Genomic DNA, 58855 nt, shown 5'->3' with positions numbered 1-58855 from the left:
CTGGCCGGTTCAGTTTCCCGCGAAATTCACACGTTTCCGCGGGATGTCTGGCGGGGGAGGGGGGGTCGCGCGCGGCGACACCTTCAGTGTCCTTCCGGGAGCTCGAGAGGCCGGCAGCCTGCGCGCAACGCGGAACCTTCAACCTTTGCATTCACCGACATGTAGTTTTTCAATAGTGTAGTTTCTCTTAAACCTTTTAAGTACAGTTCCGCGGTCGGCCTACATTTACCATGAGGTACTTAACTTAATTCATCAGTGCTCCGAGATGAGTGTTCTACGTCATACGTAAGTACTGTGGGGAGATGATGTGGATTTGCGTCGGCGCTTCATGCCCAACCTAGCCTACCGGCTACCTAGTTTTGGCCCGCACGGGGCAGCCAGCAGGCGACGCATGCCATCAAACTTTATAACGAGTCAGTCCCTGGGACACACCTAGACACCACGTAGAGTCGCCGGAGACACGGGCCTACGTGTTGCTAGCCCAGTTTAATTAGAGTTAGGTCATAGTGTAGTGTATTGTGCGTCAGAAATCATGTGCCATATCAGAGTGTATATTTTGTAACTATCGCATCACGTGTACAAGTCCGCTCCTCACGCGCATAACAATCGTGAGCCGCCACTGAGGAAGTGAGCTGCGCGTGTGACTAGTCACGTCGGGCAAACAGTTACGGCCAGAACGGGCAGCACCATGTATTGGGCTGTGCTGTATTAAATTCACCAATTATCTTCAGAAGTTTTGTGTTATTATTCAGGCGTCCCGAGCGGCCATAACAGCTCGGGGGGCCCTACTGCGTTGACCCCTACCTCTAGCCACAAGGCCGAACCTTCCCTGAGATCTCGAACTGAACAAAAATCACGTCTAAATAATCGGAGGTAGTGGGGACGGCATCAACATGATTACCGAAAACTTTTATTGGAATTCATTGACAATTGTGAGATTGTAAAGTGACATTAGTATATGTTTTGGGACAGGGTCCAGACAGAGGAGCAAGGTGCAGGAACAATAACTAGCCACCATTCTAGATTTAACGGAAAAAAAAAATTAAAACAATTCTACAAACTTGACACAAGTTAAGCTAGATCCCAACAGGAGAAGTTCAATCAAATATTAATAAACTGATTTCATCCAGCCTGCTTCGGCTGATGCTAAAACTAATTTGGTTGAACGGAGCACCAAATAACAGGTTTTTATAGGCGCTAATACACGAGATCTCTCTCAATGATGGTTTAATATCCAGGCAGAGGGCCCTTGAAATCTGTCTCTAATTTGGGTGGAGTTCACGGCCCGCAACAAAGTCCCAGGTTAATGATTCGTCAAAGAGTTCGGTTTCTTGTTCGGCTGTGCGGACCAAATTGGAAAGCCTCTTGGCTAAGTCCAAATTACATGAGGCCTGGTCCACACCCCATGGCCAGCCTGACAAATAAATTACATATCACTGGAAAGTGTCGTGAAGTAACAAATAATAGTTACTTATGTGACATGTCAGTTAACATCCTGACTTATTTGGTCCAGTCATGGAGCCGGCAAAAAAATGTTTATAAAAATTTACACTATTGCAGCTAGTCAGATTCGCAGCAGTGTGGGAATGTGTCCGGCACCAGAGCAGAGTGAGATGCAACTACAATAAGAGACCTCTAAAAGAGACTGGTTACTAGGATGTCATCTTCGCGCGCTGGTAGTCAAGCTAAACCCTTGTTTAAGAATGTGACGCCACTCCCGCTGCCTGTTTAAGTTTTTAAATGGATTATTAATGTTGAAAGTGATCTCAGGGGTTTTAACGGGGGTTCGGCCTCGTGGCTGCAGGCAGGAGCGCGTCTCTGTTCGAAACCTACCCGGGCTGTTCAGGCCACCCAGGACGTCTTATAAATAACTGTTAAACGATTTGACACGACACTGCATTTATTCAGAACCGATACACTTGTTAATCTAGGTACTGGCCGCTACTGTTGTCTGACCGCTGCGACACGCGTATTTCTCCACGTAAACGGTACGCGCGACCAGGATAGGTTGCCAAGTGGTGTACATAGACTTCTACAGTGGTCGATTATACATGTGAATGGCGCGGCGGATAGCCACAGATCTCCTGTGCTGCAAGAACTTCTACAGGCAATTACGTTAACATGAAAAATAGCATAAACAAACGGATGTTCCAAAGATATTTGAAATCTAACCTGTGGCGAAATATTAAGGTCCCGAAAAGTACGTAACCCGGTACGCTGGAATCATACACGTTACAGTCACTTATTAATCAGAAGATACTCGGTTAGATTGCATGTTACAAGTTACACATTTACGGACAATGAAAATTTAAAGGCGAAAGTTAGCGAGTAAGAACTCGACACACGTTGCTAAGAGTCTTCGATGATAACAATTAATTGGCTTTGAAGCCGAAAAGCTGCGTACCTCAATTACGCTGTCCTTAAACTGGACATGGAATTACGTAAAATATGTAAAATTCCCTGTTGGGATAAAAGTAATTAGTTACGAGTCGCATGAAATATTGTGCGACTGGGTGGGGTCGGCGCCGAGCTGGAAAAAGGATTTTAAAACTTACACTATTGCTGATATGTGGATGTAGCGCGAAAGTTGATGGCTCGACGTTCGCGGAGCGTCCGACCCCTGCGAGCTCCTGACGGTAACTGAGTTCGAGACCGCCCTGCGGCCTTGCGCCTAAACCCGTGGAGCGCGGGAAAACAGATCCAGCCAGTTTTGGGTTTAAAAGACATGTTACACAATATATGATTATACAATAATTAGACATGATTTCCCTTAAATTAATTATGTTTTAAATTGTTATTAAATTGGTTGTTTTTGATTTGAACATAAAAATTACGTATTTATTTCGGCGCATTGCCACACCCGGCCGGGCGCTGTCGACGCTTTGGTGTTCGTCGCGGCGCACTTTTACACACTCGGCGGAAATCACGCTTGAGCGTGTTCGATGCACTTAAGAGGTGTTGTTGTGACATAACGGCCTGTGCGAACCAGAGGGAGCACCGGCGGTCGGCGTCAAATGTATTCGCACATTGAAAAATTGTATTATTTTATTAGTTGCATATTGATTTCAAATCTCTGTCTGAGCATGTTGTGTTTCGTATATCGTTCACAATATATCGCTTATTTTATATCGCCTTAGTACTAACGGCGCCTTAGTGATTAGGGGTGATATTTCATAGCAGTGTCAAAGTTAAAGGAGGGCAATGAAGTTGCATTTCAGTGCCCATATTCACTTTTATTTGTAACTACTAGAGAATCCTGATTAGGCATGTTAGAAAAACACTGTTGGCCAATAACCTTTTTTTAACTTCTTAGAAGGCTAAATATGTGTATCGAATTAGATTTTTAAAACATTATTTTTTTGAATTGATTAGTAAAATTATTACTACTGTTTTTTTTTTATATCGCGCACAATATGCAGTCTAAAATGGCTTTTTAAAATTGTATTCAACATGTTTTTACAAAATAATTTGTTTTCAGCTAAGTATTTGTTTCTCTTTATTATTTCAATCGTTAAAGTTTCTTAATAATCTTATATAAATATTTCCAAAATATATTTATATATATATAAATTTAAAGGTTGCATAGGTGCAATGTGTAGCTTTGTCTATGATAATTGTCGTATCATATGTTTAGTTGTCAAGATATCTGAAGAGTAGTTTTGTTATGAATTATGTGAGTGACTTGAAGTGGTTTATTTACCTGTTCATGCAGGGAGAAGTGCGAATATGTTGAGGTACTTTATTTCCTTTGTTAAACAGCAAACACATCGTTTCTCAAATAATATTAAATGAAAAATATTTCCCCTTCATTAATTTAGACATATTATTGTGTTAGTACATTGCTAGAAAATTATGTGGCTTATTATGAAACAATGTGAAATCAGATAATATGCGATTAGTAGCTTTTGGGTATTAAATTATTTTTTAATTTAACTTTTCAATATAACCGAATACTTTAACGTTGCGCCCACAAGTTTAGTAGGCGTGGCCGGCGTAATACTTAAGGCCCAAGTATTAAATCTAATCTTTCGTATCTGTTCAAGGACGGTATTGTCTCGTAGTTTGTGTAGGTGGGATTGCGTAATTTAGTAGGCGTAAGTAACGTTTTAGTGGTGTTGAAGTAATATTTGTATTTTTGTAATACGTTAGTTGGTATGTGCAGTTATTGGTAATAATATATTTGATCAAAAATAATATATTTGAGATTTGCGCTATAATTTCATCATGCATTACATATAACATCATAGCATGTAATTTCAGGGTTTACTGACAGTAATTCTGAAGGATAGCTTTCAAAATAATTATTGTTTACAAACGGAACACATTTGAGGCTTACAAGCCTTTTCAAGGTTAATGACAATGGTGAGTTAATACTTATAATTTAAATTTAAAATTATATTTAAAAAAAAAAAACTAATTCTGTGAAAAAAATATTTTGTAAAAATAATGGACACTTAACAATCAATTTGTGACTACGTAGTGTGCATGATATTTTGACTAAACAACAAACAAATAAAACCACTGGACAAATATAATAACACACCCAGGAATAACAAGACAGCAGCCGACCATCGAGAGAATTGTAAGGCGCAGCAAATAAAAAACAAGGACTGAGCATATAAAAATCAAACCTAGATAAGCCACTCTTTTCACCATTAAATAAGGAGGCGAATAGCTTAATGGCAATAGGTTAATAATAAGTTAATTATACGTTAGGTTAAGTCAGTTACATTAATTTTATGTAAAATCATTGTTAAAACATTTTTATTTAATGTACTTCTTATTTTAACCAAACTAACCATCTTTCGCTTCAGTTATTTATTCACAGTATTTCCCAGAAACTGTTACTCTTCATAATTACAAACTTCTCTCTTATTGATTCTAGCCACTAGTTCCCATATAGTAGTCAACAGTCTTTGACTCGCACATTTGGTTTTAGATTACCCACAACAAATCATTAGCACTGTTGAAGGGGAAGGGGGCAGTGTAATTCTTCCGGGATTAGGAAGTTAACCTCAGCATGAATAAAGCGTGAAGTACGGTTACCATTGAAGCAGTAACTGTGTAAAATATTGTAGCCCTTAATCGAATATGATTCAAAGTGTGCACACTGCAAGGTGTATGTCCTGTTAAGGTTGACAGCAAATATAAAAAAAAAAAAAGAGTTGCTGAACTCGTCGACTTACAGATAGTGCTATGTTAAAAATGGCTAGCCCCTGGAATGAAATTTTTTTTTGTGGATGTTAAATTAGTTTTTCTGCAAAAGTAACAAACATTTTTATGTATGCAACAGTTTAAAAGTATTACTTAATTGATGTTTTATTTTTATTTGTTTTATTTATTTTAAGTCTCACGGTTAATTACTGAAGCACAAGAGACCTCCAAAATTATAGTGGGCCCCTAACCACTAGGATACCAACTCACTGCTCATAAATTTGTATTATGCCGGAATGTTGGGATCAAAACCACGACCCTTGCCACATTATTGATATGCATTACGGATCCACTGATTAATGCATTATTACAGTAATCTAATGACAATATATGTGGAATCGTGTCTTTTGCACTTGTCTCCTACTTTGGCTTATGGTTTTTCCAATTATAACTCTTCAAATTAGTGGGTTTGGCTACAACTGGTACTCCTATATAAATTTTCACAAAATTATAGAATATAAAGTATATTTTGACGCAGCACACAATTTAATGTACTGAATGAAAAATAGCAAACATTTACTGCAGTGAATAACAGACATACAGAGTGATACAAAATGTTTACAATCTCAACAGTGTGCTAGCTGCACCCGCCTTGACTCACTTTTTTTAACAGTTCTCTTGGCAAGTAAGCTGATCAGTCAGCGTTGGTGCCCATGTGCTGTTTGCAGTCCGTCCCACGCTTAGGTTGCAGTACAGAGAAAACTGCAACCACTCATGCCAGATTGATACCGTCCAGCTTGTTAACATTAAAAATCTTATTTTTTATACCATCTTTAATTATGGTAAGAAAGATATAATTTTTTTTTTGGGGGGGGGGGGGGGGAGACCGTAAATTAGTGTCTATTGACAGTATTACTACAGTCGTAGTGTTTCTGAGAAAACCATTGAATGCTGAAAACCAAATATTATTTCACAGAATAAACTATTTGTAGCAGTTGGTCACTATTGATAAACAAGGCATTCCATAAAATTCAGTGCAGTGCTAAAACATTTTTAATATTAAATGATGTAAAAAATTGTTGACAAAAACAGTTAAAAACCAAGATGTCATCTTTCAATTACAACACCTTAGAAATAATAATAATAAAAAAAAGAGAATATTATCAGTTGATGTTCTTGATGAAATACAAGAAAATATATTTGCAAAATTCTTATTCCAAAATTTCCTTTTAAAATAAAATGTTTTATTACATTATAAAGTTGTGATTGAAACTTTAGTGCACACGGAAACAAAGCCGGCGCCAACAGCAGAAATGGTGCACTGTAAAAGAGCGAGTAAGGATGCAGTGCTGTGCCGCAGGTGAGAGGAGGGAGTCGCCGCGCGGAGTCCTAGCAGCCTGTGAGCTGCTGCGTGGGCGGGCACCATAGGGCGGCGACGCATGGCGGCCTCGCGACCCCCCGACGACAGCCTGGTCACGTACAAGCTGGTGGTGGTGGGCGACGGGGGAGTGGGCAAGAGCGCCATCACCATCCAGTTCTTCCAGAAGCTGTTCGTCACCGACTACGACCCCACCATCGAGGACAGCTACATCCAGCACACCCAGGTGGACGGGCAGTGGTGCATTCTGGACGGTGAGTGCTTGCTTCGCCCCCAGCTCGCTCGCCTCCGGCCGAGACGACCCGCCGTTTCCCGAAGGGTTTTCTCGGGCACTCCCGTCCGTTTCCCCTGCCACGTCAGCGTCTCGTCACTTTTCATCTCTGATGACCTGGATCTCGGCGAGACTTTAAGGTCAATCCATTTCCAGTTTCTAGCCTGCCATGTTCGTATTTCCCATTCCCCCTCCTAAATTTATAATTTTTATAGGCTAAGGAAATAATTTTAAAATGTAATCATTGAAATTATTTTGTGATTATTTATTTGTTTTAGCCTCCTTATAAATGTGGTTCATATCAGAAAAAGGAGATATCTAGTTTTACAGCAATGTTACATATAGGTACATCAATACATCTTGGAAGTAACTTACGTACTGATAATAGTTGTAAGTTTTTACAAATTCTTGTTTTAGACGCAGGTATCATATGGACAAACATCAAAGGGTGTACAAATTGGTTAGTTTACTTTTTACCCAGGTCAGCTTAATATTATAAATAATGTATTTAACATAAAGATTACAGTTTTGAGTGTTACAAAATATATATTTAACATAATATGTATGTACTACATATGAACATTATTACAGGATACTTCATTGCAAATCAACAACACACTTTCCAATATAATTCTGATCAATATAAACTTATTGTAAGTTACTGTGATGCAAATTGTCAAACAAAAAATTTTGTTTATGGATAATTGTTTGTCTTTTTACATGAAGCAAATATTGTTTAGCATGATCTAGCGACAAAATTCATGGTAAAGTGTTACTTTCAAAGAATATATAATACAACAAAGGAAATTATTGTAAAAACAATAATAGTAAATAATACAATTAAAAATAAAATTATGGAAATTCAATAGGTAACCCAGCATGGTAAGTGAAGCAGTATCTTAATTGCTGCTTGTGAAGCAGTATCTTAATTGCTGCCTGATATGGATTCAGTAGAGATGTTAATTTTCCAGAAAAGTGTTTTTGGGTAAATTTTCTGAGTTATACTTTCACAGAAACAAACAATCAAATTTTGTCAACTTTAATTTATCCAAACAGAACCAAGTAAAACAAGCTCTGATACTTTAATTTCTGCAGCTGTGAACTTTTATAGTATAATAAGGACTATATATTTCACTAATTGTATTATTATTATTTAATGTACACTGTAGTGTTTTTTTGCAAAATGCATACAGTACCTACACTCCCGATTATCCGCAAAATTAAGTGGCAGGGCCACCGCGGATAGTGAAAATCACGGATAATCCGCAAAAGAGCCGAAAATGGGAAACAAAAAAGGAAACATCAATTTCAACTTAAAAATCTTAAACATTTATGTACAGTAAAAGTTACAATTAACAGTAAAAAAAATTTAATGATGCTAAAATTGTAAAATTTTACTGAATAATTAACATGCAATACATTTCAGTAACGTAAACATAAAAGTGCTCAACAATACTGTAACGCCCCTCGTGCCTCAAAGTTGAATTATTTTAAATTAATTAAAAAGAGCCTTGGAAACTTGCTGGGTAAGAAAAATAAGAAAATTAAGTAATTGACCAGAGGTGGCACGAGGTGGAGAACAAGATAATTTGGATCTCCCTGACACAAGCAACTTGGGAGGAGTATGGATCTTTTAAGGGAAGAAGGTATATCTTAATAAATTAACACTACACAAGTAGCTTGGTCTATAGGTTCCCTGGTTTATTATTAAGGAATTTTGTGTTCGTATTATTCAAACCTGACAATAAAAATCTTAGTAAATAACAAAGTTAAAGGGGGCGCCCCAGGAGTAATTAAAACAGTACATGTTACACCTTAGCAAAAATTATTACATAATTAAAATTTAAAAATTGCACCAAATTTGAATGTCCCAACAATTACATCGCTGATTAGTTTTGTTGATTCTACATATTCTTGAGGAAAGCACTGTTCGCTGGTAGGCTATTCATTTGATTTATGTAGTTCGTAGCTAGAAAGTGGGGGGGGGGGGGGGGATGTTGATTTCACATTACCACCCGGGTCTTCAAAAAATAACGTCGGGTCGCGGAAACCTCTCTTCTAACGTGACCCGCAGTGGAGGTGCGGGACCACGAGCTGGGAGCGATTTCTCTCTCCAGCACTTCGACCCTGTCTGAAACCCAAATCAAATCCAAAACGAATTAGACTTGCTTCCAGACAGTCCTATACCGTCGGCGCAAAAGGCCAACAAACGGGAATGGGGGGGGGGGGAAAGGAAAAAAAAATTACTCACCAACCAGGGTGTAGAGTTCGGAGCTCACTAGGTGTCTCGCGCCGACATCAGGATGCCGCGGACCGAGAAATCAGGATGCGCGGACGAAACCGGAATTTTTAGAATTAAATAAGAATAAATAAAAATTTAACTACGCATGACTTTTCTAAAAACTACCTCTGCCTGGCTACTGTACAAACGGGATCACATCCCTTAAGCAAACTGACTACATTCTCGTGCACGCGAAAATCACCGTTCCCGCAAAAAGCCTCTTAGCGCAGAGGACGTAGGTGAGACGAGGTCAGTAGCCGAGGTCAGAGGGCTGAGTCCCCGCAATCGGCCAAAACCCCTAATTAAATCGGGCGGTAAGGCCCCGGGTCAAAGGAGGGGGTAGGTTCGGTTCTAAGCCGAAAATTTCCGAAGGAGTCCGAGGCGGTCGTGGCAACAACACGACATGCGCGCTCTCTACCGGACCGAAACGAAAACAAAGAACAATCGACTTCTCCGGGCCGCGAGAGGAAAGCATAGTGCCTTATGGCACCGCGACGCTGCCTTCTAACGGCGTAAGGGGGAACTACTTGAGGTGGTGAGCAGACTTGCCACCAGGTGTCATGAGGGTAAGCTCTGCACGCTGGCGACCAGGCCCGCGGTTACTTTTTTTGCCGCTAGATGTCAGGGATGTGTCTGTCGGACCCGGGAGAAGGTTTTTGCATCAGGTCATCGTCCCGTCCGGTCACTGCTCTTAGCTTAATTTCTCAGAACTAAAGTGAGGAGGAGAGAGAGGAAGGGGGGCAGAAATAGCCACTAAGGTGGGAACGCAGCTCCACTGGAGACTGCTTCGTGACGAGACATGCTTTTCTCAGCAGGCCTATACAAGGTAGCAGCTTGCAGCCCAGGAGCTGCTCAAAGCAGTTTTGGTCATGCAGGGAATTAAAATTACAAACTCGGGGCGTGACTGCAGGCGAGAGAAATTTCAACCGGGCTGACCATGTCCACATTAGACAGCAAAATATCAGATTGGCCCCCTGGAAAGGGGCTTCGGTCCACTGGCACCAAGTTTAAATCGGTGGCGTACACCGGCCTAACAAAAAGTAAATCACCCCCATTAACCACCAGACAAATTAAAAAAAATGGAAACCCCAAAAAAAATTTAAAATTATAGAATAAATTAAAAAAGTGACGAAATGCCTAATTTCCGGCACATACTCCCCCGCTTGAATGCGGAGCATATAGGGAAGAAAAAAAAACAACACTTACACTGCTCAGTAAAACTAGTACCAGGTTCGCCTGTATCCTACTACTTATATTCTAACACCTTTGAGACGCGTCCGCCTCTCAGGCACAACATATCGATAACCCTTAAACAAACTTATTAACTAAGAGCTTATTAACTAAGTGGCCACTTAAAACTAATACAACGTAAAGCTAGCATTCTTATTTCTAGTACCATGGATTTTTAAGACCTCGAGGATTTCTGGCATGCCTAATATTAGAGAGTTCCCTATGTTAGGGTAAAGAAATTAAACACATCTACTTTAAGTCAGCATGTGTTTTCTTTAGATGGGAGATGTGCGCTTTGGTCACGAATTCTCCTGAACTGGGGTCAGCTAGGCTAACCGTAACTGGCGTTAAAAATCGCTGTATTTGAAAAGGACCTCTCCAGCGGTACGCCAGCTTGGCGGAAAACTTATCCACTGCCTTGCTGAGTGGGTGTGCCTTACAAAGCACAAAATCGCCTACCCTATAAGGGTTAGGAGATCTGTTTTCGTTGTATTTCTTTTTTCTGCTCTCATGAGCCAGGTTGAGATTTTTACGAGCTCGTCTCCAAAGCTCCCTGATGTCTCTCGGATCATCGGGCAATAGGTCATTCAAAGACCAAAGATTTGAAAGAGGGGTATTAGGTCCGTAAGTGAACATGAGTTCGAAAGGAGTACTTTTGTGTCCTTCATGATGTGCATAATTAAAGGCCATTTGCAGCCACACCAAATTCGAATCCCATTTATCCTGCTCCTGCGCATGGTAAGCTATTAGAGCAGACCGGAGATTGCGGTTGAATCTCTCAGCATGCGAGGGCTGTGGATAATAAGGCGAGGTTGTGACGTGCAGAATGCCATGTGAGAAGCACATGTTCTTAAAAATCCTAGCCGTGAACTGGGTTGCATTATCTGACACTACTATAGACGGGACTCCCGACGTCTTGAAGATCTGATTACGTAGCGCAGATACAGTGTTTTCTGCGGTGGCTTTTCGCATGGGGATGAGCCAGACAAATTTTGTGAAGGCGTCAATACACACCAGCAGCATAGTGTTTCCTGTCTTTGAGCGCGGGAAAGGCCCGACAAAGTCGATAAACATCTTTTGCATGGGGCGCTCAGCCACATCTGAAGTTAAATAACCGAAACGAGTGTTCTGCGCTGGCTTACTCAGCGCACAGATTTTGCATAGTTTCACCTGCTCGGTGATGTCCTTGTGCATGCCGTCCCACACGAAATGACGTCGGATACCCTGAATGGTCTTATATATACCGAGGTGTGCGCCCACCGGCGAGGTGTGATAATAATGGAATATCATATTACGTAGATTTTGCGGGAGCACGATTTTGTATGTTTTTGATTGGGGGGTGCGTTTTTGCAACAGCCCCTTAGACATCCTAAAGTATTTTGGCGCCGTTCCTGAACTAAAACGTTTAATAATACTGGAAATGTGTGGGTCAGCTTCCTGCTGGCTCTGTAAATCCTGAAATGCCAACGGAAAGTCTGTCAATAGGGCTTGACATAAGAGTGGTGTTCCTTCGGGCGGAGTCTGAGTTGGGTTTTCGAACATGCGAGACAGTGTGTCCGCTACTATATTCTGTGTGCCCCGAATATGTTGGATTTTGAACTTCAAAGAGGAAATTTTTGCAATCCATCGCCCGAGTTTCCCTAATTGTTTCGGGTGTGCCAGAAGCCAGGCTAATGCCTGATTATCTGTCTCTAACAGGAATTCCCTGTGTTCTATAAATTGGCGGAATTTGTCAATGCCAAATACCACGGCGAGGCATTCTAATTCGTAGATCGAGGAGGCTTTCCTCTCGGCGTGGGTAAGTGTCCGCGACGCAAACGCAATGGGCTGTCTACAGCCTTCGACTTCCTGTGACAGTACTGCGCCTATAGCCACACTGGACGCATCAGTCTGTAAAATGAAAGGTTTGGTGAAGTCTGCCATGCGGAGTACAGGCGGGGAAGAAATCGCCTGTTTCAGGAAATTAAAAGCTTTTTCTTGTTCCGGACCCCATGTGAAAGGTGTGTTTTTCTTACGCAACGTATTTAGTGGTGCTGCGTGCTCAGCGAAATTAGGAATATATTTTGAATAAAAATTTGCCATACCAATAAAACGTGAAATACCCTTAGGGTTTGTGGGAGGCGGAAAATCACGAATAGCTTGAGTACGTGAAGGATCAATGGTGACTCCCTTGCTAGAAACCAGGTGTCCTAGAAAAGACAGTTCTTGGACTGCAAACTTAACCTTTTTTGTGTTGACAGTTAACCCCGCTTTACGAAATCTACTTAGGACTTCCTCTAAATGTTTGATGTGTTCTTCAAATGTTTCTGAATATACGACGACATCGTCTAGGTAGTTGTACACTGTTTTGAATTTTAGATCTCCTAGTATCTGATCCAGGAGTCGAGTTAGTACTTGGGCTCCCGTGGCAAGTCCGAAAGGTACTACTGTGTATTGGTACAAGTTCCAAGGGACACAGAAGGCTGTGATGGGTTTTGAATCCGCAGTAAGGGGAATTTGGTGGTAGGCAGAATTTAGATCAAACACACTAAAATATTTGGCTTTACTGAACCAATGAAAAGCAGTGTTTAGGTCTGGCAAAGGTATGTTTTGTATCACTATTTTCTCATTAACTTTTCTATAATCAATTACACATCGTTGTTGATCCTTGCCCTTAGGCACCAGAAAAGCTGGGGAACTGTAGGCGGAGGTCGAGGGTTCGATTACCCCTTTTCCCAAAAGCTCCTGAACATGATTGCGCATCGTCTGCATCTTAGGGCCTAAAAATTGATAAGGGTGAGATTTCACTGGTATTTTATCCGCTAACTCAATTTGGTACTCGACTAATTTTGTGCGACCTAATTTACTAGTCAAGACATCTGGAAAAGTTCTGCATAATTTATCAATGGCGGCCCGCTGCTGTGTATTAAGGTGCTCGTGTGAAGTGGTGTTACCCTGATCCAAGATGGCTGCCGTTGGCTCGGCCGGAGCTGAAACTATTTGTTCAGGGGTCCCACAAGGAATAGGATAACCCATGTTGAATTCTTCGCCTGAAGATTAATGATTAGACCTGTCTTGGCAATGAAATCAGACCCGTAGATTAGGTCTGTGGCAAGTTGATCAGACACCAAAAATGGGAAATTCCATGAATATAAATCAATCTTCACCTTGATCACAACTGCTAACATAATATTTAATGGCTGCTCTGAAGCTGTGAAACATTGTAACTTAGTGGTCTCAGTCTTTAGAATTAATTTGCTCTGTTTTAACTTGTTAAATAACTGCCCAGAAATCAGGCTGCGCGCTGATCCTGTATCAATTAGTCCCGGTACAGTGTGTTCGCCAATCGTTGTTACTGCATACGGAATTACTGTAGGAATATTACCAAAAATTTGGTGGCACTTTCTCTTGCCCTTATTTGTAGGATCAACACACGTTTTACATGAGTACGTGTGCGTTGAATTACCATATCCCTTATTTTTGTTATTTCTCCTGCTATTGTGCTTTCTTTCTTTATGTTTGTGACCTCGCTTGTTACTTTTATTCCTGGACTCCTTGTTGTTAGGATTATTGTTTTTGTGTAATGGTGTTTCTTGTGTACTGCCATTACTTGGCGCAAGTTGAACTTCCCACTTATAAGAAAAATTTTTAACACTTGAATTTTTCGGTGGCCCTGAATAAGGTTGTTCAGGCCACCGCGTTATGCGTTTTTTGGAGTGTCGCCATTTTGTTTGTTGTTTTTGTGGTAACACTGGGCCAGGGAATGCCCGTCTCTTTTACAGAAAGTACAATGTGCATTTTGTTGATATCTCCCTTGTGGCCTTGAAGAGAAAAATGTATTGCCCTGATGTTTCTGTGCTGCATTCTTATGTTGCGAATTACTGCGCTCCGTTCCCGCGCTGCTACCTTGTTGACTAGCGAATGTGGCTTGTTTATTTCGCTGAAAATCAGCGTATTCTATGTTTGTGGCGTGTACGCAAAGTTTGTCAAGCTCAGCATAATTTTGGGGGCGTGCCTGGAACACTGAGCGCGAGCGCTCCGCTGGGTTCAAACCGTCTAGAATCGTACTCACGACCTCTCTCTCGGAAACCTTTAGCCTGAGTACCTGGTTGGCTTCGCGTATGTCAGCCACGTAATTTGGCAAGGCTTCATTACGCTGCTGCAGTCGGTTAAACCACTCCAACCGGATGTTTGTGAGTAGCCTACTCGGTATACAAAAATTTAACACGTCTTCATGAAACTCGTCGAAAGTGAGGTCATTCTCAATGGCTGCCATGATCCTCTCACTTAGGGGAGCTTGGGTGTACGGGTAAACAATTTCAAAAATTTGTTTGTCGGGAATCCCTCCCTTTTGTCGTAGCTTTAACAAGACTCGAAGGAAATCAATCAGTTTGTGTGCGTCCAGACCCGACGCCTCTGGCAAATCCTTGAGTAACCTTTCTACAGGATGGGTGATTTTTCCATAGAAACTGTAGCCAGTTTCTGGGGCTGTCGTGCTCCGCAATACTGAGTCGTGGGGCTGAGCCGCGGCTCCTGCCGGCTGAGGTGAAGGCTGGTGTGACACCGGGTGCGACTGAGTCTGTTCCCGAGTCGCACCCAAGGGGCTGATTTGTGGTGGAGTGAGCTGGGGCGTTGTGAGTGGCGGCTGCAGAATACCAGCACTCGGAAGTGGGGTGGTTTGCCATGAAGGAAACTGTGGCTGAAATTGAGCATAAGGGTTAAAATAGCCCTGAGCGATCGGATACGGGAAAAACATGTTTGGTGGGTATGGTTGCGTCATTTGGTGTGCCAAGGTTGGTAATCCCTGTGAAAATGTCACGCTAGTGACGGGGTGGGTTGTCACATGACTCGTTGTAATGTTTGTCGCCGCTGTCGTCGACTGCACAAGCGGCTCTGAATGAGTGGTAGATACGTGTATCGGTTGGTTTGGAAGCGACGTTAGTGGCTGTGAGTCAGGGGCTGCGTCTGGTAATCTGCTCGTTTCCGTCTCCTGTCTGTTTACCGTCGCCCGTACTTCTGATTGTCGCGTGTCGGGTTGCTCTACTCCCAGGGGCAAGCTAGGAGCGTCCCCTTCCGGGAAGGCGGGACAATCGATGCCTAAAGCCTGTACCCCAGCCACATAATGCTGACTGCGTCGTGTGTCTTCCAAAACGGCTGCTCTCGCCGCCAATTTTGAATGGAAACCTGCCGTCTGTTGCAAACATCGTTCTACCTCTTTTATATAAATTCCATGGAGAAGGTCTGCCGAAAGCTGTTTCAGGTTTTGCAAACGTCGGGTAACATGTTTTAGCCTGACTATATGTCGCTCGACATTGGGTAAATTTTCCTCCACATCTAGATAGCTTACGAAAGCCGATATATCATAAAACTTGGCGCAAGCAAGGTTGAATTCTTCAGTTACATCTAAATCCAAATTCGCTACACTAGTGGGCACACCATCATGAAGGGCGGCCCTGAGCCTCTTCCTGAGGACTTGGACATTGCCACTGGAGGGCAAATTGCGTAGCTGTAACTCATAGGTCAGCTCATCTGACAGCAATAACTCCGGCTTAAACATACTGCTCGGACGTAAATTACTGCTAATTAAAACAAAAATTTAACACACATGTACGATTCAAACGTACACCATAAATACTCCTCTCTTAACAACTATCTTAATTTTAAATACCTCCTAAGGCTTCCTATCTTAATATAAACTACCAACTAACCCCAATGCGCGGGGAGTAAGTCACACTTTCAAGGTGGGGGGGTATGTGCCCAAACTTATTTGCGTAAAGAGTCGCCGTACTACTCAGACAACTGCGCGAACGTCCCCTGTCAGGTTGACCTGCACCACCTGTATATGTCCACAAGGGGATTGACCTGCCGCTCGCAAGGTCGTCTCCCACGATGGACAAGGGAGAGGGGTGTGCGGGAGGAACAGGGCCGTGTCGTCGCCCTCAGATAACGGGCGTGTCGCTGGCTCAAGCGGGGTGATGGGGAGGGGGGGGGGGGACGCCAGCTGAGGCGAGAGATAAGACACGTCTCGCTGCCGGCCTGCTAGCGGACCGGACGCCGCGACTTCTTGCGCTGCGCGCAGACTAAGTCCGCACGGGACTTTAAAACTCAATCATAACTTTAAAATAGAAAAGCAATATAACTACCGGGTGTACCAGCGATCAGTTCACAATGTTATTATTACAAAATTGCTATCACAAAAATTAATTAATTTAATTTTTAAATTTTTTTTTTATATTTTATTTTAGGTATGCCTACTTTATTTAGGTATGCCTATAGACCAAACCATGCTCTGCTACCAATTGTAACGCCCCTCGTGCCTCAAAGTTGAATTATTTTAAATTAATTAAAAAGAGCCTTGGAAACTTGCTGGGTAAGAAAAATAAGAAAATTAAGTAATTGACCAGAGGTGGCACGAGGTGGAGAACAAGATAATTTGGATCTCCCTGACACAAGCAACTTGGGAGGAGTATGGATCTTTTAAGGGAAGAAGGTATATCTTAATAAATTAACACTACACAAGTAGCTTGGTCTATAGGTTCCCTGGTTTATTATTAAGGAATTTTGTGTTCGTATTATTCAAACCTGACAATAAAAATCTTAGTAAATAACAAAGTTAAAGGGGGCGCCCCAGGAGTAATTAAAACAGTACATGTTACACCTTAGCAAAAATTATTACATAATTAAAATTTAAAAATTGCACCAAATTTGAATGTCCCAACAATTACATCGCTGATTAGTTTTGTTGATTCTACATATTCTTGAGGAAAGCACTGTTCGCTGGTAGGCTATTCATTTGATTTATGTAGTTCGTAGCTAGAAAGTGGGGGGGGGGGGGGGATGTTGATTTCACATTACCACCCGGGTCTTCAAAAAATAACGTCGGGTCGCGGAAACCTCTCTTCTAACGTGACCCGCAGTGGAGGTGCGGGACCACGAGCTGGGAGCGATTTCTCTCTCCAGCACTTCGACCCTGTCTGAAACCCAAATCAAATCCAAAACGAATTAGACTTGCTTCCAGACAGTCCTATACCGTCGGCGCAAAAGGCCAACAAACGGGAATGGGGGGGGGGAAAGGAAAAAAAAATTACTCACCAACCAGGGTGTAGAGTTCGGAGCTCACTAGGTGTCTCGCGCCGACATCAGGATGCCGCGGACCGAGAAATCAGGATGCGCGGACGAAACCGGAATTTTTAGAATTAAATAAGAATAAATAAAAATTTAACTACGCATGACTTTTCTAAAAACTACCTCTGCCTGGCTACTGTACAAACGGGATCACATCCCTTAAGCAAACTGACTACATTCTCGTGCACGCGAAAATCACCGTTCCCGCAAAAAGCCTCTTAGCGCAGAGGACGTAGGTGAGACGAGGTCAGAGGGCTGAGTCCCCGCAATCGGCCAAAACCCCTAATTAAATCGGGCGGTAAGGCCCCGGGTCAAAGGAGGGGGTAGGTTCGGTTCTAAGCCGAAAATTTCCGAAGGAGTCCGAGGCGGTCGTGGCAACAACACGACATGCGCGCTCTCTACCGGACCGAAACGAAAACAAAGAACAATCGACTTCTCCGGGCCGCGAGAGGAAAGCATAGTGCCTTATGGCACCGCGACGCTGCCTTCTAACGGCGTAAGGGGGAACTACTTGAGGTGGTGAGCAGACTTGCCACCAGGTGTCATGAGGGTAAGCTCTGCACGCTGGCGACCAGGCCCGCGGTTACTTTTTTTGCCGCTAGATGTCAGGGATGTGTCTGTCGGACCCGGGAGAAGGTTTTTGCATCAGGTCATCGTCCCGTCCGGTCACTGCTCTTAGCTTAATTTCTCAGAACTAAAGTGAGGAGGAGAGAGAGGAAGGGGGGCAGAAATAGCCACTAAGGTGGGAACGCAGCTCCACTGGAGACTGCTTCGTGACGAGACATGCTTTTCTCAGCAGGCCTATACAAGGTAGCAGCTTGCAGCCCAGGAGCTGCTCAAAGCAGTTTTGGTCATGCAGGGAATTAAAATTACAAACTCGGGGCGTGACTGCAGGCGAGAGAAATTTCAACCGGGCTGACCATGTCCACATTAGACAGCAAAATATCAGATTGGCCCCCTGGAAAGGGGCTTCGGTCCACTGGCACCAAGTTTAAATCGGTGGCGTACACCGGCCTAACAAAAAGTAAATCACCCCCATTAACCACCAGACAAATTAAAAAAAATGGAAACCCCAAAAAAAATTTAAAATTATAGAATAAATTAAAAAAGTGACGAAATGCCTAATTTCCGGCACAATACGACTAGAAACAAAGCGCGACAGAGACATAAAAAGCAACGCATGCCGGCCTACTGCGTGAGTTCCGAGAAGGCCTGTGGTGTTTTAGCTGTATACTGCGCGCAACAAACTCGTCAGGAGAGTTCAAATTTGCTCACTTGTAATCAAACGATTTACATGTTGTGTATTTTTTCGTAGCATGCGCGGATAATAGGGAGTTTACTACTGTACCAGTGTATCACATGAAAAGGTGGTGTGGAACTGGGGAGACTGTTGCGATGGTAGCGCCCCAGTAACGCTGTGTTCCGACAGTCCTGGACACGGCGGGACAGGAGGAATTCAGCGCCATGCGGGAGCAGTACATGAGGAAGGGAGATGGCTTTCTCCTGGTGTACTCGGTCACAGACAAGCAGAGCTACGAGAACATCGTCAACTTCCACACGCAGATACTCAGAGTCAAAGACAGGTGAGATGTTCCCTGACACACTCGTGTGCCAAGTGGACTCAATCTTGCACGTGTCTGCTGTTTTGACATTTGTAAATTAAAGAGGGAAAAATATGTAAAAAAAAATTGGCTGTCTGTAAAGTCGGTTTACGGACGATAGTTTAACGTGACAACGTCATAGCAAAACATTGATGAAATGACTGCATACTTTTATGAAAAAAAATTGAATCATTTTTATTGAATTATCACTATTTTGTATGGATACAAAGAAGGAGTGAAATGAAATCTTCAATTTAACTGATAAATTTTCTTTTATTTGCACTCATTAATTCAAATATGTTTATTACTTTAACGGAGAGATTATTTAACTATAACTTTTATAAATGTTTTCTATTTAACTTCTTCCAATCTGTGTTATTCTGTTAAGGATAGGACGATAGGAAAAGTAGGAAACGAATGGGAGTGTTTCAAGTTTAATGTGCCTCGAAAAAGTCAAATCGATGGTTGTTCCAATCGAGTGGAAGAGAGATAGATGCGGTGCAAGCGTACAATGAGCATAACGGGACACAGTGTAACGGGAAAATGTGCGTAATGGGACACTTTTTCATTTCCCAAGATGAGTCAAAGTAGCAAAACACATGACCAAAAAACCACACAGACCTAGGAACCAACAGAAAACCTAGCAGTTGTACCAGGCCCATTAAGAAAACAAGGGGAGAAAAAATGGTTGCAACATAATTTTTTGGTTGTACTGTGCTGCTGTTCAACATTATGTGGAAGCCATGTACGTATATCTGTGTGTCACATGCATCTAGATTATGAACAGGATAAAAGATAAAAGTTATGATTTCTACAGAATATTTATTGCTTTGACTTTACTCTGAAAAACAATTTTGTAGATCATTTTAGGTTCACTCTGTGGAAGTAAAAAAAAAAAGGTAGTTTTTCTTTTAGATTTATTGTAACAATGTTATGAGGTTGTGAAAGTTGCAGTTTTGGGTGTATTATTGCAGTAGCAATAATAATAATAATAACAATAATACAGTTTGGCATTTGAAACTCATGAACATCATAGAACATAATCTATATTTAAACAGCAGATAGGATCCAAGCATACTTCCGTTTATAATAATTGGCAAGTAAGAGCACAAGCCAGCATGTGTAGTACAGAACTCCTGGAGTACGATTCAGACTCGCACATGCCTGCTTTATTTCCCATAAGGGGTCCACCTGCCTGCCACACAGTTATGCAATTAGGGTTTTTGAAGTGCACGTTTGTGCCATAAACTACTGAACGTATTCACAATCCACTTTTGCGTGAAATGGTTCAAATCTTCGGACAACATGGAATGTTTATTTTCACTGTATTTGGCATTTGGTAAAACATTAATTTCAAGCCCTTCAACGTGGCCTAAAAGGCATTTTCCGAAATGCTGTATTTTAAGCCTTCCAAGTGAATATGTAGATGTACATCACCCATTTTAGTAATTTATAGGTTACAGCAGAAAAATCTCCTTGATGTATGCACAGGCTATTAACCTGTAATAAAAGAGTCCCTGACTTCTCCAAGTTTGGAAAAAAAAAAAAAATTCCCTATCCACTGATATTAGTTAGTCACAAATAACTACCAAACATTAAAATTACAAATCGTGACTCGTAGGCACACTATACATACTTCTCTATTGCAATCATTTTATCACTCTGCTGTCGACAGCACTAAAATATACTTTCGAGCAAAAAGGAATGAAAGGGAAAAAATTTTTCTAACAGGTTGGAAACAAGGAAAAAGAGAATGTGTACGTGGAAGCGGTATGTCTTTGCATTGACTTTGATTTTTCGATAACCTCGCCATTAAAAAAAACTTCCCTGACTATTTACGAAACTCCCTGTTGCTGAAAATCCTCTGCCCTTTTCCCAGGTTTTCTTTTTCACTGTTGCTAACCACCCCGATGCAGCACAACAAAAACGGTACGCCTGCTCACTGCTTTGAACGCCGTGGCAACTGGGCACTTGCATGCATCAGTGCTTCCTGGTCTGTTGTCTATAAATTAAAGAGAGAAAAATATGTAAAAAAAAATTTCCTGTGATGATTTATCATTTTTTTAAATGGTTTTCACTTTTCATGTACACTAGTACTAACTTAATTTTTTTAAGTGTGTTTATTAAAAAAAAATAACCTTTTCATAGTGTTTTTGTGTACTTAAAACTATATGTTTTTTTTTTTTTAATTATATAACTATTTTATCCTGTTTTTACTTAACCTTTTTTCATTTGACTTCTGTATTAATAATTTTCTCCATAGCACTGTTGGGCTACCAAACTGGAGTATAAATTGCATTTAAATGAGCACCCTAACGTCAGACTATTTACGAAACTCCCCTGTTGCTGAAAATCCTCTTGCCCTATCCCAGATTTTCTTTGTTTTCACCACACAGTCTGTTATTTTCTGCTTACTATTTAAAAAAAAAAACCGGACGCAGCAAATATCGTGAGTGTTCTTTCCTTCTATGGTACTAAAAAAACAGATTAGAACAAAAAGTTCAAGTTTACCAATGTATTCAAACCAGGGAGTACAGAGACAATTTTAGTGTCGCGACTTTTACTTAAATGAAATAATGGAAACTACGAAAATTGTGTTCATCAGTACCACAGATGTTCTTGTTCCTACTAGTTTCTGAGAAATTACATTACACTGCACGCCTGCCCGCTGCCTGGAACGTGGCGGCGTGCGTCGGCGCTTGCCGGTGTGTTGTCCGAGGTGTTGTCGCAGCGTGGTCAGTAGTAGAGGTGGCGTGCGCAGGGACCTGTACCCCATGCTGCTGGTGGCCAACAAGGTGGACCTGGTGCACCTGCGCAAGGTGACGGAGGAGGCGGGGCGGGAGCTGGCCCACCGGCTGTCCATCCCGTACATCGAGACCAGCGCCAAGGACCCGCCGCTCAACGTGGACGCTGCATTCCATGAGGTGACCGGCGCGTCAGCAGAGTTTCAACAGGGACGCGAGAGAAAAATAAATATACAGTACAATTATTTTAAAAAAAAAATTTTTTAAAAAAGTTGCTTCGTGAAAAGAGAAAAAATACACATGAGCGTTACTGTTTTTAGAAAGTCAACTGATATGTTATATTCGTGATTCAGATCTCTTCTCAAAGAAATCATTGCGGGAATGTTACCGGCGCGTCAGTCGAGTTTTAACAGGGACGCAAGAGAGAAATAATATACAGTACAATTATTGAAAAAAAAAAAATTTTTGAAAAAAAGTTGCTCCGTAAAAAGAAAAAAAATACACATGAGCGTTACTGTTTTTTTAAAAGTCAACTGATGTCATGTTGCATTCGTGATTCAGATCTCTTCTCAAAGAAATCATTACGGGAATGTACACGTGGAATGTAATTCACTGGAAAATGATGAACAGTGCACTGAATTGTAAACAGACTGTATCGATAAACTCAGCCTGGTAGCCGAGGTCAGCAGTCGACATCCGCTCCCTAAGATCTGAACGTGAGTGACTCGATTGGTGCCGATTACAAAACGTGTGCCAAACCGTAGAATGCTGTATATATATTAAAGACCTCTCAAGTATTAGGGAAACATGGGTGCCAGGGTGGTCTGGTCTCTCTCGCCTTTCGCCCAAGGCGAGCTGGATTCCAACCCAGATAATTCACTAGTTGGGAACGTGGGGGACTTTCACATGAGCCGTTGGGTTTTATCAGGGTACTCGCATCTTTCCCTCCCAATTCATCTCATCAGTGCTTCAGTTCATGCATCAACTCCCCTTTTTGTCTTGAATGATCTTGATTTTGATGAAAAGCTTAATTAGTTTATTAATTTTGAATATCCCAGATTGTAGCTACATGTAATTCTATTTTATTTTAAGCATTTTGTGAAATCCATGGTGGTGGATTTAAGCATTCATCGTGATAGTGTGAAGGGAGGGGATATCTTACTTTGAATGAAAAGGTACAAATGGTCCACTGATCCATCATTAACGGTAGGCAGTATATTTCCAATTGAACTGTTCGTATGGTAGCCAGTGAATAAAATATAGTGTGATATTTTTATTTTGTTTTGAAGAAAGTTGATTTCATAAGCAGCACTCATGTATAGCAGACATTGCATTTAATCGCTTTTGGATAGAAGCTTATATTTTATTCTGCAGTCTCCTGGGATGTGCAGTGTTGCTAAATCCACTCATGTTTGAATACAATACGCAGAAGGGACTACAGAACTATCTGGTTTTGTGGAATTGTGGCATTCCTATGCTTGCTCATATGATTATTATTACTTTTCTCATTACCATGCATTGCAAAGCTTTGTTCTGCTATAGCAGAAACCATTGTGTTACAAAAGAAAAATATTCTGTGTGCCTATTATCTAGTGATATTCAAGTGAGAATTTTTATCAGAATTAGGTTTTTGGCACTTAACTCTCTCTTTAATATATTTACTTTTTGTGTGGGATTAAAACAGGTTTGATTATTCACTTTATCCATTTACATTTCGGTACATACATCATTTTCCAAGTTTTTTTTAATAAATTGCATGTTAATCTTATTTGTGCGGAACAGGTAGGCTTTGCATAATTAAGTACCCCACCCTTCTGCATGGCTTTTTTTTTTTAGTAAAGGATGGCTTCTGTAGGTTTAGAAGTTGTGATGTTTGAGGTATTTTTTTTTTCAGGTTGTGCGCATCATACGCAACCAGCCACCAGCTGAGCTAGAGAAGAATCGAAGAAAACGAAGGCACAGCACAAAGTGCATACTGCTCTAACAAACTGTCATTAACTCAACTGGTGCTCACTACTCTTATGTATTGTCCTTGTTGTACTTGGTGGGAGAAAAAAAACGCACATTGTAATTGTAGAATTATTTTTGAGAAAGAATTATACTTGTTACATAAGATGTTTATTATATCCTGAGTGGATGCTTGTTGTGGTATGCTTTGCGTGAGTGTCTGTCGTGTTGTAGTGCTGTGGTGTTTGGTGGCACACCTGTCGTTCCCTGTGCGATGTTGAAAATACTAATGGAGTGTTTATGAAGTGTGGGTTTAGATCTGTATAGCCTACAGGTTAGTAGTAGAGTAGGCTGATGTGGTGTGATGTAGATTGCTTCTATATGTGACAATAATATTGTGCTCTATCTGCATGTTCTGAAATGTTGCCATTTAATCTGTTCCCCTTGCCCCACCCAGAACTACCTGAAAGTGTGTGAGTGTTTTGTTGAACGTCTGTGTGGCTCACTTTTGTTATGTGAAAAATTGCCAATTTTTGTTCAAGAACATTGCATCGCTTTAACAATAGTGTTTTATGTATGCATTATGTATTTATTGATGTTGCTTGTATTAAGTTTTAAGATGTTTACATGTCATGTTTTTACTAACATCGCAGAATTGAAAATATTTGTACAGCATACATTTTAATAGGTGTGCAAAAGAAATTTTATTTTGCAAAGTTGTGAAAACTGTGATGTGAAAACATGCAATCGTTTTGTTTTCTGCTGTACATAGAATGTATGTCACGGTTTGAATTTAAAGTATGCTTGATAATTCTTGTAGCTTGACATTTAATACCTATAGTCTATTTTCTGTTAAGCATTTTTCAAACCAGAGATGCAAATCTTCATGTAACATCACAGTTTATTGTAAGTTTTCTTGCAGACCGAGATTCCTGGGTCCAGTATTAATTTTTTTGGTGATAATTGCTCAAGAATTTGACGTAGGAAAGATGTGGATGAACAGAGTTTAAAATCCACTTAGAAATCATGATTTTGACAAGGGAAGTAATAATGTTTATACGCTGTAAATCGCACCAGCAAGAGTTGGTTGACTATGTAATGTTACGAAAAACTGCTGCTAAGCTTATTAGTCTGTATTAATATCTAGCTATGTTCATATGATGCTAGATTTGATGTATGTGTACAGAGTTGTCTGTGACAAGATTTAAATTGTGAGAACAGTATTCATCCACTATTTAACATCACAACAGCTCATGTGAAGTTTTTTCAATTCCTTGCTATAACTTAGAAGTTTAGTTTGAGTGTCTTGGTGGATCAACCAGCTAACCAATTGGGTTGCCTTTTGTGGGTTGATGTTAAGAGGGTTCGGAGCGCAACTAGATTAAATCCACGTCATATTTGTGAGGAAAACAAGCTCAAAGTTGATCGCAATAATTCTCAATTTTTTGCAAGTAGACAATATGTTATCTTGTCTTCAGCTCCAGGAGTAGTCAAGACGTAAACTTCAATGTCTGCCAAAATTACTTTCATCAAAATTTTTAGCCATTTAATCAAAAAGAAAATAGAATATGTTCCTATTTGTTTTGAAGTAAAACTGAATATTGTTCAAATATTAAGTGGACAAACAAATTATTATTCAGTAAAGTCCCGCTAAGCTAAACTAATTGGAGCAGAGACCTGTTTGGATTACCATATTTTGGGACTAGCAGAATAATTGCTGTAGTGTCAGATTAGCAGTCATTGTCATAATGCAAAAGCGTGTAGTAAAATACATTTCTAGAAGTGTTCTATTTTCACGTAACATGGCCTATAACATTTTTACAACCATGAAATCACTTAACTTCTTAAATTATTTTTATAAAAAAAAAAAAACAAAAAAAAATTAAAATATTTATTTTCATCCTAAACTTACTGATTTTCGGATTAGCTGGAGTCCGCTGTATTTAAACTATTGTAGAAAAATCAATATAGCCTAAAATACCCATATAAGCATCATCTAATCAGATGATTGCTACATGCCAGAGTCACTGACTGACTGGGGCCATGATGGGCAAGTGGTCAGATCACTCTTTTCCCATCAAGATGATCTGTTCGATTCTCGTCTGAGTGGAAGATGTGGCAGACTTTGCCATGAGCTAGTGAGTTTACTCGGGTACTCTGGTTTTCCCATTCATTTTCGTCTCATCACTCCTTGTATTCTCTAATGAAGAGATGTTAGGCCATTACTCTTTATTCATTGACTGAATAAATGGTATTTTTTACAACAGCAGTATTGTGATTAAATTAGTTGATTTGGACAGCTGCAAACTGATAAGAAAAATCTTCATTAATGCGGACATAATGAGAAAAATCACTTTGGTTTTCAATTGGCCCACTGTGTAATTTTCTGGGAATATGTTTGTCCAGCTTTTTTTTCGGTGTAGATTCCTTCAATGATTTGCCCAAATTATTAAATGGCATCTTTGAGGTTAATTTTCCTTTAGGCTTCTGACGACAGTTAGATCATTTTTGAGGTCATCAAGCAAATTTTTCAAAGGTTTTGCCATAATGGCGCCTTAGGTCTGTTCAGATAGTATGAAAGCTCGGTTAATGGAGACCCTGCTATATTATAATACACTTAAAATGAAGTAGGTTTTTTAAAAACAATGGATAACTGTACACAAAATGGACATGAGATCAAGTATATATCATCTGAACAAAGGGCTTGGTTCAGTTATGCCCACGCAACAGGGCTTGTAGCTTCTGCAAAGGCCATAATTATGTAGTATGGTAGTATGTTACTCAGACAAGCATCTCACCTACGTTACTCACAAAATATGTAAACCCATCTAAAATGTACTTTTGATCTTGTGCGCTGGACCCTCCATTTTTTACTTTCCTCATGAACATCTTTCCCCATGAACAGTGTGCATATCATAAGGCACTGTTCATTTGTTACGTGAACATGAACTAAGTAATATTACAGAGTTATCTATATTATCATTTTGTATTTATTTTAGTAAGAATTGGATACTTATTACATGATGTCTTTAAAGTACTTATCAAAGTATTAACGTGATACATTGCCTGCACATCTTGTGCATAATAATTTAGCCAATTATTAGTCAAAATATGCTCAACAGGGCAGTCTGGTGATGTAAAATGTGAGCATAGTTCTTGATGACTTTTTGGTTAGTGGCTTGTTAAGTGACAAAATCTGTTTTCTGCATATGTTTGTCACCCAAATTAAGTGCACTAAACCTTCCATTAAAGCTCATTTTCAGCCGCAATCTTGACTGTTGCAAATTAATCTAATACAATTTTTACAGATGCTCCAATATCAGTGCTGCCAACTTACAGGCACACCCATCAGCAATCACACTTGTACATACAATTAAACAAGTATTAAATGCTATAAAGTTTTCATGCAGATACCAGATGACAAAGTAATTAACATTTCTATACAGTAACAACATAATCCATTCAAGTACAGTAGAGTCCTACTAAACCGAATGAGTTTAGGGTGAAAAAAAAACAAAAAGACTTGAATATGTTGTATTTTAAAAATATTTTTGAATCTTGACTAAATTATCAACATGTTTAGTGATATTAAAAGTTATATGTAGTGTTATAATGCTTATAGTAATGTATTTTACTACACACTATTATTGTACTACAGCAATTATTCAGCTAATTTGAAAGTGTGATAATGCGAAAAGGTCTAGAACCCTAATTAGTTTCGATTACTGTAATTTAAAAAAATTCACATGTTTGGAAATCAATATGTAATAAGCAAAAATTTAAGGATTTATACTAATGTTAAGTATTTTACAAAATATTTTGAGATGTCCCTAAGTTTCTCTGTTGTAATAAATACATAACACTCCATAGTTCCATAAATTGACCTCTTTGTAGCAAATTTTGTCGGAGATATGCAGCATGTTGCCTGCTATTCATAAAATGTTCTGCAAATTCTTGTGACTGAAGGTTTTGTTGACTAATTGCATCGTGGTTGCTCGTTGGAAGTTCAGTTTCTTGGTTGTTACTGATGACACTTCTATTGTATCATATTTTGAAATATTTCTTCATTAAATCCTAAATTATCAACAAAAAAAATCCAAAAAGGTGGGTGAAGCAGAGCCTTCAGTTGACTGGCTTTCAAAATAAAATAAAAAATTGTGTAAAAACTTTTGTGTTTTAAAAATGAATTATTGCAAAACTGAACCCCACTGAGAAGAGTTGTGTGTGCAATGTCTATTTTACCGCATAATAATTTATTGTACAGTTTTGATTGGGCTGGTCATTTGGTTTATAGGATGAACGCCCCCTACCTCCCTCCTCCTATGCAAAGTGCACAAGAGGGCGGTGGACCAGGTTCTGAACTGTGTGTTTGGTTGGACCTTGTAGAAGCATGGTTTCCAGGCAATGTTACGTGTTTTTAAGTGTCTTTGCAACTGTGATGTGTTTAATGTTCTCTGCCTTTTTTTTTTTTTTTTTTACTGTTTTGTTGTGAATTACTGAACAGTTTTTCCAGAATAGATAAATTTTAAATTACTTGACAAAAAGTTTTTTTTTGTGAATAGTGGATATATTTTATTTTTCTTTATCTATCAAGAGAAAGGTTTGTAACACTTAAATTTTTATGTCGGGTAAAGTCGTGACACATCAAATGTTTCCTTGCACGCCCACATTCATAATTTTAAAAACTGTGTGGATTCCTAATGTTTGTATGTAATGCACTCTTGTTGGTGTGAGTCTGTCAGATGATAAATGTTGCCATGGACAACCTAATGTTTTGTCTGGTGACAAAAAAATTACGCTTATAATACTTGTAATGCAACTGATGTAAAAAAAATTCAGCAAGTAGTTTTCTTTTTCTTTTTAAAAAGGTATGTTAATTGCCACAGTGATAGTGAAACAGACAATGTTCTTTTCCTGGAATTTTTTTTTTTATACATTAGTGCCATATGGTCACTAAAAAATGTGCAGTGGTGTTTGCTATACACTTTAAGTATGTGAAATATCTAAATATGCTGGAGCATCCCCCTCCCCTCCTAATTTCACATAAAAAAGAAAGCACTTCTGTTGAAAATAATTTGCCAATTAATATGATTTACTCTACCCTTTCATATGTGTATGACATTTGTGAATCAAAAGTAAATTTTATATATACATACATAGATTTGGCTAACATGTGAATGGTTTGCATACATAGATTTTTAAATGAATGAGGTGGATATGATTCACAATGGTAAATGAAGCTAGTCATGAACATTTTGGTTTTTATTGTATTAGTGATAATGTTACTTGACTTCTAAGACTTGCCAAGTATAATTTAGTCTTCAGACAAGTTTTCCAAGCAGCTGAGGAAAATTTGGTGCAGTTTAGTTTTTTTGCTGTCAACGAAATACTCAAATTTTATGAATAAATTTTTTGTAAGCTGCATTTTTTCTTTATTTTAGTCAGATAGTGACATTTGTATAGCATTTCATTATGTAGTCTAGTTTTATAGTTTTAGTGTAACCAAATAAGATATTTCTACAAATATACAAGTAATTGTAGGCTTGTGCAAATATCAGTTTTAGAGTTTGAATTGGAAAACAAATACCAAATTATTTACTTTAATAAAATTCAATTAAAGAAAAAGTTTGGCTAAAAAGTTGAGTTCCACTATTTACCTCCTGGCTCCATCATCAGATCAGTTAGATGGTGCCAAATTACAGTATTGTCATCTGGATTACATATATACTTGCAAAGTTTCAAGTTGATACTACAGTCAGAAGTAGGTTAAAATTGACTTCCAAGATTTTGTACATAGTTCGTTAGTTACAAGTGAAGCTAATATAAGTTAGTAAACATATAGTTTAAAAAAAACCGCTTTTATCATAAAATTAAAATTTATTACCAGTCAATATGGTATTGTATACTGTAACACAAAAACACAGCAGACTTGTGATCCTCTGTGCCAATCAAAAGGAGACCATGTATCTCCAGGAAAGGCTGAAGAAAATCTCATTTGTGATCACATTAAGGATAAGTCACCAGTCTTGTGGTGCCTAGCAGTAAAATGGCCAATGTTCACATGGTGACAAATGCGGGGGGTGTAGGAAGTACGTAGTAGGTGCCAATGCTTCCGGGCAGTTGTCGACATAAAAGGGGAGGAATGCAAGCTCATTGGTGTATCCCGACGGGAAAGGGGAAGAGAGCTGTCAGACGTGACTTCGCTGCCTGGTCCGCTCCTGGGCAGCTGATGGTGTTGCACATTATTACACTGCATTATAAGCTATGTACAATCAAGGTTCCCACACACCCACTTCAGCTCGTTATCGTTTCACTGTCTCATCCATCTGGCTAAACAACAGTATATATGTACTAAAATAAATGTTAAAAATTCCCAATCAAACACCTTTTGACAAATATACACATCATCAAAGACTTTAAAACGTTTTCCTGCACAATATACAGCTTTTAATGTCATTTTGATCAAAACTATGTACCCAACACTGCCAGTTTGCTCAAGATAACAAATACATTTTTTTTTTTTATCAAACTCTCAAATTATACACTGATTGAGCTTGAACTATTCGACTACAATAGGCTTATAGATATTTAATTCTGCTTCAAATTAATACACAGTAAATTGCTTGTATCCCTTATATTATATCTACTTAAATAATTCATGAATAAATACATTCCATTTTACTAAATTTATATACCGCACACTGAAAAATTGCTGATGCTGTTTTGCACTTAGAAATTAACTATTTCCCTGTGTTTTCCACAATTTGAAGACACTTTTTCAATTCCCTGGGTTATCCCTGTCTGTAGGAACCCTGATAAAACTGCATACGTACAATTTTGTATTGTTAAGGAAATTTTTGTTTCTAATTATTTAAAACTAACTAAGCTCAAAAGCATGAACATTCCAATTCTCACATGATGAGTTCAATTTTCAGTATTTCAAATTAACTACTAGGCCTTAGTGAAATAATTTTTTTTGTATTAAAGGCAGTGGCATGGCTAACATTTTTTTAGTAGTTATTCAGTTACAATTATTCTTTGTAAGTAGGTACTAAGTATATTGAGGTTAAGATCACCAAAAAAACAAAAAAAAAACAAATGTAATAAAAAAAAATTAATTGAGACTGTTGGACAGTTCTAAACTAAGCAATAACATTATAAACATAAATTTTTTTAAAGAGTTATATTTTAAACTTGTATTATCACTTACTGTACACAAATACATTATTTGAACAGTTAGGAAAATCATTTTCCAACACTACCAGAATCTAATGAATCATAGGTTATCTTTTTTTCAGCAAAGTCTCGTGCAATTTGAATCAAATGAGCAATGATGTCTTCAAACTGATGCTTCGGAACTTTCTTACCTTTCATGTTATACACTAATAAAGGATTCTGACCCTTGGGGACAGATCCGTGAGCTTTTAGTTCAGCCAGCACCGGCTGCATCCACAGCTCTGCATTGAATTGGTCGGACAGGAAGTGCTGAAACCACATTAACATAAATAAATATATATATAATCATGAACCAGCTTACACCAGCCATATAAACACAACATCGTAGCAATGGAAAACCTTGTATGTCAATCAATTTCTGGTGATTTCAAATTCAAAATACAAAAATTCAGTAAACATTTCCTGCACTTAAAACATTTATGATGATGACCATTTGTTGAACACATACCAAATGAAGCAAAATAAGTATTTTATTATAAGTTTTTCAACTTCCTGAACACCTCCAAATTTTGACGTACGAGGATTTTATCTTCAAAGGCAGCAAGTTCCGCACGATTTCCTGTGCCCCCCATTACTTTGCTAGGTTTATATAACAATTGCCACGAGAGAACATGTTACCTGTTTTAACTGGTTAACACTTCATTAACAGGAGGTATGATTTTATCATTCATGTGATCAGATAGCATGATTTTCACACAATCTAGTATGCAAAATATAGCACTCTTTATGAAAAATCGCACATTTAAGAGAAAAACTACCAGTTAAGAATTTGGTAGTGTGTCAGGAAAAACAGAAAATAAGCAAACATGATTAATATATAATCCTAACGAATTTGCATTTAATCTGAAATCTCGCCACTGAAACTAAAAAAATTCACAGCTCAAGCACTCCAAATGCCAATGTCACAATTGTGAACGTCATGAATACTTGCCACGAGACAAACAGAACGTGCAAGGCCCCTTACCTGAGGGACACAGCACCTGGCCTTCAGCACGCCTTCACTCTCGGCAAACAGCAGCACGGGCGTGAGCGGAGCCATTCTGGTCGCCTTCTGCAGAGGGACAGTGTCCTTGGCGGACGAACAGCGCAAGAAGTGGACCACAAACTTCCCATGCTGTTGCTGCACCGATCGCAACACTGCCTGCATTTCCTCCTTCATGGTGTCTCTGCAAGAAATAACTACTATCTAAGAGCAGAACTGGTATAAAATGCTGTGTGGTAGTATGGTAGAGGTTCTTTTTGATTATTACTCTGGAGTGTTAATAGAATAATCATTAAGGAGAAGATATGGTTTTATTTTTAAACTGATTTAAAAAAAAAAAAAAACACGAGATTTCGGTGTTACTGTTTTAATTTTTTTTATGAATTTGTTTCATTCACAACTACAGCATATTATTAAACAAATATTAATAAATTTAATAATTTTGACTAATATATATTGTACTTTTACAAAATAATGATTTTTATTAAAGATGTTTAGTTATTTCAAACAATAAAAATAAATTGGCAAGTATTTGAATGTTTGAAAAACTTAAAAGTCATAATGTAAAACTGAGTAACTAATAACAATTGCAAAATGAAAAAAAACTAAACATTTTTCCAAATTCTTTTAGCATTGTACATACATTTTGGTACAAATTTACCAGTAAATAAATTACATTTATAGTGTTTATTGTTTCAAAAGATTAGGTTTTGGTGATATAAGTTAATTTTTGTTATAAATGCTGATTAATTTAATGACTTTAGTTACATTTCAGTGTTTCATGGTGCTTTGGTGTTATATGGTGTATCAAAAAGCTTTGCTATGTTATATTGGTTTTATATCAATTTATCATAAAATCTTGTCCTTATTCAGTACTGTAATGCAGACTGATAAATACAGACAGAACCAGGTTTGGTGTAAACATTCACAGCGAAAGTTCTGTAACCCGGCACCAATCGAGCTGCTCAAGTTCAGATTTTTTTAGGTCCCAATACTGTGCCCCTGTCATACATATTTAGTTTGCTCAGAGTTTATCGTTATTGTCGGTTTACATTTCAGTCCAGTGTTTCCTGTTTCATAGTGGATTACATTTCATGTTTTCACACTCTGTACCTGCACATATTTGTATGCACTGATGCCTGAATCTCTCGATCCACACTAGCTCTCGTCACCTGTATGCCAACCGCCCCTCGATTGCTCTCGCCCGCTACCCTTCTCAACTGGTTTCACTCTCTCCCGTCATGACCACATCCTGCCGGTACATCTGTCCATAACCGCCACAGATACACAATCCAGAAACAAGGAACAACCAAAAGATTTGTAGCTTTTCCTATGGTAGTCCACACGTGTAACACATGAGCTCTAACAAACGATAAGCAAGATTTTAATATTTATAAAATCAAATTTTACCACTGAATTGTCTCAATTACATAAATCTTGTTTGAACGTAAGAGTATTTGCTTTTCTAGAGTACAACTGACTCATTTGGAACAAATACTATTATTAGTAAAAATTTCATAACCATAACAAAAAAAATAACAAATATTACATAATAAATTTTAAAAGATAAAATGGAACTGTACACCTACTAATACTACCGTTATTGCATGTGAAATTAAAATTTCAGAACCCTGATATATGTAGTAAGTGTTTTTTACTAATGATTACTGTGGTAATCAAATTTTGTAATTAAAATGTTACTTAGTGCACGTACCTGAAAGTGGTCCGGGCAACCATCTTCAACTGTTTCAGTGATTCCTGCACCACCTCCAAACAGCGCAGGCACACTATGTATGGAAGATCATCATTTCTTGTAAACAGCTGCTGAACATCACATAGCTGTTTGTGCAGCGTTTCTATCTGTAACACGATAAAACATACTGAATTATTTTTTGTACTCGTGCTAACATTTTTGAAATTATACTTCTTTAGGAGCATTAAGGGAGGAATATAAGCATGCAACAGGAAACAAAAATTCAACAGGACAAAGTCCGGTACAACATAGCATATCTATGCAGTAAACAAAGGCAAAGAACACAAAATACCATGTTTTATCGCATGATAGTCACATACAGTATTTTATACTAAAATCAAGTTTAAAAAGTAGGGGTGCAATTTTTATGCAAAAAAATTATTTTTTGTTAGGTGAAGTTATTCATAAAAACAAAACCTATTCATGGAAAAAACATTTATTTAAAAAGTAGAGTATACAAAAGCATTCCAAACGTATCTTACCCACCATTAAAGTCTTTTAACTGGTAGTGGGCATTTTACAAATTTCTATAAAATAAAATAAAAATTTAAATGTGGCTTGTATCACTTTTTTGTACCAGCTTGTACCAATATTTTGTTGAATTATCAAGTACAGCTTAACACGCTTTATGTCGAATATGGCTCCATCTAACCTAAACGTAACCCCATAAAATTATGTCTCTAATCGTAGGTCTGTGCAGAATGAGTCCGGTGGTCTGACCTAACAAACCCCACAAAAAAATAATTTTCCAGCAGTCCCTGCAACACCACTAGGTTTATACTGTGTTTCACAATGATCAAAGCTACGAGGCAAGGCCGACCTGTTCCGGCGTTTGCTCCTCTGGCGAGATGTTCGCCACTCTGCGGGACAGGTCCCTCGCCGATCTCTCCGCTCGTTCCCCCCGGAGGCGAGCCAGGGCAGCTTCTGGGCCCGTGACGGCCCGCAAGGAGCGCACGCCGGCCCCTTCCGCGCCCACGCCCACCACGCACAGGTCCGACAAGTCGCCCGTGTTGGCGACGTGTGTGCCGCAGCACGGCTCTCTGCCCGACAGTTTCTGGCTTCAACCATGGGCGTCGCAACCGGGGGGTACACGTCCCCCCCGATAATAAAAGTCTTCAATTTCGTCCCCTCCAATAAAATATTTAGTTTTGTAGTTATATTAAAAATATGATTTCTGTGATATACCCCATATGTTGCGCATGGTGCATTTAGTCCAATCGTGGTAATGTGAGCACTTTTTAATTCGATCTTCGTGTAAAATCAAAATCAGGTCCGATACCGAATGCAGGTATGTTAACTGTGTTTTTACAAATTTGTTCTCTGAAAATATTTTTTTAGAAAAAATAAATTATATATTGCAACCAACTATAATTAGAATATTTAGGAAAGAAAAATGCCTAAAAACCACCTTTTGCACCTTCAAACTCCAAATTTTTCCAGGGTAGGACCCCCGGACCCTCTGCTTTTATTCCAGGGGATGGATATTCCTCAACAACTAAATCAATTGAAGTCCCCCCCCCCCCCCCCCCAAAAAAAATATATCCTTGCGACACCCATGTTTTAACGACCGCAGCATTACGAGTAGGGGCAAGATTATATGGTGCATTGCGATAAAACCAAAATAGCACAGAATAGCATAACACCGAAATGCAAAATAATACACCATACAGCACTGGAATGCAAATTACATCGTGGAATCAAGCAAAATAAACCAAAACTTAATTCAAATCATGAAAAAGGTAATCTTTGAATGTTTCAAAATTCATAGAACAGAAAAAAAAAATTTTTTTTACTGGGCATATCTTATTGATAGTTAATAATTATGACTATTATGAGTGCTCACAGGTACCCTCAAATAATCACCACAAAAATCTATTACAAACAGCAGCCTGGAAGGTTTACTCCAATAGTATCGATACCACACCATCAAGTACTTTTATAATCTACCTCGACGTACACAACTTCAAATAACCTGGCATTCCTGCAACAAATTTATTTTCAACTCATTCCTTTAGTGACCATTTTGTTCGAGAGAAATTCACCAATCAAATTAAAATAACATTTATTCCATAAAAAAAAATCAATAATTGCTGGACAACAGAAATGCAAAGCAGAAAACAATGCAAAATTTGAAATTAAATTTTAACCAATTTTTTTTTTTAATGTTTAGGTTTTAGGACCTGAGAAGCGCAAACCTGCCAGTCTGAAGAAATGATTAAAATTTAATGGAAATTTTAAGAAGATATTTCATACTTTAATAATCGCCTATGGCATGTGGTGAAATTCCCTACCAAAGTAGGTCAGTCAGGGAAAGCATTCTTTAACAGCAATGCAAACAACAATATTGTGAAATAAAGTTCATAAGCAGTTTCAGTTAGTGGGGTTTTTATACAATTGCTCTAGCATAAAACAGCAATGAAAATTAGTGAAAGGTCTTTAATCATACATTCTGTCATTTGACAGCAATCGAGCCCAGTGCGTTCAGAGTTTTTAAGGTGGATTTCAGCTGTGCTGCCGGCATTTTTATTTCACTCAGAATTTATCGTTACTGTCTGTTTTCACTTTTGTAAAGTATTTACAGTTTTCTAGCTGGTTAATCTTCACATTTCACAGGTACACTTGAAGAAGAAATCTGAATCACGGATGCAACGTGATATCCGAGACTATTTTTAAAACAGTAAAACCCATCCTTTTTTTTTATAGAAAAGATTATTACAACCTGTTTTAAATAACATTGTTATTGTACCATAATTTTTCTTACGTATTCCCATTAAAACTATACTGACATTCAATAATCTAGCAAAATCTCTAGTCTGGCATGACAGTGGGCCAGAACATGCTGGATTAAAAACCTTTCACTGTATGTACGAATGTCATTTATTTAAATTTTCTTAAACATTTAAAAACACTGATAAAATCAAGCCCAAGAGTTTATAACAAAAAGGGATTTTTTTTTGACGTGACTTCTAATAAATTGATGAACGTCAGCTGCACGCACGAAAAAGGATGACTCATTGTCCCGTTACGCTCATTGTACGCTTGCGCCGCATCTATCTCTCTTCCACTCGATTGGAACAACCATCGATTTGACTTTTTTGAGGCACATTAAACTTGAAACACTCCCATTCGTTTCCTACTTTTCCTATCATCATCCTATCCTTAACAGAAGAACACAGATTGGAAGAAGTTAAACAGCAAACATTTATAAAAGTTACATAGTTAAATAATCTCTTCGTCAAAGTAATAAACATATTTGAATTGATGAGTGCAAATAAAAGTAAATTTATCAATTAAATTGTAGATTTCATTTCACTCCTTCTTTGTATCCATAAAAAATAGCGATAATTCAATTAAAAATGATTCAATTTTATTCATAAAAGTATGCAATCATTTCAACGTTTTGCTATGACGTTGTACACGTTGAACTATCGTCCGTAAACCGACTTTACAGACAACCAATTTTCTTCTATTTTGCAATCACCTGGAAGTCAGCTTGCTGCTCTTTATTTCGATGAGATGTATCCCCTCCTCAGGGTAGACCTCCCCCGGCACCGAGGTGACGTCATCGAGCGCCAGAAGCTGGCCGGCGTCCACGGTGCGCCTCCGGACCGGCACGGAGGCCCTGACGACGTCCCTCGCCGTCCCCTCGATGTGCTCCACGTCTCGCGGGCCGAAGGACTCCCCGTACACGGAGAACTCCAGGGAGAGCCCGGACTCCGCGACCCGGCTCGACTTCTGGCAGGTGACCGACAGGCGCTGGCGCAAGGCGGCGTTCAGGATGTGGGTGGCAGTGTGGTTCCTCATGTTCCCGACGCGACGCGCCGCGCCGACTTCCAGCCTCGCCGCGTCTCCCACGGAGACGCAGGCTCCTGCAACGAGGTACATACCAAATTATTGACATTTACTGCACACAAACAGCTTTAACGTCTCTTTTGGAAAATGGTAACCTACATTTTACAAGTTCACTAGTACTTACAGCTATGCTGCCAGAGAAATTAGTTTTTCAACCACTGCATTGCCACTACCATCAACACTTGTGCAATAATAACAATGGCACGTGTAACATAAACTTACAGGCACAGGCTTTTTGAAATGGAGGCTCATATGGGACTGCTGTCCTAAATGACATTAAATGAGGCCCTGCAATCGAAAAGACGGTAAAGAGTGGACTCCCGGGAATTCTGTTGCATCAGCAATGTTTGCCACAATCCCCATGTGCGACCATCTAGGCTCAACTCCTCTGTTTGACATGGTACACGGCAAGTGGTCTGATAACAACACCATGGACCCAACCCTACTGGGTACCACTAAGCAAGGCTAAGGCTTATTTCGTTTTAACTAGGGATGGGACGAATCCACATTTTGGTCGAATCCGAATCCTTGTTCGAATCCTCAGTGTTTGTCATCGAATCTCGAATCCCAGTCTCACACTAAACTTCATCACATGTTATTAAAAAAAAATCACACAATGGCCTATGTATTAAAAAAAATCACATGTGTATTTATAAAATTATAAAATAAGTGCATATATAAATGATATAAAATAGAGACAAATAACCTCAAAAACCACGGACGTAAGTTTGCATCTGTCTAATTCTCTGTTAAATTAATCCTTCCTATGTTTTGAATAAAATACGTTTGTATAACAGACACCATTTAATAAAAGTTACGTTTTTTTCTGCAATGTTATATTATTGAAGGTTGGAAATGATCGAGTAGTTATGCTAATTGACAAAATGCAACATAGTTTATCTTATGTTTGTGCTATTTCCGTTACCTTTATAATATAGTTTAGGTATACAATTTTCTAGAGCTGGACGAAACTCAGTTCTCTGGTTTCGAACCGAACTGAACTGAATTGAACCATAGCAAAAAAATTTCCAACCGAGCCGAAACGAACCTCATACAGAAATAGTTTTGAATTAAAATGAACCGACCACCAGCATTTTGGTCTTTAACTGAATGGTGAGAAAAAAATGTTCTCCAGCCATATATAAAATTAAGACATTATATAGCTCAGCTTTATTAAAACATTACAAAACATTTTATAAGTAAAGGTTATGCAAAAATAATGAAGGAAAGAAAACAGTTTAGAGAAAATCATTTTGCATTCTTCCTTTTTTAGTGTACACTAACCTTCATTTAAAAATATATACCTAATATTATAAAGATGACGAACATTCAGCATAAGGCCACATAACATATTTTTGTGGTAGACATAACCTAACATTTTTAATAAGTAAAACTTTTTAATAGGACATTTAAAAAAAGTCGAATGTGAATTAAGTTACCTATCTACATTACAAAACCCGCTGACTGCAGTTGCTGTTTTCTTGGAACAATGCTGCTCGTCAGAAGAAACTTTAGCCTTTTTTTTTTGGGTGGTTCTGGGTAATCTGGGTCGTCAATATCTTTTCTCCATTTGGAAATTTTAAACGACGTAAGCCTGCTCATCGCAAATCACCTCAAAAACAATAATATTGTAAACGTAACGTAATAAGTGTGGTTATAGAAATTTGCGTCGGAAAAAAAAACACGATAAATAATGATGGCTGCCGCGACTACGCTAGTCAACTTAGTACCGTACTGTAAAATTTACTGGACCAGTACTTTTAATTCACAAGATTAAATTAATATTTTCAGAACCTCACTGTTATAACCAAAAAGGCCAAAGAAAATAAATACATCCCAGTAATTTAAAATACGTAATTTACGTAGTCATTTCCTACCGCATTTGTCTTGTGTTAACTTGATCACGTTAGTTTTGCCGAAATACGATAGTTCTCGTACATGCGCTTTAGTTTAACGTATGGGATACTCAATCTTTGGTGATTTTACAACACTTCTCGTACACGCACTGTAGTTAAAGGTATAATATACAAGACCTTTGGCATTTGTACGATAGTTTATATTACGTAGTACGAGAAATGCATACAAATTTCTCTAAAGTAAACAAAAAACAAAGCGCGCCTATATGAAAAAATGCTATGCGAGTTATGCGACGATTAATAATTTTTATTTTGTATGCGCTTGAAACTTTTGAGGCGACGATTATGCGATAAAAGTCGTAATATTACAAGTAATGGAATTTTGTTGTTTTGTTTTGTGAATGGTCTCAAATGGGGTTTAGAAAATTAGAAAAACGTAATTTTTTTTAAACGAACGTTCGGTTTTTCGAATATATTTTAAGAGGTTTCGAACCGAACCGAACGTAAGGGTTCGGTTCGGTTCGAAATTTTCGAACTTCGCCCAGCACTACAATTTTCAATTACTACCTAAAACTCTTGAAAACCCACCTCGAATCCTACCTCGAATCCCACCTCGGATCCTACGAATCCTCGAATCCATAGGATTCGGTATATTCGACGAATCAAAGATTCGAAAATCCCATCCCTAGTTTTAACTATTTAAGCCGCCCCTTACAAGGCACTGTATATTCCCATTTCACATACTCATCTTTACGCACATATAATTCAGTGATCTTTTTGTTTGTGTTCACCATAACTTTCGGATAGTGTATTACAACAATCACTATTTTTTAGCATTTTGATGTCAAGTTTAGAATATACTATACATAAATGAGAGCAATAATATTATTTAAAAATTTCAAAAACAAGAGAAAGCTACCAAATCAATAAAGTGAAAATAAGTCACCTACAAAACATAAAATCCTAACCAACATCCCTGAATGCTGAAATACATACTATTCCCACTCAAGGTCACTTTACGTATTTGGTAGGGCTAATTTTATTTTAGTATGAAAAACTCACTGAAGGTCTGTACATACTACATTTATTTTGCATTAAGATTCCTGATGTTTCTATCAACTTGTATACCTACTGTACACCTTCAGGTAAGTACATAAATATACGTATGATCACATTGGATACAGTGCCAGTACTTACCAGGCATTCCAGTAAATATCCCACTGTGAAACACGTATCCTTGAACATTCGTTACACTTCTCACATCTAGCTTGCTCCCATCCGGCATGAACATGCAGCCGACGTCGCAGGATTGGCCGCCTGCCTCGTGGTAGAAGTTCGTCCGGTCCACGACGACCGAGCACTCCGTCGCCCCGGCGTCGACGCGCAGGACCAACCTCCCCTCCACGGCTATGCCCCTCACTACAGTCTCCACGCAGGGGAACCGGTACTCCCCAGAGCTCGCCGCCCGCTCAAAGTCGTATTTGTGACGGTCGTCTGTCGGAGGCACGCCACGCTTCCTCAGCTCCTCTGCCGCTGCCCGATGCGCGGGTTGTTCCCGGGGGGCAACGCCCGCCCTGGAGCGCCACCTCACGTCCTCCAGGGCACTCCGGAACTCCCCCGCGTCGAACGCCAACCCTTCCGCCGCCGCGAGCCGAGCGATGGTGTCCCGGTCGAGGCCGTGGGTGTCGTACAGCTTGAACGCGAGGTCGGCCGGCAAGGCCTTCAGGGTCGGCGCGGCCGCCCGGAGCTCCCGGTAGCCCGCGACGAGGCCCGGCATCTCCACCGCGTCCAGCGACCGGAGCTGGGGCTTGGCGCCGACCAGCGTCTGCCACTCCGCCGTGGCTTCCCGGCGTATCCGCGCCAGCACATCTTCCTCGTGGTCTACAATCACCTGCACCTGTAACACGTGCGCCGTTAAGTTCCCGGCTCTCTTCTTGCCGAGGTCCGGTTTACACACATTCATTTCAACACATATTTCATTTTTTTTTGTCGTATTACACCAGCACAAATCGACCACACAGTACTGAAGGAATGGGAAAGAAAACCGTACAAAATTTCGATTTTTAAAACTTACAAATTGTTGCCATATAGCAAAAAATATTTGATACTGTGATATGCAAAAAAAAAATATTTATTTCGGGCAATTTTACACACAAGGAAAAATATTCCTCCAGTGACAGACACCGTGTACAATAACATATTCCGTACTGCGCTACATGAATTTTTCTGCCCATAAATATAACTACGTACAGGGCTCGATTTTAGCGCCTGTCCGCCTGCCCGGGACAGGCAAAATCTCGTCCGGGCAAGCAAAATGAAAAAGGCAACTGTCCGGTGGACAGGTGCAACTTGTGACGCCGAGGTTATTCGCACGCACTAATGCAGCAGAAGTGATTAATAAAATTTATGCGACCACGACCGCAAATAAAACGTCTTTGACAATATCTATAAATAAACAATAATGGCTGCTCTTTTGTGACGGACGACTCTGGCTATTGTACACCGCAGGAAAAAAAAGTAGGTTATGTACAAAACGTGCTGAATACTTCTGAATCATAATTCTTAAAAACTTACATTCACGTCATGATTCACGTAACATAGTCGTATTCGTATGCTAGAGATGCAAAACGTCTCACACCGATGATGTTTGTTTTTGTAGCCATGTTTTTAATTAATTTTGTTGCAGTGCAGCCAACAATTACGTAATTTACCGTTGTATATAATTTTTTAAATTTATTGTCTTTATAAATCGCGACTTTACTAATTCCTTGCTCTACTTTAACATAGTTTGTTAACAGAAAAGCGTTTTCGCGTGGTTAACATTTCACGGCGTACTCCAGATGCAGCTGACAGTGGCCGCAGTGACTGCGACTGCTTGAAAATCCGCCTGTCAAATGTTGCATCAAAAAATAAACATTACTTGTTTACAGAGGACACGGTAATCTTTTACAGTTTATCTTGTCACGGCGATTGTTTAAGTATTTAATTAACTGCGTTACACAATGTGGAAATTCATTACTGGTGCTTCAAAACTACCAGAAAAGAAAAACGGACGAGGACAAGTCAGAATATAATGTTAAATGGCGAAACTGTCTAAATGATGATACACTGTCTGCCCTCATGCGTGTTCAAATAGTCACCTTCTGAAAGTGAGTTTGATCCAGCACCAGCAATAAATCTCTGGTATCATAATGTTCAGAGAAAACGTCGACCCTTTCAGCTTCCTTATCGAAGATGTTCAAGAGAGAATCAGCCAAGTAATTCGTGCAGTGACTCAGACAGTGACTCGTCTGAAAATGATGATTAAATAAGGATGTTAAGTGTGTGATAAAAATAGGTGCAAAATATAGCAAAAATCCTTTTTTCTCACTTTTTCAGCGACTTTGAAATTTTTTTTATTTGGGTAAAACAGCGGACAGGCAAATTGGATGGCGGACAGGCAAATTTTCGATTACACCTGTCCGTTGGGCAGGTTAAAATATTCCTTAAAATCTAGCCCTGACTACGTACCATTTAAGTCAAACATCTTGGCGGCTAGTGCCACGTGTAAACAGTTTGTTTGGTCATCGGAAAAAGCACATGTCAATGCAGATGACACTCATGATGGCTAGGATATAAACAGACAAATAGAACAAGACTAATTGAAGATTCACTTCGAAAGTCTCCTGTGGTGATACATGCCTGCCCAAATGAATTCTCACCCACCAAGATATTTGGTGAGGACAGTTTTAAAATGTTCTATCACAGTGTCCTACGGACAGTGCAAATAATTCAAATCAACAGTACATTATCTTATAAAAAACTTTATTGTTTCCATAAAAAAAATTACTTCATATTAATAATTTCTAAAGAATGAATTAACATAACCAACCACGCATTATCAACCATGCATTACCAACCTTTGACATAAATAAGCTAGAATGATAATATTTATAATTGTTAACATTTGTAGCGCAGTGACATTTTGTCATGAAAATTTACATCATAGCAAGTGAAAAAAAGTTATGCGATACTTACATTACCTGTTTCAATCTGCTGCCTATTTCAGGGTATGCGGAGGCAAGTGATTCAGCGACGTGATTGGTGAGTTCCTTCAAAAGACCCTTCTTCACGTTGAACGCTTGCTGCGACACGAGCAAAGCTTTGCGAAGCACACGCCGCAGCTTATGACTAAAAACAAACAAGTTCATGTACTGCAAATAATTGTTTGCTTTACCTGCAAGACAAGAGACAGAAGGATTTTCACCGATTATGTGTAATTGTATTAATTTTAACAAGAATTTGAAATTTGACACAGTTTGACTTTATCATCTTATTTTACCCTTGGACATCATGAATGAGTGTTAAATGATATTGCAAACAACATTTAAACATTTATTTCACTAGACAACATAAAATTCCCCCTTCGAAGGGTTTCACAATAAGCGTTGCCTTCAACAGGATGGATAGCACATGCGTTAAAATTAATCAAATTCAATTAAAAGTGTCAATCAATTACAAGAAAAATTTTGAAATAAAAAAAGATGCATTAGTCAACACAAATGATAAATGTAAGAAAATATTTGGCACATTTAGTTGACCCAACAAAATATATTAACAATTAGGGATATTGAGAAATGTGCTTACACTACTAGGTAGTATAGAATCAGAATGCATACTCATACATGTGTAAAAACATGTTCCACACATACGTATTAGGAAATTCTAATGGTTTGAGAGCATGACAGTACTTCCAACTTAATCACACACAACAAATTGACAGTCTTAGTACATAGTACATGACTAGATGGTTTCCAGGTCTATTTTTGACACAGAGAAAAATATGCACATAAATTAGGTTACTACCCTTAACCCAAGTAATGTATGTATAAATAGTAGGCCTTCTGGTAATTAACATCCCCAAACAAGCAATCTTGTGAGAAATACATGCAGAACTGCAGTTGAGCATATATAAACAGTATACTGCAGTATAATATAACTCTGTAAGTACAATGTAGAGTATTGTGCACTCTCTAAATCATTTAATAATAGTACTACTGTCAAAACCAGACATATGATATATTGTACTACGCATCGCAGCAATGAGTACCGATAAAATGCTAAAATAAAAAAAAAGGTTGTCTGTAAAGTTGGTTTACGGACAATAATTTTACGTGATAATATCATCAGAAAACATTGATGAAAATTTGCATAAGCTTTATAATTTTCAAATATTATTTACAGTTTTTTGCAAATTTAATTTAAATAATTTGTTTAAATATAATCACGAACAATTAGTTAAAAAGCCTGCCTTAACACATGTTTGATATTATAGAAGATTTCTCGCACGGCGGTCGGCCGGTTCTTGCACGCTCGGCTCAGGCGGAACGTGACAAAATTTTTGTGCGTGCAGCCGGCGTTCGCATCGATTTATAAGACGTTATCACGTCAAAATAACTGGTACCGTGCCAACTCTGCCAATGACTAATGGACTTGACGTACTTTTGGTCCGGGAACATGCCGTCCGCAAGAGCAACTGTAACCATCCTCGAATGATCGGCAAGCACTCTGTACGACCAGTCCAGGTTCCCGTCGCCGCCGTCGCCAAGAAACGCTCCCCTGTACGGAGTTGCACCAGTCGCCTGTGGAGCACACACAGTTGTCCGCCACACAAGAGTCACACGTGCACGGTAACTTCCCACTGGCAATACTGCAGTTGTGTCCTGCTACGCCAACTCTGCGGGCTTGTTCAATGCCAATCGCAGTTCATCCGAGCGAGCGTGACTTTGTGTGTGGGGAAAAAGTGCGGGAAGCCAGGGGGTGGAAAAAAAGGGTACCTGCACACACTTGTAGCAAAGTATTTACGAAAAAATCAGTGCCAGCGAACATTTTGATGCCGGAAACGACAATATTATTTATTTAATTAAAATTGTGACATGCCTACCTACAGAAATATCTCTTAGATGGTAGGCACAAAACCAAAACACTAATATAATCACACACAACTACACAAAAACAAATACAAATAGGTACAAAGATGTGAATGCTAAACAATACTACACAAAAATGGACTCCACTATAACAAAACTGGACAATAAAGTATTCAACAATAAATATAACTAAACACACATTAACTGGAATATATATTGTATAGGTATAATTAAACTAAGATAGAGTATTAAGGGATAGTAGGTACTATTTTATAGTTTAATAAAGGAATTAAGCTGGCATATTTGTTGAGACTTTTAACTATACTGTATTTTGTATTATAGGTAATATCATAGGTATTGTTTAATGTGTGTAACAGTGGTTGATATCAACTATTCAAAGAGGGAAATTTAATTCCAGTGTTTTCAAGGATATAATTACATTTAATTGGATTATCAGGGCATGTTTGTAACTTTAATGAACCAGCTGTCCCTGAGAAAATATTCTACTTTCAGCATCCTCTGCCACATTCCCAACTTTAAGAATCAAAAATCAATATCTATGGGAATGAAACACTATCTCTACAGCAAGAAGCTCTATGTAGATGGCTCAGCCATTGAAAACAAGTAAACCACAGGTGGATGTAGAATAAATGAGAAGTTAAAAGTCAAGAACTTAAAAAACAAATTACAAAAAAAAAAAGTACCTTTTGAATTGCAGAGATCAACGGTTGGAACACATCCGTGTCGTAATTCGATGTTTTGCCTTGCATTACTGCAATCAACCTCTCGAAACCCATCCCTGTATCAACATGATGAGACTCCAACCGTTTTAATTGACCGTCTGCTGTCCTATAACAATCAGGTGCTAGCATTAACATATTCAGGCAGTTAAGTACAAGCTCTTGTGATGACAGCAAACAGATGAATGTGCAAACATCGAACATATTCCTAGCTCTCTCTCTCACAGACGCACAAATTTACAGAAAGAAATTTTTTTGTTATTTAAGATATTAACATTTGCAGAAGTTATAAAAAAACTGACACTATAATTATTGAAGCCATACTTGATATTTATTATGATTCACTATTTAATCTGACACAAATTTTCCTAACCTGTTCATTATATGGTTATTTTTGTGTTTCCTATTCTTGCAGCAACATGACAAATAACTGAAGACAAGATTACATAATGAATTGCAATAAAACTGGAATAACACAGAAAATCACGTGAAAACACTGCGTAACACTGAAATCAACATTATTACCCAGCGACTTACACGTACCTGTTGTACTGGATGAACACCAGGTTCCACAACTCTGTGAGGTCAGCGTGACCTTTGTTGACTTTGTCAGCGGCGTTCTTTCTCGACGGCACGTGGTCGACGTGAATCTCCGTGCAAGGCCCACACGGGCCTGTGGCAGCCATCTCCCAGAAATTATCGGCAGTCCCAAACGGCAAGACACGGTCTTCCGGTACACTTAAAGGAGGAGGAACACTAATGATTATTGGTACAGCACAAACTCTGTGCGAGAAGATGTGGTTTTACAAACTGAGATTGAATTAGCACAGTAAAAATGGTAAATAATATACCTACGTAACTGAATAAAAGTTATTGCACTGGGGACTAGAAAATGTACACAGTAATACTATGTACATAAATTAAGGTGCAACTCTATCCATGGCAAAAATAGAGAACGGAGACATTTAAGGCTCAAAATTGCTATATGCAAATTACAGTGTCCAAATTACTAAATGTTGTTTAGTCAGAAGTTTTCCTTTTAACTTATACTCTACCAATAGTTTTTTTCATTAATAGCAATACATGCATTAAGTTCAACCAATGTATGGCTTTACACAAAAAAAAAAAATTCACAACCAAGTGTCATGATGGGTGGCAGGTTGCATTTCAAAGAAGATAAAGAGTGTGTCTTCAGATGAATCCCCTCCCAAACATTCTGTTCTATATTTCAAAATTTAGTACCAACAAGTTGACAAGAAAGAACACTCACGTTGTTCTTACTTGTAGCAGCATTCAAATTATATAAAGTAGTGTTATTTACACCCTATACTCACTGGCACTTTTTATTCAAGTAGTTTTAAGAAATAACTAGGAAGTTAAGAAATATATATATATTTTAACATATGATATAAACATATTCCTGCCTAACTTTACAAGATGTGAAACAGTACTAACCCAATACTCCGCCATATATGCTTTGTTTCCAGGTCTGGTTCCAGACCCATGCTGTTGTCGCCACTGAAATACGTGACATACAGCCGGTCAGGGCTGATGCAGAATGGGCCAGTCAGCAGTTCCCATGCCATCTGGCATGCCTCCATCTGACACAAAACAAAAACTAAAGAGTTTCAAACTGTTATAAATATATGTTTTAATTAAAGCAAGATTACACACAATTAATGGAAACTAGAAAAGTCCTTACCATGCACCTACAGACTACAAAATTTGTACATGTTCTGCACAGAGACAATTAAATTTCAGTCAACTATGATTATAATTATTGATGAATAATAATTCAGGCTAGACGTCTCATCGACATCGTCATTACTAGGGACAAGATTATATGGTGAATTGCGATAAAACCAAAATAACACCGGAAAGTATGCAAGTTAATAAATAGAATTAAGTAGCATTTAACTAAAAGTTAATTCAAATCACTGAAAAATGAATCTTTCAATGTTTGAAATTCAAGGTATGTCATTTCCCGAACAAAAAAAACTGTATCAAAAAGCATTGATAAGAACAATTAATTTTGTTTAATTGTAGGTACATCTCTTAATGGATCACTTTTAAACAACACATGCTCGCTAATTTATTTTTATTGTTCTGGATGTATCAGTTTTAGACTAATTTATTACAAAATTTTATCGCAAAAAAGTTATCATATAAATTTTCTCACTACTATGGTGGACTGAGTATTACAAAACCGCTTGTATAACGGAATGGCTTGGAGGGATGGAGGAGGAAGATGTGCTTCAGAGAAAACCCAACAGCTCACGACGGTGTTGTGTGTCTACCAACAACCTCTTCATAAAACTAGTCTCTTACAAAAAAAACTCAAACAAAGCAAATACATATACTGCCCAGTTAAGCGGAGGTTTAAAACGAACATTCAAGACTTTGCATTAGAGTAAGATTTCCCAGCGATCACAACGACCAAGAACCTAATAGTACCTATCACTAATATTTAAAATAAAATAAAATAAAATATGTACACTATTTCTTTATTTTATTAACATAGACGTACTTATCAAAAATAAATGATTTCATAATCAGCATTCCAACTGCAAATTTGTAATAACTATAGTGGTAAACTGAGGAGAAACAAACAATTTTTTCAAGAATTTTTAAATTCCCGCTTATCTGGACTAGTTGAGATAGGACCAAATCCGTATCACCTAAAGTCTGGATTAAACGGAATTTGCCTTTAAATGCTCACCTTACAATTTTAAGATGAGTTAAACTATAAAAACCATTTTTTTTTTTTACAAATACAACTCTTAGGTTTAATATTTCTGTATACGTAGACTATAGACTTAAGTTTTAAACCTAAGAAATGATGAAGGATTAACAAAACATAACATCATTGTGATTAGAAGTTTTCTTTTTAATCCTGACTGGATTGAACCGGGTATCTGGACGAGAGGAGTCCCAATTAGCGGGACTACAGTGTACTCTTAGAATTTTTCCTTAGTATTAATTAACACTTGGAGCATCAGCCCAACACCGCTCCAGCTTAATTATTTGATAAAGCATTTGCATCACAGTGCTTGAATCAAAGGCCCTACAAGTTTTAAATAAAAGAAAAAAGACCAAATTCTTTGTTAAAAAATGTTGTAGAAAAGTATTTTTTATATTTTTTCTAATGTCTTGTAATCAATATAGGGCATGTATACTAGGTATTTTTGTTACAAATTACAAAACTTAGGTTTTTTATCATATTAAACTGTAAGTCTGATTATTTAAGGATTTTGTTTCTCATATTACCCGGATTATCCGGAATTTTGATTGTCTGCATGGGCTTTGGTCCAGTTAGACCGGACAGATGAGGTTTTACTGCACGTGCATAAAAAAGCTGAAGAATCACAAACCTTGAAATAGTCATTGAAGGACCAGTTTCCCAACATCTCAAAAAACGTGTGATGGTAGCCATCGCTGCCAACCAGATCCAGGTCGCTGTGTTTCCCACCCACTCTGATGCATTTCTGGCTGTTTACAACTGTTGGACACGGAGGCGCTCTCTGCCCAAGAAAAACTCCTTTGAACTGAAAGCAAAAAAAAATAGACCATTTAGGAGTACTGATCCCTGCGTTAAAATTGCCTTCAGATAATGCTTTCCTTTCATTAAGGCATTTTTTTTTTTACTTTTTAATTTATATTTGACTCAAGTTTTGCAAAAACTTCATCATGAAGTAAGTGCATCATTTTCTTCAAACTTGTTCTCTCTTACGAATAAATTATATAATTTTTTTTTAAATAGGTTTCTAAAAATGCAAAATACTGATTTTTAAATTATGATGCAAATACACTTATTTTCAAGTTGCGCTTCAACAACTTTCAACACTAAATTGAAATGAGTTATGTACGTATCAAAATGGTAGTAAAATATTTACATCGTAGCATTTTCCGACATTCAAATGACATGTATATCTTCAAAAATGATGCAGTTTGTTTGCTTGGATTACTTGTGAGAAGCTAAGATAAAATGTAACATTCAAAGACCGTACAGTGGAGCCCTCTCGCGGCAAACAGGCAAACTGCTTGGGCTCGCCCCCACCCCGCGGTGCCGGGGCGAAACACGTGGTCTGCTCGTCAGAGGGGGAAGGGGGGACGGTGGGGAGTGCACAGGACAGTGTTGCCTGAAGACCTTGCTGTGGCAGGTCAGCTCTAGCACGCGAGCGAGGACTACACTACTGAAGGCAAGAGGCAATCCTGAGCAATTACTAACATCGTGTGAGGTCATAGTTCGCAAGGGGCAACATGAAGATAACGCAAGATACTATAGAAAATTCAAACATGTAAGTTATCCCAAAAAAAATATATATATATTAACATCAACTTTTCAGTGCAATTGTTACCTTAAATTAACAACAAAAAAAATTTACATAACAAGATAACTTATTTATTCCCACCCAAACAATGTTATCAGAGTTTACATTTGCTTGTACCTGTTTTATAAATTATTACTGTAAAGATATTTAAGCTAAACATTGTTGTTTGAAACATATCATGATACATCGTAGTCACAATAAGGTTTGCAGGCTTCCAATGCCATAGTCTGAAGTTGCTGGGTTTTAGCTGCATCCAAGGCCAAGATTTCATCAACTTTTCGGTCGACCTTTCAGACACCATCTTCAGGGTAGCAGTTACTTCATTTTAATCTTAAGTCTGTTCTTCAGATATTAACTATACCTGTGAGTAAATTATAGAAAATAAAATTTTCCATGCTTTGTGCCTTAGCCAAATAAAATATTGCAAGGAGGGTACGTAACATTTTTTTTTTCTGTAAAAAATTCATACTATCTCCAATGAAAATCAAACGAGAGGTAAGAAACTGAGCATGAACAACTTAAATAATCAGTTTTGTAGGGTGTTTTTACCACTTTTTTGAAATTCAACCTCCAGTGTAGTTTAGTTTTTTACAGTAATAAAACATATCTTCAAGCAAGTTATGCAGGGAGGTAAAGTTTGAGCAATAATAACTTACATTACATATATTATTTCATAACATGTTTTTTTTACCTTAACCATTTTTACATATATTTGACCGCAAATGGGGTGAAAAGGCAATCAGTATTTTAAATTGTTCTGCTTAGCTGCAGCCCAGCCCAGCCACGATCCACCTTCACCAATGCTTAATTGTTAAAGAAAAGTTGTAAAACAACAATATTACTAGGCTGCAAGAGCCAAGGGGCCAACACAAAAAGGGAGGAATAAGGGGAGAAATATCCCCCGTAAAAATTCCTGTGAAATCTATATTTCCCACCAACAATTGAAAGCAAACAGCAGAAAACGAGGTCACCTCTCTCCTTCCCGAAAAAAATGAAATTCTGCACACGCGCTCCTACTATGCCATTGTATTGCCACCAAAATTTACTTAATGCAATGCCATTTAACACAGGCACGAAAACAATTCATATACGATACCACAGAGATAAAAAAATGAAACTTTACCTGGTTCATCCCGGCATTGACAAATGCAACAGTGGCGTCACAGTAAGGTACCACGGGGCTGGATCTGATGAATGTGTGACCATGTTCTCGAGCAAAGAAATCAATGAATCTGCGTCTGATTGCCTTGCAGCTTCTATCGGAGTCAGTTTTGGTGCACAAGCAACGATAGCTTTTTGCTGCTACACATTTCAGCCGAAGCATTCCGTGATGACGGAAGATTAGGGCATGTTTCATAGTCGAGCCCTGCTATTCTGGAAACAAAAGACACTAAACAGAAATTCAAATTATTATAAGCGACTAAGATTTTTTTTTCTAACAGTTCAACCCAATAATATGGAAGTTAAATATATTTTACATTTTTGTTAGTTACTGCAACTGTTAAACAGGAACAAACTTACTTTACTTATTTGAGTGGTAATTCTGAATAAAGCAAGTGTAAACAATGTGACATACGCCAGAGATGTTGGCAACACTTCATTCTGCTGTTCTCTAGCTGTAATATGGGCATAGTTTACTTTCTCACCTTAAATTTTGGGCCAGAATGATTGAGGGGCCGGCCTAGTCAGGGGTGTATTTGTGTTAGTGGGGCAGGATGATAAGTGTGACGCTCACTGGTACTTCTAGCGCGGTGTCACCTCTAAGCGCAAGGCTATGAACTGTTGCGCAGTCTTCTCGTCCTGCTCAGGGCAACTATTAAATTTGAGCGGCAACTATAAAATTATATGACAGAGAAATAAAGATAAAGGTGTAATGCCAGTCCCTAGAGTGATTTCCAGAATCTCTACTGGTAAACTTAAATGCTTTTCGTAAATAGGTCCCAATCGGATATCTAGAGCAGTTTAAAAATTGCAGGTTTACTTTTTTCTGAAGCTCTACACACCGTATGTGTTCACGGGTAGGCAGGACTCTCAAGTGGTCACATCACTCCAGGTTCAAACCCCCGCGGGGTCAAATGTCAATTTTTCGCAAGTAGTTTCCGAGCACCGGTGGGTTTTCTCAGGGTACTCCCGTCCATCGCTTCAATGCTTCATTATAATCTTATCACCCTTCATCGTCTCCCATGACCTCGATGTAAATCTCAATGAACTCAAGTTCCATTCCTTTCAAATTTGTACATTTCAGGTACATTAAAACCAGAAGTGAAACAAGAAAGGCAAAAATTTTTTTTTTTAGTGGAAGCATAAATTTCAGGCTAATTAATATGAGTCGAAGGAAGTTTTAAAGGGTCTACAAATCAGACACACATGACTAATGAGTGTAAACATAAGCAAAACGTGTGTGCACTAAAAATACTAAACTTCTATGGAACTAAGGTACGATACACTTAGTAATTTCATCCTTAATGACCAGATGCCCTCTGAGGAAAAAGAAAAAAGCTCTTAAAGTGCTCTATCTAAATGCTAGGTCCATTAAAATTATACTAACTGTATAACTGTTTAGGAACTGTAAAAATATATTTATCAAAGCAAGGATGCATGCAAATAAATGTGTATATTATAACTTTCATAACTTCAAAGGTTTATATATTTAAGCAGAGACAAAACAGGTGATGGCTGCAATGCTTTTATAAATAATTATTTGGATTACCACATTTTTACCTAAACAGAAGTATGTCATACTTCGAAACGATAGAACTAAAATCATGCAAACAGTCTCCAGTTGTACCTATTACTGCTTGTTTATTCCAACATGATTGGTCATATATTTCTATAAATCCTAGGAGGATTAACGTTATAAATGCCCAAGATAGTATAATTTTGGGTGACTTTAATATATATATATATCCTAAGAATATATATTATAAATATCGTCGCACTTAAACGATAAGTAAATAAAAACGGAAAATGTGTTTTTTTTCCTTCAAAATACTAGAGACGTCCCTGAATGTACCCTAAAAACATGGTTTCTTAATTCCAACTGGTTCGTCAAAAATAACGATTTAAAGCTTACATTACAAAGCCTGTATTTTCACACTGCCACCGCCATTCTTGTTTTGTTTACCTACGATCATGTATCTCTTTGTTTAACACACTGTAGCCAACTATGTATAATTAAAAAAAAACAAATCCTTGGATCCTGAAGGCCTGACCCTATTGGCATAATCCTGTTGGCTTGATCCTGTGGTACATGATACTTGCTGTTTTAATTCAGTACATCGGAAGAACCTGAATATATAAAAAAAATTGTCACACAATAATGAATTATAATCGTAAGTGGAATAACAAGTTTTTATTTTCAACAAGCAATCATAATTCTTTCTTATTTCCCAATTTCGAGGGAAGAAGGTTTCCGCGAAGTCGAATGCAAAACGAGGAGAACTAGATCGCAATGAGACAGGCCACGCCCTCCCTCGATCAAACCAGCAATTGTCCGAAACCAGACCAACTGGCTAGGGGCCCGGCCAGCCAACAAGCCACAGCCACATATACAGGATAATTATAAAGTCCGTGAAACATTTCATAAAATCGGTACAGTGAAATGGAAAATAATAGCGTAACAAATTATATACCGAATGAAAGAACAACTCTCAAAGTTTTTTTGAATGTAACGCCAAAAGGCTATTTTAAAAAACAACCGACAGGGGCGCTAGTGCATGTAGTTGCTGAAAATGGTTGCGAACCAGGCAGAGAAAGCCTTTTGTGTGCTTGAATACGCCCGTAGCGAATCGGTAGTGAGTGTCCAAATAGCTTTCCGTGGCAAGTTTAACAAAACACCACCAGTTTACAATAGCATAATGAAGTGGTACAAGAAATTCGAGGAAGACGGCTGTTTGTGCGACGCAAAACGGTCGGGTCGGCCAGGCGTGTCACAACAGACAGTGGATTGTGTACAGGACGTGATGGTGCGGAGTCCCAAGAAGTCAACTTATCGGGCTAGTGCAGAATTGAACATCCCTCAGCCAACAGTGTGGAAAATTCTTCGTAAGTGATTAAGAGTGAAGCCGTACAAATTGAAGCTAATGCAAGCCATCAGCCACGATGACAAATTGCTCCGACTGCAGTTCTGCATTGCCATGCAGAACCGTCTTGAAGACGATGACTTTGCAAGCAAATTAAATCTTCAGTGACGAAGCCACTTTTCATCTCTCAGGAAGAGTCAACCAACATAACACACGCATATGGGGGACAGAGAATCCACAAGCAACTCTCGAACACGTCCGAGATTCGCCAAAAGTTAACATTGATGTTGTCCCAAGTGCTCCTCCGGCTTGCTTCAGGCTTGAGTGTGCTCCAGCGACCGTGCGCAAAAGTGTAACAAATGGCCTTGGCCGAGAGGGGAACGCCCTGCAGAGGCACCACCATAACAGTAATGTGCTTTTCATAAGGGTTTTATTTATGTAATTATGTGAGTGTGTAAATATCTATTTTTTTGTGTACCTGTAGATGTGTTTACCGGGCGACTGAGTCGCGTCTCCCCGCTTGTGACCTTGTGGGCTCCACGCACTCGCACACGAAGGGAAGAGGGAGGATTCATGTGCGCGCAGCAAGGGGGGAGGCCGCTGAGACGTCGCAGAGCGTGGGTCGAGGGAGTCGCCTGAGTGGGATGAGAGAGTGCGGTCGCAAAGTTGTGAGTGAAAGTCGAACGGACACTGTCAGTCGTGTCACCGTTGTCACGTCACCGTCATTCGCGTTGTCAGTCACGTCACCGTCAGTCACGTCACCGTCGTTCGCATCAGCAGTTACGTCACAGTCTCATGTCATCGTCATTCGCGTCAATGTCAGTCACGTCACCGTCAGTCACGTCACCATCAGTCACATCACCATCGTTCACGTCGGCATTTACATCACAGTCTTTAGTGTCATCGCCATTCGCGTCAATGTCAGTCACGTCACCGTCAGTCACGTCACCATCAGTCACATCACCATCGTTCACGTCGGCATTTACATCACAGTCTTTAGTGTCATCGCCATTCGCGTCACTGTCAGTCACGTCACCGTCAGTCACGTCACCATCAGTCACGTCACTGTCGTTCGCATCGGCAGTTACGTAACAGTCTTTCGTGTCATCGTCATTCGCATCACTGTCAGTCACGTCACCATCAGTCACATAACCGTCAGTCGCGTCACTGTCGTGTCACCGCCAGTCAGGTCGCTGGTAGTGTCGTGTCGTGCTCAAAGTGCGTGGAGCCGGGCCTCGCCCTGATGGACTGTCACAGATGGGAGCCGTGACAGCCCATGTACAGTGTGTGACGTGTGCAGTAAACACAACTTAACGTCATAAACTCTTTTATTTCACCCGAGTTAGGGTAGTTCCCTTGTCACGTGGCACGTACCCTCTCTACCGGAGGAGCTGGGCAGCGACTCCGAACCACGGGAATGGCCCTAACGTCGACAACGTGTTCTGTGCCATGTCAAACAAGACAGTTTATGGCCCCTTATTCTTCGCTGAGAGAACTGTCACTGGTATCACCTACCTCGACATGCTGCAATTTTGGCTTATACCACAACTTGAAGCTGACAGCAGGGACTTCATCTTCCAACAAGATGGTGCTCCACCTCATTACCACAATGTGCCACATCGCTGGATGGGCCGTGGGGCGGCCGCTGACCATGTGCTACTCCCATGGCCAGTGGCGCAGCGTGCCATCTTGGCGCCTGGGGCGGGAGACCCATTTTGCCGCCCCCATTCTATAGGTGCTTAATTAAAATTAGTGATTTCGCAGTTTTTCTTTTAAATAAATATTAAAAAATAGTTGGTGTGCAAAATTTTAGATAAAAATGGAACATTATAGTGTGTCTGACACATGTAATGAATGAATCATAGATCAGATCTCAACCCGCTTCACCGGTGACCCGCCCCCGCGGGCTGCCGCCTAGGGCGGGACGCCCCCTCCGCCCCACCCACGCTACGCCACTGCCCATGGCCACCACGATCACCGGACTTGACACCTTGCGATTTTTTCTTGTGGCGATACAACAAGGATAGTGTTTATGTTCAACCTCTACCACAGAACCTCTACCACTGCATCGTAGCAGCTGCTCTTACCATCACTCCTGATATTCTGGGTCGGGTATGGGCAGAATTGGACTATCGATTAGATGTGTCTCATGAGATGCAAGGTGGACACATAGAACATTTAACTAGTGAAAAAAAACTTTGAGAGTTTTTCTTTCACGTGGTATATAATTTTTTACATAATTCTTAGCCATTTCACTGTACTGATTTTTTGAAATGTTTCACGTACTTTATAATTATCCTGTAGTTAAAATTACGACTCTAATAAATCATTTTTATCATTATTTGAAGCTTACTGTTCGTGATCATTTGGGCCTATAATTTTATTGTCATGTGATGATCTCGTTTTCAACATCAGTTTGACACCGTCCCCTCTACCTCCATTGATTATTACTTGATTTTTATATGGTTCGTGACCTCAGGGTAGGTTCGGCCTTGTGGCTAGAGGTAGGGGTTAACGCAGTAGAGCCCCCCGAGCTGTAATGGCCACTTGGGATGCCTGAAGAAGAACACAAAGTTACTGGTTGATGCCTGATGAATTTATTACGGCACAGCCCTATACATAGTGCTGCCTGTTCTGGCCGTAATGGTTGTCCCGAATCAAATAGTCACACGCACAGCCCACTTCCTCAGTGGCGGCTCATGATTTTACTACGCGTGAAGGACGTACTCTTGCACACGACGCGGCGGTTACAAAATAAACTCTAACATGACAAATTATACCTTGACAATAAAACACTTCACTATTACACATTACGTATTACACTGGGCTAATGACATGTACGCCCGTAACTCCGGTGACTCTACATGACTCTTAGACTTGTCCCAGATATTGACTGGTTAATAAGTTTGGTGGCACGTGTCGCCTACTGGCTGCCCCGTGCGGGCTGAAACTATTTAGCCAGTAAGCTAGGTTGTTGCGTGAAGCGCCGACGTAACGTCTCGTAGACTCCCCACAGTACCTACTTACATAATATGCTGAATACTCATTTTGGAGCACTGATTTATTTAAGCGAAATACCTCATGGTAAATTGTGGCCGACCACGGAACTGTATGTAAAAGATTAAGAAAATATTATAACTATTGAAACTACATATCGGTGAAAGCAAGAGTTGATGGTTCCGCGTTGCACGAAGGCTGCCGGCCTATCCGAGCTCCTGAAGGACACTGCCGCTCTCACCGCGCGCGACCTCCCTCGCCAGTCAGCCCTCCCACGGAAACGTGTGAACTTCGCGGGAAACTGAACCGGCCAGGTTCGGGACAAGGCGCACAGTGAAACATAATTTTGAAGGGACTGAAATAATGTCTAATAAAAACCTGTGGAAAAATATACATAATTGCATTTGTTGTAGTTAGGCGGAGGGATATGCCACATCCGGCCGGATCCTTCTGCCAACGTAGCACTCGTTGCCTGGCGTTCGCCTCGTTGCACGAACTACACTTTGTTGCGCGCACAAGCGCATTCGGTGCACACGCCTTTGCGAGACGTTGATGAGGCATAGCGGTCTATGCGACATAGAGGAGCATTGGTGGTCGGCGTCAAGTTCAATTATTTTAGTTCCTTTGATCAAATAATTAAAGTAAGATATGAGTAATTGAAATGTTCTAATTAATAACTAAGAAATTCTACAATCTGAGAGTCATCTCAAAAGTTTAACACAGACCATGAAATGCATTGAAAGTAACTAAGTTAGTTAAAGTTTACTGCAAATGTTTTATTTTTATAGAAAATCACTATTGTAGAACTATAATATGTTTTAGTAGTAATAATATTATTAAAAATAAAATCCAAATAGGGTCCAGAAATATTATAATTTTGACAAAATATTAATATAAGACGTCGGGATTAATGCATCCTTTTCCTCCTCTTAGACAACAATTATTATTGTTATTTGTTACTAGAGAATTGTTCTAGGAAAGATTATTACAATCGTAAATTACAAATAAAAATCTTTTTCAGAGAGTAGAGACCAAAAGTTTGTATTTATCGCGGTAGAAACAGGAGCTGTGCAACATCGGCGAGTCAAGAACGATTGGAGTTTAGGTCTTCTGTAAAGTGCTTGAATTAATACACGAAGTAAAATAAATAAATATCTGCATCCAAGTCGGTAAAAGAAAAGGCGTGCAGCTATTAGTTGTTTAACAACAATCACAGTATCACTGGAACCGAAGCTGCGTTGCTATTCGTGGTTTGGGCGCATTCCCTTTACTTACTCTATGCGCATTCCCAGTCATAGGTTTTGTTGGAGCAATTGTGTTTTCTATATCGACTGGAATGCAGTTTTTATTTATTTATTAATTTTTTTTACGTTTAAACATCTTAGTCTTCGGTATTTCGTGAAAATGAAATGCAAATAAATGAATGGAAATGTGTGACAAATTTGGCAGACCCATGTGTAGTAACTA

General features: G+C 39.1%; 2 protein-coding genes across 6 annotated transcripts; one reads left to right on the top strand and one right to left on the bottom strand.

Moving 5' to 3' along the window:
• The first annotated feature begins 3603 nt into the window (after positions 1–3603).
• Positions 3604–24131, top strand: LOC134534124 (ras-related protein M-Ras-like). Of its 4 annotated transcripts, none has more exons than XM_063372214.1 (5): positions 3604–3673; positions 6515–6786; positions 18848–19001; positions 21781–21943; positions 23658–24131. In XM_063372214.1, the coding sequence occupies exons 2-5, from the start codon at positions 6594–6596 to the stop codon at positions 23745–23747; spliced, it is 600 nt and encodes a 199-aa protein (XP_063228284.1). In that variant the 5' UTR covers positions 3604–3673; positions 6515–6593; the 3' UTR covers positions 23748–24131. The 4 variants fall into 4 exon arrangements, with proteins under 4 accessions (XP_063228284.1, XP_063228282.1, XP_063228286.1 ...); XM_063372212.1 differs by having other exon boundaries at positions 3605–3734; XM_063372216.1 differs by lacking the exon at positions 3604–3673 and adding an exon at positions 3810–4094.
• On the bottom strand, positions 23656–53717 carry LOC134534123 (alanine--tRNA ligase, mitochondrial). Of its 2 annotated transcripts, none has more exons than XM_063372211.1 (14): positions 53443–53717; positions 51493–51743; positions 49410–49583; positions 47494–47639; positions 46582–46776; positions 46003–46147; positions 44871–45010; positions 43412–43559; positions 40587–41286; positions 37163–37550; positions 34502–34721; positions 33643–33788; positions 31911–32112; positions 23656–31195 (listed from the first exon to the last, which is right to left on the bottom strand). In XM_063372211.1, the coding sequence occupies exons 2-14, from the start codon at positions 51724–51726 to the stop codon at positions 30956–30958; spliced, it is 3078 nt and encodes a 1025-aa protein (XP_063228281.1). In that variant the 5' UTR covers positions 51727–51743; positions 53443–53717; the 3' UTR covers positions 23656–30955. The 2 variants fall into 2 exon arrangements, with proteins under 2 accessions (XP_063228281.1, XP_063228280.1); XM_063372210.1 differs by having other exon boundaries at positions 51493–51759; positions 53443–53487.
• Between the last annotated feature and the right edge of the window lie 5138 nt (positions 53718–58855).

The sequence above is a fragment of the Bacillus rossius genome, chromosome 7 (genome assembly GCF_032445375.1).
Source record: "Bacillus rossius redtenbacheri isolate Brsri chromosome 7, Brsri_v3, whole genome shotgun sequence".
Classification (NCBI taxonomy): domain Eukaryota; kingdom Metazoa; phylum Arthropoda; class Insecta; order Phasmatodea; family Bacillidae; genus Bacillus; species Bacillus rossius.
The sequence above is the reverse complement of the archived record's forward strand: the minus strand, read 5'-3'. Positions and strand labels throughout refer to the sequence as shown.

Excerpts from the sequence above, each read along its gene's own strand:
- LOC134534124 (XM_063372214.1), top strand. The coding sequence starts at position 6,594 with ATGGCGGCCTCGCGACCCCCCGACGACAGCCTGGTCACGTACAAGCTG. Across the intron at positions 6,787-18,847 it reads GCAGTGGTGCATTCTGGACG|TCCTGGACACGGCGGGACAG; the intron begins GTGAGTGCTTGC and ends GTGTTCCGACAG. Across the intron at positions 21,944-23,657 it reads TGGACGCTGCATTCCATGAG|GTTGTGCGCATCATACGCAA; the intron begins GTGACCGGCGCG and ends TTTTTTTTTCAG.
- LOC134534123 (XM_063372211.1), bottom strand. The coding sequence starts at position 51,726 with ATGAAACATGCCCTAATCTTCCGTCATCACGGAATGCTTCGGCTGAAA. Across the intron at positions 49,584-51,492 it reads TCAATGCCGGGATGAACCAG|TTCAAAGGAGTTTTTCTTGG; the intron begins GTAAAGTTTCAT and ends TTTTGCTTTCAG. Across the intron at positions 45,011-46,002 it reads TGATCTCTGCAATTCAAAAG|GCGACTGGTGCAACTCCGTA; the intron begins GTACTTTTTTTT and ends TGTGCTCCACAG.